The sequence below is a fragment of the Mirounga angustirostris genome, unplaced genomic scaffold (genome assembly GCF_029215605.1).
Source record: "Mirounga angustirostris isolate CCGP_5_RB_7025 unplaced genomic scaffold, mMirAng1.0.hap1 SCAF_3, whole genome shotgun sequence".
Classification (NCBI taxonomy): domain Eukaryota; kingdom Metazoa; phylum Chordata; class Mammalia; order Carnivora; family Phocidae; genus Mirounga; species Mirounga angustirostris.
The window spans coordinates 175253709-175325797 of NW_026991711.1; the positions used below are offsets into that span (position 1 = coordinate 175253709).

General features: G+C 44.6%; 1 long non-coding RNA gene across 1 annotated transcript; it reads right to left on the bottom strand.

Annotated features, from left to right (window-relative positions):
• Positions 1-8606: 8606 nt before the first annotated feature.
• LOC129045584 (uncharacterized) lies at positions 8607-35553 on the bottom strand. Its single transcript, XR_008505539.1, has 3 exons — positions 35435-35553; positions 9484-9604; positions 8607-8636 (listed from the first exon to the last, which is right to left on the bottom strand). It is a non-coding gene; the product is annotated as an uncharacterized LOC129045584 (long non-coding RNA).
• Between the last annotated feature and the right edge of the window lie 36536 nt (positions 35554-72089).

Below are 72089 nucleotides of genomic sequence, written 5' to 3' on the forward strand. Positions count from 1 at the left end.
CAGAAGTGAGATGATCTCATGCAAAGAAAGTGCTCCTGAGTGGTAGTTTTGATAACCTTCCACCAACTAGTATTCTACTTTTCAGCAGCCTTATGGGGGGCAGGAAGGGGGGGACTTTCTGATGGACAACTTGAATCTCTCTTGCTTACAGTAGACATCCATTCATGTTCATTTTCTAATATAAATAGAAAGTCATTATCACTTTTCAGATTCCAAACGGAATCTGGGTTTGGGTTTTAACCATTAGAATAATAACTGCCATGCAATTTATAGCTCACAAGCCACTTTCCATAAATATCATTTCATTTAATCCTCACCACAGTGCCGTGAATTAAGCAGTATTTTCTTAACTTTATAAGTGAAGGAATGAAGGCTCAGAGAGTGTAAAGAACTTACCCAAAATTCCAAAGCTACGGAGGGCTAAAAAGGAAAATTGCTTTCACATCTGAAACTCCAGTATGCTATGTTTTCAACAGTACCACACTGCCTGTTTTTTGTTTTTTTTTAATTTTGTGAATGAATTTCCTTTCTTTTTTCCCTGAGATAACCAGTCCATTTGGTTCTATGCCTCTGAGGGGCTTAACACCAGCAGCACTACTATGTCTTACAAACTGAAGAGCTAGTTAAAACTATTACCAGTCCATTAAACCAGCCACCTGGACACCATGTTGCTTGGATCACATCTTACTTCAGATCTGGGCATACGTGAGCCACCAGCATGAGGCCTTTGCCATCCCTTAATTGTCCAGGTTTGTTACTGATCAATCATACTCTTTATTTATCTTAGTGGTAGGTGCATATGTGTGTCTGAATGAATGTGCATATTTGTATTTGTCTCTCTTAAGAGGAAGGCGAGTTTTCTGAAGAAGTAAACAAACACAAAAACAGAGTAACAAAATTTACTAATTTACAATGAAGGAGCTTAAGCACTTGAATGAAAATAAATCAGATGTGGGCTCTGAGGTTACACGACAATCCACAAAAGATTGGATAATAAATATATTCTCTGAAAGAAAACATGGTGCCCTGTCTTAGTGTTCTTTGTTGAAGACATTTTACACATCTTCCTGGGACAGTATATCCATTTAATTTCCATTTCTTTCCCTCACTTGCTAGAACTTTTCAGGATTTTGCTCCCCTGCTGTTTTAATGACAGGCTTGACAATCATTTTTCTTTGCTGCTGATAATGAGCATGCTAAAAGGCGCATTTTCTGCATCTGCTCTCTACACAAATGGCCAATGCGATCTTACAACTGGGGATGTGAGCTCAGTCTCTGGAAGCACAGAGGGCCCAGGCAGGCATGGCAAATTGGAATGTTTGAGTGCTTCCGTTAGCTTTTACTGAACTGGCTTAGAAGAGCCAAGCTGATCTTTCTCTATTTTCCTTAACACATGGAATTTCAAAGGCTTAGCTCTGTCCTCCCTCCACCCATCACCTCCCTTCCACCTAATGCTCATTACACAAGGGTTTGAAGAGATTTAAAACTTTGCCCTCAATGGGCATAGTTTCTGTTAAGAAAGAGAAGTAAGTTCTAGAGATCTGTTTGTTGTACAACATTGTGCTTATAGTTAATAGTACTGTGTTGTAAGCTATAAAATCTGTGAAGAGGGAGGATCTCATGTTAACTGTTCTCACCACAATAGGATAAGACAAGATGATAAAAAATAAAATAAAATGAAATGAAATAAGATAAACTCTGCCCTCAGCTTCTCTCTTCTATGATTTCAGTGCAAAATCCTCAACGTTCCTCTAACAATTTCATTCCTTTATCTATTTCTCACAAAAAGTAAACACTTTTCCTGATTATTCCCAACAGAGAAACTCACAGTTCATGACGACTAGAACTCAAGACCTCATGAATGAGGAAAACATAGATCCTAAAAAGATCCATGTACCATATATTCAAATGCATTAAGGGGAACTGGAAATTTAGAAATAATTAGATGTTTTGATCAGTTATAAAGAAAATTCAGCATTTGGTAAAATATTATAATTTCCTTAGGCTTTTTAAAAATACAGATTTCTATACCTCTATAACTATTTTAAGTAGAATTGCAGTTGGAATATACCACATTTCAAAATTTAGTATTGTTACTGGCAAAAATACAATATCTGAGATTTCTAAAGATTCAAAATGAAAAAAAGTGTGATACTTTGAATAGAGATGAAATGAAAGCCCACAGTTGACCTCATTCTGACATTTGTAGATCTTATTGGTGACGAGGGGAAAGGAGAACACAGCGCAGGGCAGAACATTGGGCTGGGTGATTCAGGCTCTGCCCGCTGAACCTCATGGGTCAGATCTTTGGAACATCTCTGGTGTCAGGTGACTCTCATTTGTAGAATGAGAGTTGGACACTCTGATCCCTTGAAACTGTAAGACTCCAAGATCTGGGATTTTTTTGTGAAGTCCAGCAAAGCTTAACAATCGTTTCTGTACTCCTGGGCCCTTCCTACTTGTTTCTGCCTCTGTCTCTGTCTCTCTCTCTCGCCACACCTGAGGTGGTATCATTAAACACCTGGATGGGGACTGGCTAAAGAGGTTGGGCGTTGTCCTAGAGTCTTTTTCCCTTTCCTCTGCTGCTTGACTATTCTCAGGCCCCGGGTCCTGGGCTTCCTCTTGTCCAGCCTCAGAGCGGGGAGCTGGGTCTGCTCTCTGGAACTGGCTCACACACCCCCTCGTGTCAGCACCGATTTGGCTGAGGGCCACTGAAGCAGCTGCTGCTCAGGCAGGCTCTGCTCATGCCCTAAGCTGACACATGACAACTTCTATTAGGCTGAGGTCCTCCATGGGAAGCCAATGGGCCCTACCAGCCATCTCCCTTCTGTTTCCCCATCTGCTGGCTCCCAGGGAGGCGGTGGCAGGGCTTAGGTGAAGAGTGCATCTGAAGTGAGGACAGGACCGAGAGCTGGAGTGCTCACGCTCTCCTCTCTGTCACATGCCGCCTGGCAGGGGTGGGAAACTGTCCCCTAGGAGAAGATGGGGTGACTCAGGCTTGCCCGGCCCCTGCTGAGGGTGTCCCGTCTGCCTCCCATCCTCCCTGCTGGGAGTCTCACACGGAAATCATCTTTTCGGCTAGGGTTAAACATGACCAGGTGTTTCACGGAAGGCAGTGCCAGAGGATTCTTGGCATGTCCTTTGCACTTGTTTGAATGCTGTGGCTTTTAATATTTGTTCTGATTCTGAAGTGTGTGTGTGTGTGTGTGTGCGCGCGCGCGCACGTGTGTGCTGCAGGCCTCCTCCCAGGGTCTCCCAGTATGTTCCAGTACACCAGACAGGAAGAGCAATAGCACGTGTCGGGTGGGGCCTGGGCAGGCTGGGTGAGGGCGGGCCGGGGTCCTGACAGGGCAGACCATGTGTTCTGCCGGTTAGTGCATTGGGCTGGCAAGGTGGGAGGCCGCTGTGCTGGGACCCCCTTTCTCACCAGAGGGCCCACAGACTCCTAGACGCTACAGCTTGAAGGGAGGGATCTGAGAGGTGGTGTGCTGCAGGTCTCTCATTTTCTGAAGATGAGAATGAGGCCCAGAGAGGGGCAGTGGCCTGTGACAGGCACATTTCGTTGGTAGTAGGAGCTGAACCTTCAAATTCTAGGCTCTGCGTATACAGGTCTTTACCTATTTGTCAGAGTCTTGGCATCCAGGTAGTGTCTACTGCTGGAATGAGTACACCAGCTCAGGCCTTCTGGATCCTAGGTCTGTGCTTCCAGGAGCTTTCCTCCTCCACCAAGAAAGACCTGAAAATTTCTTACGGTCATGCTGACCTTACATCCCTGTTTCTCCTGGCTTGTCCTTATTCCCCAAATGTACCAGTTTAGACAATAAATCATATGGTCTTTTTGTTTAGAATCTTCTCATCTTTCTAGAATGCCTCTTCTTCAAACATAATAAACATTCCTGGATCAGAGATGCCACTGGGGCTGCCAGCTCAGAGCACCCTGGAAGGTTCCGATGAGTCTCTGGTTGCAGGTAGCCAGAGACCTGGTGCACACAGGTGTGAACTAGGTTAACTAGGACTGCATTCAGCCTAACAAAGGGCTTCAAAAGTAATGCTCTAGAATTCCTTTTTCTCATCTGTAAAATGAAGGAACTCTACCGGCTCATTCCAAAGGCTTCTGATAACACGAAAATCTGCACCTCTAAGTGAATTTCTGTGGGTATCCTCCTCTCTGTACTTACCTCTTCTTCACCAGCTTCCATACTGATGTGAGTAGGGCCACATCTGACGGCACCTTCGAGCTTGTGCAGTCCAGATGCCCCAATGGGGATACAGTAGCTTCACAGCCAAGAGTACAGACGCCTGGCCCTCCCCCTTCTTTTTGGTTCCCAAATCTCACACTAGGTTTGAGGAGAGACCATGGACACATGGAGAGCCTGGAATCCCATTTCCCAGTAGGGAACTTCTTTCTTACCCTTTGTCCCCCTTGTCACTTTGCCTGGAAAGAAAAATTGGGGGGTCCCTGGAAGGAAAGGCATGGGTCATACTGGAGTGTGGCTGACTTCCCAGTAGAAAACTGTTCTGTAAGTGACGCTATCCCAGAAAGAGAGGTGGTGAAGGGGTCCCCACCTTTTAAACCCTTAGAAGACTGAACTGATGCCTGATCTTGGGAGAACATGCTCTCTCTGGGGGTGCTTGTTCTTAAAGACATCTGATGGGTAAGTCATGGCTTTGTCTTTCCAAACAGGAAGAAGCTGCCTCCAGCCGCACTTATGGGGAGCTGTGTAACACCACTGTCCTCATGCTTGGCCTTCGGGAGAATCAGATCTCCTGAATCCAAATCCTGGTTCAATCACCCTAGGGTGTCACTTTCAGGAAGTTTCGTTTCTTATCTCCTGACTCTTAGTATTCTCATATGTGAGGGGGGAGGGGATAAAAACAGCAATCCTTGCAGGGCTATTCTGGGCATTAAATGAGGTAATTCCTACCACAAGTGGAATACAGTACCTACAGTGATCAACGCTTTGTAATCCTAGTGAACACATTGGACTTTCAGTACTTAAAGTTCTCTGATCCACGGAGAGGAGCCCATGGCTTAATAGAGGAGGTATAAACCCATTCCCTGCCCTTGAGTAGGCAGGGTTTAGGCATCAAGTCAATGTTGTGGGAGGAGAAAGAATTCTGCAGTCAGCTCTGAGACTGCTGCTCTCAGCCATGTGTCACCATCAATGGGCTTCGGGGGGTCCTGGGCTGAGAAAGGGGAGTATGTGCCTGAGTCTCCAGCAAACTTGGCTCAGGTGGGTGGTTCCTGGGTTCCCTTCTCAGTGCCAAAGGAGAGAGGCTGTGAGGACTGTCAAGTTCTTATTATTGTGATGTGTTTATGGCAATGTTAACCTCAAAAATAAATACTGCCAGTTATTTTATCAGCAAAAGATGGGTCTATTCAGGAATGAAAAAGAATTGCAGCCCGGGACAAATAAGCTGTGCAGCAAAACCATAGGCAAGCCCCAGGAACAAAAGAGAGGCATGATTTTTTAAGGAGAAAAGAGGGAAGTTGGGAAAGCTGTAAGAAAGTAAAAGTCCATTGTAATAAACTAGGAGTTTGAAATATGGTGGCTTTTCACTGGTAGAGCTGCTGCCAGGGGCTAAGGAAAGCATCTCTTCCTCCAGCTGGAGTAGGAGAGTAGTATCCACCTGCAAATATCCACCTTGATCCAACATCAAGTCTGTGTAAGGTCAAGTCTGTCTCCTCCTGTTGGGTCTGCAATTGACTGCAAGTGGTAGGGTGTGAGAGCCCCCCCTGCCCAAACCTGCCCAAACCTCATAACTCCATGTTAGTGAGGTTTCCCATTATTAATTTTTACATGAGTAAGTAAAATCTATAAGTCATTTATGAACTTTGCTTCCATTCTCATGTAGCTGGTCCTCTTTGGCCAGGCTATACGTAGTCCAGAAGGAATTTGCCAAGCAGAGGTTCTTCTCCTCCAAATCTAGGAGGCTCTGAGAGGAAGGCCAGGAAAGGAGCAGCAGGTGAGGATGATGGTGTGTAGTCTCAGTGCCCAGGCCAACTTTGAGGGACTGACTGCATTCTCCTTCAGGCTACAGTCATGGGAGAGGAGGACTAGGGTCAGAGTTGAACTACTCAACTGGATGAGGTTCTGAGTCCCTGGACCTCTGGGGTCTAAATGTTCTTACCTCTGATCTTTCCCTGATGCATCCATAGTCCTAATGAAGTCTGTCTCCCTCATGGAACTTTTTAGTCCACAGAAGACATGGAGAGGATAACTGTCCACATGGGGTAGAGGAAGTCACCTCCAGTGGCCCTTGTCCATTCAACCTTTACAGGATTCTGACAGTGATTTCTTTTATTGGTTAAAGAAAGGATTCACTTTACCCCAAACTAACCTAAGGTACTGTGAGGCAAGGCTTAAGAATGGTTCAGGCTCAATGAAAAACATACCTGAGTCTGATCTTGAATCTGACACATACCAGCTGTGGACACTGAGCCTGAGTCCTCTCTGCCACACCAGGAGGATAACGACCTTCACAGCTGTCCGCTAGGAAGAGTCAGTGAGAGAATGTGTTAGGTGCTAAGCACATAGTCAAGTTCAATTTCAGATAACCTCCTCCTCTTCCTCTCTTCTCTTAATTCATTGTGGTTTTCCCTGTCTCTTTCAGGATCTTTCAGAACTGATGGTCCATAGTCACAAGAGGGTCAAGGGACATGCCAGTATGAGAATGAGCCATGTTAGAGGGGGCAGCCGAGCACAACATCCTTATGTCTAAAGTAGACCCACTGGTCTCCTGATTAAAAGAAATTTATCTCCCCAGCTACTCAAAGGGCCAGGTCCTCCATGTCAAACTACATAAAGTTTATTAGAGAGAGAAGCCTGGGAAAATTGTTCTCTGGTACCAATGAGGCTGGGCACAGATAAGAAGAGACAAGGATTTAGTCGAAGAGATGAAGGTTAGACTCCAGGAAGCTTTCCTGACAGGGGAAATGGTGAAGTATTGTCATGGATATGACTGGAAAAGGTGGTGTCCTCCCCAGGAGGTTCACATACATGGACTGAGGAGAGTTTTCCATAAGGAGATAGGGGCTGACTTTCCAAGATACTTAGCCACCTGAGCAGTCTGTCAACAACTCTTCAACGACACAAAGTCATGGCTCTTATCGACTAGGGAACCATCTTTACTTACTCACTTTGCAGATAGAATGAAGGTCCTGGAGGTCCCATGCCCAGAGAGTGGCAGAAGCTGAACCAGAAAGCACATTCCCTGACTTCTGGCCTCTTTATGTGGAAGGCAGAATCCAACATGGCCCCCAACGCTCCCTGCCTCCTGGTATTCACACCCTTGCGTAATCCACTCACCTCCAGCACTGACTTACTTATTTGCGTCTAGTGAATAGAATACAGTAGAAGCAATGGGACATCACTTCTACGATTAGGTTGCAAAAAAGACTGAGGCTTCAGTTTTAGACCCTTTTCTCTCTCTCTCTCTCCAGGCATTCAATAAAGATGTGATGATTGATACAGGAGTTGTTCCATCCGTAAACTGGCACTTTGGTAGGAGAGGGAAAAACGATGCTGGGCTAGATGTCACCTCTGAGGTCGGGGTAGACTAAGATGCCCAGTAAGCAATGAAACTCTCTGAATCTGGAATTCTGTGAGCAATATTCACATGCACGGACATGACTTCAGTTTCCCTATCCCGCTCTAAGTACATAAAGTCATCTAGTGTCTAAGCTGCTGTCCTCAAAAGTAGTACCTTAACTGTTTGCTCAGTAGCCAGAATAATCAAAGCAGCCCAGTCTCTGTCTCAGCGGGATGAGGGAGAAAGGCTGGGGGCTAGGTTCACCAGGGGGGAGAGCCATGGCTTTGTGCTCACCCTGAATGACAAAGCACCAGCAACTTTGGGCTGCCCCTGAGGCATCTGACCTTTTCATCCTTGGAAGTCTGTGGTCTTAAGGGAAGAATGACATAATGGCCCTCTGTTCTTAGTTGGGCTAAGCTGGGCTAATGGAGGAATTGTGAAAGCCCTGGGGTGAGCAAGGGTCCTCTGGAGGTCAACTTGTCCATTCTCCTACCTCCAGGAGGGGCAGCTAATTATCAGTTTATTAGGTCATAGATGCAATGAAGAGAAGGTGAGTCTGACTCTCATGTCAGATGTAGGATGTACAGGAAGGAAGATTCTAGTTTGCTTGGTCAATAATCTGGTACTTCATGTCTCCAGCTGTCAGTTCTTCCTGCCTCTGTTTTCATCAATGTGTTTCTGCCTCTGTTTCAGCCTGTGTCTTCTTATTCTGTCTGAGGTTCAGTTGATTCTGGGGACAAAAGCCTTAATATTCATTAAATAATTGCTTTTGGCCTCTGCCACACTCACCCTTTGCAGATTTCTCTTTATCTTGAAGATTTTCATTAAGAACAGAATTTACCTTCCTGACATCTGGGCAAGGCATAGGTGGTGGGGAAGTGATGGCAAATATAGAAATTAAGGATTCAGGAACTTCAATGCTGGGAGGGTCCTCTGGTTTTAAGGCTCTCTCTCTGCCACATGAAGAATCCAGGTGACTGAAAAAACTCTGAGGAGGTGAGTCATGTGGATAAGATCACCTTGGTCAGTGTAGATCAGAGTCCAATACTTCGACTTTTGCCGTCTGGTCTCATGGTCTTCCCAAAACTTTGAGTTTCCTAGGCCTGGAATTATATACAAGATATGACTGCTTGTTTTTCTAGAGCGGGAAAAAAAAATCCTATCCCCCAAAAATAAAGAAGAGTTGAAAAGCTCTTTGGGCTCATTAAACAGGCTGTTATAAGTTTTCTTGAACTTCAAATAACTCTTACCAAATAACATTTTGATGAGTTAAGTGTAAATGAATCAGAAACATATGGATAAAATTTCCTTGAAAATACACAAGGGTTTCAGAATCAAGGAGAGTCACCCTCACCCCCAGCCCATCCCCTTCCCATTCAGCTCTGGGTTTGGGTGTTGGGAACTTCCTCCGCAACTCACTGATTGGACTGCCCACCCACTGGCCACCCAGCATGCTTCCAGCTTCTCCCCTGGAATTCCGCCTCATCTCCTGTGGCTTAGTGGCCAAGTGGCTGGGGTGGGCTAAGAGAAGAAAGGCCAACTGGTGAGGGAGATAGAAAGAAGGGATATGCTGGGAGTAGGCAACCCAAGTGCTTAGAAAACCAGCCGCGTGCTATGTGCAGGGAAGGATGGCATTTGTGGCTACAGGCTGGCTTCAGACTTAGGGCTCTTTGGAAAGCAGATCATAATGTTTTCTTTCTTTCTAAGCAACAGGCTCAGTTTTGTGTTTTCCAGGTTGCTACGGTTTTCTGGAGCTTGCTCCTAAGTCTCTGTAGGGTCTGGGACAGGCAATGTTGAATTCCCCAAGATGAGGCCCTTATGAATGGAAATCATATCTCCGGACTGCCTCAGCTTCTAGAAGCACCTTTTCCTTGCATCCTACAAATGCACCCTGCCTTCCTGTGCCAGGCAAAAATGGCCCAGAGTAGATGGAATGACCCCTCTGTGTACCTGGGAGTTCCGCAGCCCAACAGTTTCCTGGTGCATAGTCCTGGAGCTGAGCAATGTCCGCAGGGTGGTCCAGTTCCCTCTCTCTTCCTGCCCTCCTTGTCTTTGCTGGTTGGCTGTTGCCCTGGCAAAGACAGTAGGGGTGTCTAGTAACAGACTCCATACAGAAGGGGTGAATGGTCCTCATATTTTACTTTTTATGCTACATGCTTAGTTTATGTTTCCCCAAAGCATACCTTGAATCGAGGATTTGGGGGCAAGAGTTGATATGTGAGGTGATTCTAGGTAACATGGTAAGGAAGAGGAGAAGTATGATGGGGAAAGGAGGAAAGTCAATAAAAAGTGTGTGTATTAATAAGTGGGTTGCCTGCATAGGCAACTGGGTTCAGTCCTGATGCGGACCCTCTGAGAGATACTTACCTCATGAGGAAGCCAGGCTGTTCTTCCACCAACTGTCACTCCTCACTGGTTACTTCTAGAGCATTAACTCCCTAGAGCTTTTTGCTGACTCTATGTGGGGCAAATCAAGTTCCTGAAGCCACAGAAAGCTTGGGATGGAGAGAGGATGGTGACTGAGGTAGGAAGCTGTTGGAGTATGGCTGGCCTTCGAGAGGCAGGAGGTAATATGGTCAGGGCTTATTCATTTCCTCCTACAAATACCTGGATATATCCCCACTCCCCTCTCTCTGCCCCTTCATACTGACCTCCCCTCTGGCTCAAGTTTTGGATGGAGGAGTGAAGGGGGAGAGTAAAATAAAGCAGGTGCCCCTCCCTCCTGAGCATTGGTTTTTGGATACCAGAGAGTAAAAGGGGTAAATGTGTGTTTGCACTGCCTGCCAGGCTGTTAGGCAGAGCATCTGGCCCAAGGGTGGCCATGCTCACAAGCTCCATAGATCTGCTGAAAAATAGAGCAGGGGCTGAGCTCTCCCACCTGCCCTGGGCTTAAGCATGTCAAGCTTGGCACAGTCATCTAAAACCTTGCTTTGGGGTCTTTTTATTTTCCCTCCCACCCTTCTTGGGAACACTGGTCAGCCTCAGAGAGGCTGACTTTGCTCTGAGAGGCTTTGTTCTGAGAGGCCCAGGGAAGAGGAAGAGAGGAAAGTGGGCTAGTGCAATCAAATTGAGACCGTCTGATGGGGTAAACAATGTTATGCCGAGAGCTGTAGTTAGGTGTGTTACATGTTCAGAGAGCACAAGAAAGGAGAGAGGTGGGACAGCCATACTGAAAGCTGTGAGATGGAAAGTTTTATCTTTAAGAGGCTCTTATCCAGATGTGATGGCTTCTGAAAGGCCTCCCTGTCCTATAAGCCTAAAGTGTCTTTATCAACCAACATTGAAGTCCTATTTTAAGGCCATCACATTGACCCATTCTTTATTCCCTCAATGTTGTATCATGCCTCTTAGCTCTATAAAAGAAGCCAAAAGCTTTCAAAGGCCAGAGGCAGCCTCACCTTTCTTCTTGAAGGTGACTGAGTTGAATGGGTGGATTGGCAGTAGGCCCTAAGGAGGATTTCCGCCAGGTGAGCAGCCCTTGGCTCTGGGTCATTGGGACAGAGTAGAGAAAGGAACAAGAAGGGAGATCACCAGGAGTGGGGTGGGAAAAGAAAGCATGGTGCTGTGCTCATCTCCTCCTCTCTCTCCTTCCCAGATGATTCACACCGCCATCACTTCCCATCTATGACCCCTGGGCTCGCAGCCATCCCGAGGCCCTTTCCTGCCCAGCTCAGCTGGAAACAGATGCAGACTGACAGATGTCTCCTTCAGGAACTGTGACCTCTTCACACCCATCTCAGCGTGGCCACTCCCTTCCAGGCTGGTGGAAAGAACACTTCACAGATCTTCCCCAAGACACCGGCCTGGGGCCCTGTGGCCACTCCAGCACTAAGCATCGTCCTCCTGGCTCTCACCTCCTGCCTCTCATGCTCCACCATCTACCCCTGCGGCAGCTGCCCTCCTTTTCCATGGAAGCCCCTTGCCCACACTTCCTTCAATCCTGTTGGCTCCCAATGTCTTAGCGTGACTTCCTGCTGCCAGGTGCTCTCCTGACCTCCTCACCCACTCATCTTGCTGTGACAATTCGGGTAAGGGAGTGGTGTGTCCTCTCTGGAGGCTTCTTCCATCATCCAGTGCCACACCCTCTGCCTGCCCTTCCTCTGTTAGCAATATCCCTTTCCACATCTCAAGGTGGCCATGAGAAGGCAACAAGACCATCTGGATGAAAGTGCATTGGAAACCACAAAATCTCCAGAATTAAAAGGATTATGCAATCCATTTTGACAGAGAAGAAAATGCAGGTTCTGAGAAGTTCGCCCATTCCATGGTGGACAGAGGACTAGGCTCCTTCTGGCATCTTCCTGTGCTTGGAATGCCCGGAGGAGCTGGATAAAGTGCAGATTCTCAGGACCTCCCAAGAAACTCCATCTGGTGGATCTGAGGAATCTAGATTCAAAACACAGGTCCCAGGGAGATCTGATGCAGAAGGTCATGTTAACCAAACTCTCACCAAGGCTGTCTGACTCCTGGCTTGTCACTCTGACCATCATGCACCCATACCTAGGTCAGCCTTTACTGGCTCCCTGCCTGTATATTTGTCAATCCATTTTCTATTTTCCAAAGGACTCAGCTTGGGGCTCAGGCCTATGAACTAATAGTGAGGAAGTAATTGGTGGCTGGCTCTTCAAACACTAGCCTCTGAGACTCTGGAGGGTGAAGTCAGAGTTCTCAAGGCAGGTGCAAGCAGAGCAGTGAGGAAAATGTGCCCCCCAACATGGCTGAGGAAGCCGTTCTGAGCACAGGCGACTGAGAGTCATGAACACTGTCCTCTAGGCCAGCCGAGAGGGGCTAGGGACACTGACAACTGCTCCCTCCCTGTCCACACCCATCCTTTGAAGGCTGTTCCTCACCTCCTGCTTTCCCAGCATTCAGTGTTTCCACCTAACACCCATAGATGGGATCTTTCCAGGGGCTGTGTGGCACTCTTCTTTGCTCACCTGTGGGATCGTCCCCTGAATGCCCCAGGGACTCCCCAGGGTGAGGCCTGGAAAATCTCCCAGTATTGGTGGTGGTGGTGGGGGGCAGTTCTGAGACCTTCAGGGAAGCAGCTGGATAAAGGTGTTATGAGCTGATATTGACAACATGATAGGAGATTGCCAGTTCTCCAAGGCCAGCCAGGCCCAGAGCGGAGGGAGCCCCAAGGGAGCCAAACAGCTGGGAGGACCAGCCATGGGAGGGGTGGGGCACTGCAGTGGACAGTGATGAGGCAAACGGGAAGAAGGGGGACCTGAAGCTGGGGTTCTTGTCCTGGCCCTGCAGGAGCCGGCTGTGTGTTTCTCAAAGGATATCGCACTTCCGTGGGCCTCTTCTTGACTGAGGGGGTGGGGGATTGAGATAGCATGAGCACCAGCTGTCCAGGACAACACATCTTGAAAGAAAGCTGATGGTCCATGGGGCACCTGGGTGGCTCAGTTGGTTAAGCAGCAGGCTCTTGGTTTCAGCTCAGCTCATAATCTCGGGGTCATGGGATCGAGCCTCGTGTTAGAGTCCATGCTCAGCTCTCCCTCTCCCTTTGCCCTTCCCACCCTGCTCACACGCTTTCTCTCTAAAACAAATAAATAAAATGTTTAAAGAAAGCTGATGGGCCTAAATCAAGGCTTCTCAAACCATTTTCTATAGAGAGAGGTTTCTGTTGCTAGAGCATCCCTCTGAGAGCTTGAAAGGAGTGGCATCTTGACCACAGTCACTTGCTTTCCTGCTTTCAGTCATCCCAGGGGTTCCTTGGGGGGAATTTCTGGGTTTTTCCTGAGCTGAAGAGGACCTTTGTTCTGGTCCAGTGGTTTTTGGTGAGTAAGCACACCATGACTCTCCCCCTGGCTGTGGTAGGTCAGCCAGCCAGGGATGGGGCAGCCATTGGTGGTCCAAAGGCCTAAGGCATGGAGGAGGGCTTCAGGGCGGGCCAGGCTCATTAGTCGGTTTGGAAAGTGGGGGTCTATTTAGTGTTTCCAGAGCACCAGAAAATATCCCAGTGGGGCATAGCGTCTGAGATTCTGAGTTTTTCACTGCTATGCACAGTACCATGATTCATAATTTCTTATTAGATGAGCTAATGAACACATTTATTTATTTACTGGGTCCTGATGACTTCCCGTCTGTGAGTCCTCAAAGAAAAACTTTTGTGCTGTAAGTTGCTCCAGCTGACGTCTTAGCTGGGCTTAGCTTTTCTGGTCACTTTCTCACCCTTCTTTCTAGGCAGCTGGCTCGGTAAGGGGTTCTGGAGAAGAATGGGTGATGTGCAGTGGGCCAGGGATTGGGGGCAGAAGAGTGGCAGGCAGATGGAGCGGCACGCTCTTCAGTGAAGACATTCCCCCTTACGGACGATCGGGAGACATACTGCCCAGATACCCTTTTGGGAAGGGCCTGCTGCCCAGCTGCGGGTATGCAGTCAGCAGTTTCCAGCTATCAGCTCCATCAGGGCCAGCTTCAGCTGCAGAGAATGATTTTGCAGGTTACCCACTTGTTCCCACCTCCAGGGACTGAGCAGGATGGGGTACACAGGCTTGGCCAGTACTGCTTGACGGAGGCCACAGGTGAGCAGCTGTGCTTACTCAGAGCTCCCCACCAGCTTGGCCAAGGCCTTGTCGGGCTACATCATAGTTCAACTTTTTCCTCTGCCCATTCCTGCGTGGTTTTCCCCAGGGGTGGTTCAGAGTCCTGTTTCAGGCCCAGTCCTGGCCCTCAGGTGGCTTAATGCCTCTAAGGTCAATAAGGTGGGTGTGCAGGCCTCCAAAATACATCCTGACGAATAAAATTAATAGCTACCAGTATGTGCTGATTGGTGGGATGTTAATCCAAGTCTGCTGTCTATAGGCATTCAGCTGCCCAGAACAATCACATCAATCCCATTCCTGCCTCAGGCACTTTCTGTTCTCTGTGCCAGGAATAGCTGGAGTTTGTGCCCAAATGTCACCTTCTCAGAGAGATCTTTCTTGATCCCTTAATTGAAAGGGTCCTCTGTCTAACTCTCAGACATTCCATCACATACCACGATGTTTGTTATTTTCTGTTACAATGAGTAGCAAAGATACTTTGAATATCTTATTTTTGGATGTTTTTGGTTACTTATTTTTCAGTGCTTATCCATCCCCACTGGAACATAAACCCCATGAAAGCAGGGACCTCTCTATCTTGTTTGTCTCTGTGTCCCCAGGACCTTGAGAGGTGTCTTGAGCAAGTACTCCAATAGATAATGAATGAATGAAATGAACAAGTATTTATTGAGCAAAAACAACAGTATCTAGCTAGAACTTAATAATATTTTGTTTCCAGTATATCAATTATTGCTTTTCCCTTCTAGTTAAGTGATGCAGGTTTTCACTCAGAACACGGATAGACAAACTTTTTTGCGAAGAGCCAATTTTGGTAAATATTTCTGCCTTTGCAGGCCATAAGGGCTCTACTGCAAATACTTAACTCTCCTGCTGGAGTGCAAAAGTAGCCATAGAAAATATGTAAACAAACAGGCCACGTTACAATAAGATAGTATTTGAAAAAGTAGGTGGCTGGTCAGATTTGGCTGACAGGCCATTGTTTGCTGTCCCTGACTGAGAATAGTAATACAAAATTTCCTATAAAATAAAATTTATTGAAGTAAAAAAAGGAAGTCTATTGAAATAATAATATTACCTAAATAGCTTTACAGAAACATATGCAAATTCCTGAAGTTGGAGATAATTCAGTTCTAATTTTTCTTGCATCATCTGTGGCCACAGCCATGGGGGTGAAGGAAGTTGGAAGGGAGAAATCCTTTTAATTTAATGTGGCCAAACTGTGGGAGGCTCACACTTAGATATTCCCAAGAACCTGGCAGGGCTAGGGTTCTGCTTTCTCTCCTCTTGCTGTTTTTTTATATCCTTTCTGCTCCCAACTCTGGTCCCAGAATTAGTGGCTGTCATAAAATGTTCTTGGGTAAATTATCCTTTCATGGGCTTTAATCTCAGGGCCAGGGTTGGTCATGGCCACACTTACCTATCTCAAAAATATACCCTGAGCTTACGCATGAACATGGCAGGGCACTGAGGAGGTTGGGGTGGCAGAAGGCGACAAGGTCAGTCTAATTCCTGAGCCTCTGGGAGCAAGAAAGGCTCAGATCTACTGGGTACTTACCATAAATCAGGGCTGTGCTAAGCACTTCACATATATTAACTGATTTGATCATTAGTCATCATCTAATAATAATTATGTTATCCCTGTTTTACAGATCAGAAAATTGAGGCATAGGAGCCTCAATTGGAGTAAATTGCCCAAGGTTATTTGGCTAGCAAAAGGCAGAGTCAGGAGTGTAACCTGGATGGTCAGTGCTAGAGTCCATGCTGCTCATGTATTTACTGTGATGCTACAGAGTCTCTGGGACAGCACCATTGAGGGCTCCCATATGTACACAGCCACATTCTGTAGTTTTTCTCCATAGGTTTTTTTTTTAAAAGATCATTTATTATTTTTTTTATCGAGGTGAAATTCATACAACATATAATTAACCATATTAAAATCTATCCTTCAGTACATTTAGTGTGTTCACAATGTTGTGCAACCACCTCCTGGCTCTAGTTTCAATACCTTTCATCAGTCCAGGAGAATATCTAGGACCCATCAAGTAATCGTTCCCTTTCTCACCTTCCCCTGTCTACCAGCACCCACTAATTTGCTTTCTGTCTCTATGGATTTGCCTATCCTGGATATTCCGTCTACAAAGAATCATACGATATGTGATCTTTTGTGTTCGGTTTCTAGCATGTTTTCAGGGTTCATCCAAGTTGTAGCATGTACAGTACTTCATTCCATTTTGTGCCTGAATAATTTATTGTGTGGTTTTTTTTTTTATTGTTGTTGTTTGTTTGTTTTGTTTTTTTACCACCATCTGTTTATCCATTCATGTGTTCTTTGGCATTTGGGTTGTTTCCATCTTCTGAAGGTTGTGAATATTCTACAATGGTCATTCACGAACAGCTATTTATTTGAGTAACTGTTTTTATTTCTCTGGGGGTATATACCCATGAGGGAATTGCTAGGTCAGATGTTTCGCTTTTTCAGGACCCATTGGCTTTCCACAGTAGCTGTACCATTTTTGGTTCCCATCAGCAATGTATGAGGGTTCCTATGTCTCTACATTCTCTCCAACCCTTGTGATCTTCTTCCTATTTTTTTTTTATTAGCCATCCCAGTGGGTTTGAAGTGTATCTCCTTGCAACTTTGATTTGCATTTTCTTAATGACCACTGTTGCTGAGCATCTTTTCATGTGCTTATTGGCCATTTGTAGGTCCTTTTTGGGGAAACGTCTTTTCAAGTTCTTTGCCCATTTTAAAAATTGGTTTGCTTTCTTCTTGTAGTTGAGTTGTAAGTGTTCTTTATATTCTGGATCTTTGACCCTTATCAGATATGTAATCTGTGATTTTCTCCCATCCTTTGGTTGCCTTTTTACTTTCTTGATAGTATCCTTTGATGCTCAAATGTTTTTAAATTTTGTAAAGCCCAATTTATCTATTTTTTTTTCTTTTGTCCCTTGTGCTTTTGGTACTAAATCTAAGAATCCGTTGCCAAATCCAAGGTCATGAATATTTACCCTTCTGGTTTCTTTTGATGGTTTTAGTTTTAGTTCTTATATTTACTATATTTCTTTATTTCTTATATTTAGGTTGTCAATCCACCCTCACTGTTTTCACATATTTTTAGCACCCAGAAGGCTCCCTGTGTCAGGGCCAGCTCAATGACTGTGTAATCTCAGTAGCTGTACAAGGCTCTAAACTTCTAAACTTAGGGGGCAACCACACTTGGTTGAATGTTCTGCTGTTGCTGTGTTGAAATTCTTAATTTTTGAGCACGGGACTCTACACTTTCATGTTGCACCAGATCCAGGTAATCCTCATCCTCTTCTTTCCATGGGTATAAGTCTTTCAAGGTTCAACTCAAGTCCTACCTCCTCCAGGAAGCCCTTCATGATCCCTTCCCAATTTCGAGATAGTCTCCTTTCTTCAATTTCCATAGGAGTTATGGCCCATACACACCACTCAGTTCTTAGTCACATTGATCATCTTCTGCCCTTGCTGGCCTCTTATCTTTCTGTGCATGGAAGTTTTGTCTCTCCCATTTGGTTATGAACTCCCTGGAGCATGGGGAGATGCCATTTCAGCTGGGCACTATGATGTGAGGCAGAGGAGTATTTATATGCATGTTGCATCTCTTCTTCCCAACTGCAAGTTCCTGTATTTATCTTGGTGTCTTCACAGCACACTAAGCCCAGGCTCTGTCAGGTGGCAGTTCAATAAACTATGACGGGCCTCTTTCTGCTCTTCCACCTGTCTCTCTGAGCAGGTGGCTCAGTTCTACCCAAGGTTTCTAGAATGGTAAGGCAAGAAAGGATCTCAGAATTCATTTGGTCAAATCCATCTTTGGATGAAGAGGTCTCAGAAAGGTCTAGAGTCTTACTCAAGGGCACACAGCTCATGGGGGCTCAGCAGGGAGTATAGGACACTTTCCTGTGCAGTAGCCTCCATCCCTTCATGCCTTCCTCTTTGGACAGATGTAGACCCTTCCTGGGAGTGCAGATGGGAAGTAGCCCTTTTCCTGTCTGGAGCAGTTAACTGGATTCTCGCCGAGACCAGCAGTCCATCAACCCAATTGGCTTGCAGCTTCCTCTGTGGAATGGCTCCCTGGAGCCCCCCCTGAGAAACTCCAGGAACCAGCTGCCTGTCAGCTACCTTATGAAATTGGTTTCCAGATGTCTTCACCTCAAATTGAGGAAGCAGGAGGAAGGTGAGGGGCTGGGAGTTTCTCTATTAAGTGAAGTTTTCAGGGTCTGTAATAAATAATGTCGTGCACTAATGGAGCTGGTGGTCTCTTGAGACATGGTGATGCTGAGATTGTCCTCAGTGAGGCCTATGTAAGGATGAGAGAGGCCAAGGGAGAGACAGGCCAGACCATTTGGGGGCAAGGACAAGAGAGAAGAGATAGATGGACAGAATGTTGGAGACTGAGTAGAGGTGGGCATATCATAGAGAGACAGGACAGAGAAAGAAAAGGAAGCAGAAAAAGAGAGACGGGGACAGAGGGCCAAAATCTGTCCTCGTGTTGACCTGCCAGGGTCTGTCTGTCTCCTTCAGAACAGCTGGTGAGTCCACAGTCAGCCCTGGAGGACTCCCTCTGTACAAGCCTTGTGCTGGTGCTTTGCAGAGATCAGCTCTTTTACTTTTTGCAACAACCTCATGAGGTAGCTGCTGCGATTATGCCCATTTTGCAGACAAGGTAAGTGAAGTGCAGAGGACAGAGGTAACTTACTCAAAGTCACACAGTGGTAGAGAAGTCTGCTTCCCACACTGTGCCCTTAACCATTCCAGCTGATGGTCACATTTGGGGGAATGATCTTTCCAGGCTTGGCTCATTCCATGGATGAGCACAGAAATTGTAGCTGGTTGGCACTACCTAAACCTAATGTCATCCTTACGGAGAATTCTGAATCTGAATATGGGCACAGGGAGAAGGTGCAGAGCAAGAAATACGAACATATCCTCCTTCTAAGCACTTATCTTGAAACATGTGGCACATCCCCTATTGGGCAGCCTTGGTTTCCTCCAACCCAGGACAGAATCCACCAGCTGAGGTGCCTCTTTCCCATCTTAATCACTGTGAGGGAGCATTTATATACACGAGAAACTTGGGTATATTGGCTTCCTGGGCTGCTGTCACAAATGATCACAAAAAAACAAAAAACAAAATAAATTATTACAAAATTGGTGGCTTAAAAAAAAAATAAAAACAACACATGAATTTATTCTTTCCTGGTTCTGGAGGCCAGAAGTCTGAAAACAAAGTATAGGCAGGACTGCGTTCCCTCTGAAGGCCCTAGAGAAGAATCCTTCTGTGCCCATTCCTACCTTTGGTGTCTCCCACTGATCCTTGGTGTCCCTTGGCTTATAGCTGAATCTCTCCAGTCTCTGCCCCCATCACTTGCCCTCCTTCCTTGTGTCTACGTCTCTATATCCAAATCTCCCTCTCTGGTCTCTTACACAGACACCAGTCATAAGACCAGAGGTTCACCCTAACCCAGAATGACTTTATCTTTGATTACATCTGCAAAGACCCTATTTCCAAATAAGGTCACATTCACAGGCACTATGGGTTAGGACGTAAACATATCTTTTGGGGGACACAATTCAACCTCACTACAAAGGACACAAGTGTGACAAAAAGGACAAGTATGTGAGGGCTCAGGTGTTTCCCTCAAAAAAATGGAATTTTAACTTAAGGTTTATACCTCTTGCCTAGTTCTTGGTTCCTTTTCCTCATGCCCCACGTGTTGCTACCTGCCCTCCTTTGCCTCTCGGACACCGTCCCTTTGCTTTGATAATACCACTGTACTTGGGAGTTGGGTGCTTCTAAAATTGTTTGAAATTTACAAAGGGACACCATATTTGAGATAAATGTTCTGTTTTGCCCAGAGAGGCAGAGCTGACTCTTGTCTCTTAGCTTGGGTTCATTCCCTAGATCAGAGCTACCTGCCTAGATGGTGTGTAAGGAATGTCGTGAAAATGGTCTTAAAATAAAATACGAGATCTCGCTGAATTATCAGCAGGGCTGTGTGTAAGGGGAAGCTCTGGGTATCTGATTCACCATGGACATCAGGTTCAGGGTGCTCTGCTCTCCACTGACTCTTTTTAAACCTGAGCTGATCCTCCAGTGTTAGGACTCTTAGTGGCAAGGGATAGAAATATATCACTAATTATTTTTTTTTCCCCAGAGGGCATCTGCTGGCTCATGCTATTGGGTATTCCAAGGAGTGGTCTAGATTAAAGTATAGCTAAACCCAGGAGGTCACTGACATCATCAAAATGCTGGCTCTCTCTCTCTGGCAGCAAAATGCCCCCATAGGTTCCAGAGAAAGAGAGTGCCTAGCACATTTCAGGAAGTGACTCTGTTAGTCCATCCTGAGTTCTATAGATATCACTGGCACGAGCTCATGGCCAGAAGAAAGAGATTCTCTGATTGGTTAGGCTGGAGTCACTAACCACAATGGCATAGTAAGGATGCTTCAGCTATGGTAACAAGAAGCCCTGGAAATTGCAGTGGCTTGACACAATGGAAGTTTACCTCGAAATCACATAAGTTGAATCAAGAGGACATCCTCAAGCACACAGGCTGAGGGAGGTTCTGCATCTTCAACATGTGGCCTCCAGGTCACCAAGAACATCAATATTCAACCAACAGACAGGGGAAGAGAAACTGGACCAGCACACAGGAGGTTCTTTTATGGGCCAGGCCCCCGTTTCATTGGCCAGCGCTTGGCCATATGTATAGACTATGACATTATCCCGAGAAGTACAGACTAGCTGTGAGCTCAACAGGAAAGGAAATAAGTTTGCTGAACGCTAGCCATTTCTGCCACCACTTGTTATGCTTATATTATGCTGGCAGCATTATCAGAGAATGAGGGAGGAGTGGCTTCCCAAAGGAAGGGATTCAGAAAAGATTTGTAAAAAATATCCTTTGATCTAACTCACGGGATGATTCAGACATGTCTGACCTTGCTGCTCTTGGCTATGCTGGTATCTGATACAGACACTATTGTCTATTGCTGTATGACAAACTATCCCCAAACTTAATGGTTTACAACAAGAATTTTGTTACAGTTTTCTTACATTTCATGATTTCAGTGGGTGAGGAATGTGGGCAGGGCTCAGCTGGGTGACTCTTTTGCTCCACAGGGTGGCAACTAGGATCACTCAATTGTATTCAGCTGGAGGGTCCCGGACAGTCCCCCTCTTGTGGCTGGTGCATTGGGGGAATGGCTGGAAGTCTGGGCTCAGCTGGGGCCCTCTTCCTCTCCATGTGGTCTCAAGCCCTGCCTCAAGGTCTCTGCAGCAGGATAATCAGGCTTCTTCTGTGGTGGCTCAAAGCCACTCCAAGAGTGTTCCAAGAAACCCAAGAAAAAGCTACGAAGCTTCTCAAGACCTAGCCTCCAAAGTCCTATGGGTCACGCTGCCATGTTCTATTGTCAGGCAGGTCATGAGGCCAGTCCAGATGCAAGTGGAGTGAAACCAGACCTTCCTTCTCAGTCCGTGCCAGCTCTAATGAGCTGCAGATCATGTCCAGCCAAGTAACTTTCCCACGTGGGGTCTTTGTGTTGGGGAGCCTTTCCTTCTCTGCAAGAGGCTATAGGCTGTGAGCCTTTACTGCCCGGCCTACTGACAGTTGTCTTGGCCATTTTGCTCTGGCTGTTGCAGTTCCTGTCTGGAGCTAGGTCCCTAGGGGCAGGAATCTAGACTCTGAAGAGCATAAAGGTATTCTGGGCTTCCAGGGACAGGACAGAACAAGGGATCCCACATGGGATGGGGGGTGGTGGGATAAGAAGAAGGGCCGGACCTATTCCTGGAAGTGATATTTAGCTCTAGTCAGCAACAAATATGATAGCTGATATCTATACCAAGCCTCATTTGTAAAGGTTCTAATTGCATTAACTTGCTAAAAATTTTCAACAACCCTAAGATATAAGTACTCTAATGATGTCCATTTTGTAAAATAGGGAACCGAGGCACAGAGTGGTTAAGTAACTTGGGCTCACAGGGCTGGAAAGTGAAGAACCAGTGCTCAGAGCCAGGCAGCTGGGCTCCAGAGCTGTGGGACCCTCGCAACGTGCTCAGACTAGTAGTCGCCTTTAGCACAACCTGTGGCTCCCTGTCACCTAAAGGGGTGCAGCAGTCTGTCACCAGCATCACCAAGCTGACTTACTTTCTGTGGGAAACCAAATGTATTCTGCTTGACTCCCCAGAAGTCTGCACTAGCCAAGATTCTCACCTTCAGTTACCTCTGTAAGTTCTGGCAATACCCATTCATTTCCCATGGTGCCCTAGGGCTCATATGCAAATGAAGTCAAATAAGTCTGGGTTATGTTATGACTATGTTATTACAAACCAGGGCTGTTGATGTTAAGTCAGATGAATAGTTTTATAGAGGATCCAGTGGGTGTGTGAGGCCGTGCTCAGCACCTTCATGTGGAGATCCGAGGTCTGAGTTCTCTGAGTCAGCAGGAACTAGAAACCATGCAAAACTCAGACTTTCCCAAGAAAAAAGCTGCTATGAGATTCCTGTCAAGGCCTCTTGTCTCTCCTAATCCCACATCCTGACCCCTTGCTCCTTGCTCTGTGCACTTTGCAACTACCCTTTGAAACCAATTTTCTTCTGAGCAGAAACAGAAAGTCCCCAGGGAAGAAATAGCTGGAATCTTCTGGGCATTTTCTAGGATTGGATGGTTGAGGCTGTTTGGCAGAGCTGAGCACTATGGTCCTGGCGTCACGTAGGATCTGTTTGTGGCCCTCCGGCCATCCTTCCTCCTACAGGGATGGCAGATGGCCTGTATTTTTAATAATTAAAAAAAAAGTCGGAGGGAAATCGGGCTCAGCAGGAGGAATTTGGCACCATCCAGGCAGCACAATTGAGCTGTGAATTTGTTTGGAGATTGGAAATGGTGTCTTCCCATTAAGCATGCCTGCAGCCTCAGCCCTTCCAGGAATCTTCGAGGGCCCCACGTAATGATTTTCATCAGCAGGTCCCGGCCAGGGGTGGGGGCAGGGGGGCCGGGAGGTGGATGGAGGGGAGCCATTGGCACCCCCGGCCTCTTTGTACTCAGAGGACTGTACCTCCCAGGGGTCACCGTGGACAATTTGTGAACCCCCCTGCCCCCACCCCCATCTCCTCTTAGCCTCTCAATAGCTCTGGGAGGCAGAGATCCCAAATGATTATACAAATCAGTCAAGAAGACCGCTTGGGTTGTTGAGAAAAAAAGGAACAGTGTCCAACTCTAAGGGGAAAGATACAGACCTCTAAGAAACCATGGTGGAGGTCCTACACCCTGTTAGATTATGCTATGGGGATGTGGAAGGGACTGTCACTTTCTTTGTCCTCTGTTTAAGGGAGGGCTGGGGGAGCAGAGGAGGAAGGGCTATACCCGGAATCCTGAGTTTCTCTATTTGTAAAAGAGCAGAAATAAATTCTACAGCTGGAAGAGGCTGGAGAGATACTGCTACCTATATATGACCTGATTCCCTGCAGAGACACAGAAAAGTTCTCCTAGGCAAAGGTGGCTCTAGACTGTGGGGAGGTGACCGAAGAGGCTGTGACAGTTTGCTTTGGATAGTCTGCTTACCCGCAGAGAAACATGGGCAGCATGCAATGGGCTGAGCATGCTTGGACATGGACGCCCTAAGGTTATCCTTTCTTCCTAAACAGACCGCACGCAGAAGAGCTGGGGCCCCAGAGAACATTTACAGGACTCCTTGACCCCCATCAGCATCCCTCCTCCCTTATTGATGTTGAATCAGGCCTTTCTGGAGAGTGAGTGGAATTGGCTCTGTTGGGTGAGGAGCTGGCTGAGCAGAGGGGTGATCTACACTGCGTCAGCTCTACCCAGCTAGAGCCCACCAAGTCTCAGTGGCTCGGGTTGGGGCTGGAGGGCTGGGAGGGGGGGCATTCCATTCTAGGGACTGAGGAAGGAAAGAAAGCTTCCCCCGTTCCCTCCCTCCCCTTTATACTGGCCTAGTCAACCCTGGGTCCCTCTGACCAGCTGCCATCGGGGGCGAGTCAGCCCAGCAGATGGTGTGAGGCGGGAAGGGACCATGTCAGCCAGCAGCACAGACCTAGCCGCGACTGTGAACTTGCAGCATTTCTGTTCCCAAGTCTCTTGCTCTCTCCCTCTGCTCCCTCCATCTCTCCATTATTCAGCCACCTTCTGGGCTCTTCTTTCCTTCTTACCCTCACCACCCTTCCCCTCCCCATTTCGTTTGTCTTTAACCACCTCTCCCTCCTTTTTTTCTCTCACTCAACCTTTGCAGTGCAAAGTTAGAGGCAGGACCCTTCAGGTCACCAGTGTTAATAAGAGAAGGGCCAGAGGCACTTTCTTGGTATCACATCTTCCTGGCTAGAGAGTCCTGGGGTGAGGGAGGAGCTCCCCGCTCATGGTGAAAGCTGTAACTGAACACCAGTTGGAGCTGAGAGCAATACTGTCAGCTCTGAGCAGGGGGGCCAAGGTCAGCGAGGCCGCAGATAGGTTATCTGTTCAGAGAAGGCCAAGGTGAAAGCTCCAGGGCTCCAGGGCTTCAGGCCAGATCACTGAGGGCTCCTTGCCCTACTCACTCCATCCCTCCTACCATTTGGAAGGGGATGTGGCCATGCCTGGGTCCATCCTTCCCCCAACCTCCCTTTCAGTCAGGACCCTGGCTGAGGACCGGGGCTGAGCCTGAGGCCTAGGGTGTTATCTGTCTCCTCATTAGGAGCCTCAGGTCTTTGGGAGACTGGCCAGTACAATGGCAATGCTAAGAGTGGTCTCTCCTGGCTTTGCGGTGGTCCCTCCCTCCCAGATCACGCACCCCGTGGATGTAGGCTGCAGTCAGAACAGTTCTGGACTTCTCCCCCAGGAATTTACTCCATTCCTGGTCCAGATCAAGAATCCAGAGATGCCCCTGAAGGGAAGGAAAGGAAAAGGATTGTTCCAAGGAGCCCAGAACTCAGCTGCTTCTACTTTTCAAGGCTACCCTAAACTCCTAAGGTCCATTCTAGATTCTGAAGCTACAACCTGTCCACAGAGTGTTCTACCAAGGTGGAAATGGTCCATATCAGCACCATCCTATACAGTAGCCACTAGCCACATGGAGCTGTTGAGCCCTGAAAATGTGGCCAGTGTGACCAAAGAACTGATTTTTAAATTTTATTTAATTCCAAGTAATTTAAATTTAAAGAGTCATATGTGGCTGGTGGGTGCCATATTGAGCAGTTCTAAAATGTGGGGGGAACCTGGTGAACAGTAGCAACCCCTTAAGTGAACAGAGCGTTTGACAAACCACTTTGACAAAGACCACTTCACTTAGTCCTCTTAATAAATAGCTCAGCATCTGGCACTGGTAAAGAGCTCCATAAATGGGTTCTTGCTTTTAATCCACAAAGAAGCAGTTGGATGGAGGTGCTGTTATTACCCACATTCTGCAGTTGAGGAAGGGAGACACAGGGAGATGAAGGTATTTGCCCAAAGTCACACAGCTAGTTGATGTTGGTCCACCACCAGGATTTGCTGACGGTCCACTCGACTCCAGAGCTCTGCTTTAACAAGTATATCTGATTTATCCCAAATTCTAAGACTTGGATTCTAATTCCGCTTCTGCCACCAGACAGCTCTGTGACCCTGGACAAGTGGTTTTTCCTTCTTTGGTTCCAGTTGGCTCATCTGTGGTAAGAGGGGATGGACGTGTCCATCCCGAGATCCTCTGGCTCTGAGAGTCCATGGTGCTACTTGGTTAAGCCCAGGTTGGACACTGTGGGTAATAACAGTGTCTAGGCACACTCTGAGAAAGACATTTCATAGTTCGGGATGCCGTGACCTTCTGTGAGGACAGTGTGAGGGAAGGAGCTGGGCACTTAGGAAGCCTCAGGGGTGGGGTGCAAGTGGCCTTTGCGGTGGGTCTTGAGGAGGGGGTGGGATCTGGGCCCTCAAAGATGCAGGGAAGCAGAAGGCACAGAGGCAGGATCACGGGCAACAGCAGGAGGAATGGTCCGTTGGAGGAAGGGGGCACCTTATGTTCAGGTGACTCTTCTGAAACCCACTTATGCAGTGTCTCCCCACCAGCAAAGGGGTAGCAGGAAAACCCAGAATAACAAAGGCGAGGATGGAGGATGCCTGATGCTTGTTTTGCTTCTGCCAAGTATACACTGCCTTCTTTCTTCTGAGCTGGCTCTACTATTTCCAGCTCCCTCCCTTCCACTGGCCAGGAGGTTAGTCCCTCAGGGCTGACAGCACACTAGGCATTCTTGACTTAGCCTGTGTGACTTTAAACGTGTCCCAACGCACGGAGCAGCCACCCTGCCCCGTCTCCAGGCGAGCCCAAGCTGCGGTCTCAAATTGCCCAGGCAGCATTCTTGGCCTTGACCCCTCTGCCCGGGCTCTCCTTCTGGGGCTGTATGACTCCCTTGGAGTGGCCTCCACCCGCTTCTCCCTGGCAGCTGCTGACACAGCCTGCCACTATACAAGTCAGGTTGTGACTTCAGCTAGATCTTGTGACTTGGAGCCTGTGCTTTATCCACGTGCAGTGAGAGACCCTTGAGAGCCACGTGTGTGCAAGCCCTGCAGGGCACCCCCAGATGAATAAAGACGGTCTTCCTTCAAGAAGCCTGTGGCCCGAGCTGAGGTGCCCCACCTCAAATGTCTATAGGCCCCGTAGGTGAGCCAGATGGACCCAGTGCAAAATACTAGGCAACAGAGATTAGCGGAATTTTAAAGGCTTGCCCTGTTGACTTAGCTCCAACTTGTTACTGCCGCACAAGACTGGGGGCTGAATGTTCCCCATGCTCCTTTCTGTAAAGAGAAGCTGGAATCTGGATTTTAATTGGAAATGTCCCAGTTTTTACAAATGGCACACTGGCCAAATAAAACCCATCTGTGGGTCAAAAACATTCCTGTCTCTTTCTTATGCACAGGCCAGTTCCTGGAGACGTGTTTGTTGAGTTGTTCCAAAAGGAGATGAGATGAGCTGGAAGTTGCCGTTCCTTATTTGTGCCCACATTGTTGTACTGTTTTTCCTGTCTTCAGTGTGGGCCCAGGCCTTGTTTGTACCCCGGCAATTAACTGGATAATTATCCCCTTGGAACTTTAATCACAAAGACCAAGTCAACACAGGAGCGGTGGATGCGTGCATTTGCGCACTGGGGCTTTCAACAGGGTGGATTCCTTCTGCCCTCTCCCCTTTGCACCCAGGGGCAGAAAGGGACACTGGTAAATATTTTCTTAGGACATGAAGCCTGAGGTTTCTGGGCCAAGACACAGTTTAGAATGGGCTTAGGACTCCCCAGAAGCCCTCCACCTCACAAACACATGAACACATCAGCATCTACTCCGTGTGAGATGTACATCTTTTTTTTTTTTAAGATTTTATTTATTTATTTGAGAGAGAGAGAGAGAGAATGAGAGACAGAGAGCATGAGAGGGAGGAGGGTCAGAGGGAGAAGCAGACTCCCTGCTGAGCAGGGAGCCCGATGCGGGACTCGATGCGGGACTTGATCCCGGGACTCCAGGATCATGACCTGAGCCGAAGGCAGTCGCTTAACCAACTGAGCCACCCAGGCGCCCGAGATGTACATCTTTACACTATGGCTGTGCGTTCAGTGCCATTGTGAGGCTGTAGGTACATAAGTGTATTGCACTGTGTTCTTGGCTGTTGTATTAGTCAATGTTCTCCAGAGAAACAGAACCAATAGGATATATACATACATACATATTAGAAAAAGTTTTATCTCTCCTAAAGGAAGCCCATGTATCATAGAACTACTGAACTACATCCTAAATTTGGACCTCTGAATTTTCCTTGTATGTGTTTTAGTTTGTATAAAGCCTCAATAAAAGTTCTAATCTAGAATTGTGATGCCCAATATGGTAGCCACTAACCCCATGTGGTTACTGAGTACTTGAAATGTAGCTGGTGTAACTGAGGAACTGAATTTTAAATGTTATTTAAATAAAATTTAAATTTAAATAGCCATGCTCGACTAGTAGCTATTGTATTGGATAGCACAGCTGTAGAACATTGTAATCATTCCAGAGAGTGCTAGTGAACAGCACTAACCTAAAAAAAGTACAACTTATTATTTTTTTTCTTTCTTTGTCTTTTCTGTTCCTACCAATCCAACTTTGCAGAGGCTTGGTACAAATAAGACTCATTTAGTAGCCTTAATTCCCAATTTCTTTTGACCATCTTCCATTTTATTTTAATTTATTTAATTAAAAAAAAGGCTTCTCTTAGTTTGGGATTAAACGAGCACTGGGTTTGAGGCAGGATCTGAAGAGATGTCATAGGCAGCTCTTTCTGTCTGAGGCAAGGGCTGGAAGGGCAGGGATGCTGAGGTTGGTGGGGAGGAAGCCTTTAAGAAGAAGGGCAAAGCCAGTGCATCTTGCCTTTTTGTAGCTTTCTAGTTTTAAAATGCTAAATCTTCATTCCTGTTCCATTTCTATATTTCCTAGTTTAAATGTCCTGATTCTTTCTAAGTCAGCTCACATTTTAATGATCTTCTTTTAGTATTTGTCCACCATTTTCCAGAACTCAGCTTTGATATAAGGAAAGGATTTCTGAGCTTCTTTCTCTGAAATCTTATTGTCCTGTCCTTCCTTTTTCTTGTGAATTTGACTGTTGTGGTAATACTGGCACTCAGCATTTTATTATTATTATTATTATTATTATTATTATTATTATTATTTAGAGGAGGGGGAGAGAGAGAGAGAGTGAGGGTGGGGAGGCGCAGAGGGAGAGAGAGAAAATCTTAAGCGGGTTCCATGCCCAGCGTGGAGCCCGACTCGGGGTTTGATCTCACAACCCTGAGATCATGACCTGAGCTAAAATCAAGAGTCAGACGCTTAACTGACTGAGTCACCCAGGTGCCCCTCAGCACAATATTATAAGAATACAGGCTTTCAACTCCAGCTCTACCACTGATACCTAGATGATACAGATCATGTTACTTAATCTCCCAGGGCCTTAGTATCCTCATTTGTAAAACGAGGGTGATGCTAATAATAGGACTTGCCTCCCAGGCTGTTGGGAGGATTAAATGCACAGTGGTTAGATGCCTGCCTGGCATTGGCAAGTTTGTATGGGTACCATAGATGGAATTGCTTTCTCTCGCCTAATAGACTGTAAACTCCTAGAGGGCAGGGGCTCGAGTAATGAATGCCTGGCGGGTGGGAGGACTGCTATAAATATTTGCTTAATGAACAAGGGAGTGGATCGCTGTGGTCAGTTAATCGCTTTCCACTTTCCAATGTCCTTGCAAGAACTTCCAGATCAGCTTTTACCTCCACTCCTACTTCTGCCACTCACTGCCTCCTGTATCTTCTGCCTCTTTTGTCTCTGTTGATTCTCCTTTTCTGAGTTCCTCTAATTGCGTCCTTTAGGGGTCATGAAATCCAGTCCCCTATTTTCAGCAAGTTCTGACACCCATTTAACTTCTGCTCTAACTTGGAAGCGGGGCCTGGGAAGACATCCAACACAAAGACTTCAAATTCCCCAAACACGAATTCTCTCTCCCTTTAGGAAAGTCCCGGGGCTGCAGACATGAGGACATTGCTCTGTCTTCCATGACACATCCCTGGGCACTGGGCAAGGAAGTGGGTGGGTAAGAGGTGACAGTGTCTCTGGCCCCTCCTTGAGGGATTTTGGTGGGGGATGCTCCTTCCTGCCTTCTTGGCTGTGAGTACGTGAAACTAAAAACAGCCTCCCCACCTGGGTTTTTATCATGTGGCCCACCTCTGTCCCCTACCATCTCCTTTCCTGGCCAAGAGGTGGTTTTGTCCTGTCTTTGGCCCTTTCTGAAATATCAAACCCTATTGCATCACGGTGCACCAACCAACAGCTTGTCCAAGCCAGGAACTGAGAGAGCATGGCAGCTTCTTAAATTCTCCAGAGGTTCCTGTTCCAGAGACACACTCATAACTGTCCTGCGTCAACATGGCCTTTAACATACAGCGTGAAGAAGGAAGCTCATTGACTCACAGCCCTCTGGGCTCAATGTCCAAACCATCCCCTCGCCTGCCTGGTAGCTCCACAGAGCAGGGCTCTAAGGAGCTATAACTTCCCGTTAGGCCCCTCCCATAAGTCCCTCCCCCGCCCAGCTGTCTACTGTCGCCATTTCCCTTCTGGAAGCCACAGTCTCTAAAGTGAGCAGCGAGAGGGAAGTCATGCCTGATATCTGATAAGGTGACAAGTCAAGTGTGGACTTGACTTGGCTCTCCATGCTGCCTTCTTGGCCAGAATGAGGTCGTCTGGCTCAGGTGCCCAGGCAAAAGAGCCCTTTCGCTTCCAAGAATTAAAGCCAGAAATACTAGATATTAGAGAGATTACTGTCTGTGGCAAACTCCAGTTCTTTGTTCTTTCCTGCCTTCCTGTCTTCCTAACTTCCTTCCTTTGCCCCCCTTCCATAATTATTTCTTGCCTCATTCTCATGGGCCAGACAAGTGCCAAAGGAACAAAATCAAATACTGAAATACTCCCAATTCTTGTTTTCTAGAACTTGCACTACAGTAGGACAAATATACTGATAAGCAGGTAACTATAAATGAATATGAAAAGGACAACCATTGAGAAAGGCACAGGGTGCTGTGGGAGTCCCGAGGGGACCTAAGCCAGGCTGTGCAGATGGCTTTTTGCTTAAAGGAAAAGTGGCTCCCAAACCCTGATCCATGTCATCCCATGCAAAATCTTTTCATAGGCCAGAAGAGAAATGATAAAAATGTGGACAACATAATATGAGTTCATGAATTCTTATTTCTTGGAAAATATCATCTTCATTCTGAGGTGCTGCACCCTTTTGGGGTCATAAGAAAGGATGGAGCATTAGATGGTAAGAACAGTCATGGTAGTAATTACTATTTTTGTGTCTATATATTTATTTGATAAAATGAAAGAGGGAAATCACGTATCTGTCCTCCAGAATTTTTGGAAATGTTGCTGATCCATGAAAGCTTATAGTTTAGGAGGTAGACTGGCAATGTATAAAGCATTTCTGGCTGAGGACCAGAAGTGGGTTACTGGTGTGATGTCCTGGATTAATACACACGCTGTTTTACGTGGGGTGAATGCACAATGTCACTCCTCCTGTACAAAGATGGTGTCACAGGACCAACACATGGAACGTATTTCTCTCATCTCCCCAGTAGAAGTGATGGAATTTTCACTAAGTCTTCCATACTTTTACACCTGCTCTTCCTCTTGGCCAAAGAATGTATTTGTAGTATGGCTGACTGGGGTAGGGGTATCATTTGTGGTCATAGAATAGAAAGGGAAAGTAGTTCCAATTGGAGATCAAATCCCTGAGCTTGGCTTGTTAGCTACCCTCACTAACAGACGGACACAACCAGTTAGGCACAAGATAGTTCTTCTAGGAACATGGCGGAAGGTGAAAGTGTGTGGGCAGGGATCAGTAGACAGAAGACCAAGTCATAAAATAGAGTTTGCTCTGCATAAATTTGTGCTCTGCTTCTGAGGCCCACTGTTTCCTGGCTGAGTAGCCTTGACTTGTCTCTCTTTTCTGCCCTCAGCTTGCTCATCTACCAGAAAGGAAGCCAGATTACTTTAGATCAGTGATTCTCATACTTTAGCAAGTATTAGAGCTACTTGGAGGGCTTGTTAAAACCCAGAGTTTCTGATGCAGTAAATCTGAGTGGGCCCCAAGATTCTACATTTCCAAAGCTTTCCACGTGATGCTGATGTTCCTGGTCCAGGCACTGTACTTTGAGAACCACTGCGTTAGGCACTTTTCAATCCTTCATTCCTAAAATGCTATTAATCATTCTTACCTTAAAGAGTTTATAATTTGATTAGCACTTTTCCTGTAGGAGGGAAAGAGATTAATGACTTCATTTTTTAAATTTCTAATTGAAATATTTAAATATTTGTTTGGCACCTTCTGTGTACACATGATTGCAAGACAGAGAGAGGCTGGCTACCACGCTCTTCCCATCCATACTTCCCTGACCTCTGAATTGTGCAAAAGCTTTGATTTCTATAAGGTACTTTGTACAGTAATATCTACTATTTGTGGTTCTAGGGACAGAAAGAGTCTGGAAAATTGAGATCAACAGATAGTGGTAAGTCTACCACCCATGGAAAATTATGATGCAGAGAGAGGCCTGTTTATATATACACATCTGAATGGATGAAGCCATGTCAGGGAGGATTGCCTGCAGATTAGCGTGCCCCAGTGTGGGTCACCATCACCTCGTCCATGTTCCCAGCACAAAGCTTTTGTCGAATAATCTCATCTCACAGAGTTGCCCTCACATCATTGCCAGAGGGCAAAGGCAAATGGGGCTCTTGCCACCTGCAATGCAGTCCTGACATGGACAGCATTGGAGATAAGCAGGCATGTAAAGACAAAGCTTAACTCACAAAGGTCGAACAGGAAAGTGTTTTATGTTCACCACGGGCTTTGTGGATTTAGGGACTGGATAGATGTTTTCAATTCATCTAACAATAGATTTGTATTTAGAATATATAAAGAACTGTAAGAAAATGACTAACGATGCACTTTTTAAGATGGGCAAATAAAATGAATGAGCAGGGGTGCCTGGCTGGCTCAGTTGGTAGATCCCATGACTCTTGATCTTGGGGTCATGAATTTGAGCCCCACACAAGGGATAGAGTTTACAGAAGAAAATAAAATCTCTTCCTTAAAAAAATAAAATGAATGGTCATTTCACTAAAGAGGATGTATGTATGACCTATAAATATTTGAAATAACGTGCAACCTCACTCGTAATCAGAGAAATGCAGATTAGTACCAAAATGGCATACTTTATATCCTCCAGATTGGCAGAAATGAAACTGGTAATACCAAATGGTGGTGAGAATATGGAGCTCAGGAAATTCTCATGTAGCTGGTGGAGTGTAAGTTGGTCAGACCCACCAGGGGAATTATTTTACATTATCCAGGAAAGTTGAAAATGAATAAAATTTATGCCCCGTCTAGCTCGCCTCCACATACACACTTTAAGGAATCTGCAGCACAGACTTCGTAGGAACGTTGTACAAAATGGGCCAGGGCATCACTGTTCACAATAACCTAAGCCTGGAAACAACCAGAAATCCACCCCAAAGAGAATGGATACAAAAATTACAGGATTTTTCTTATAATGTAATTCTATACATCAATGAAAAGATAAATTTTCATACACATTTCAATGTGGATGAACCTCAAAAGCCTAACAGTGGGCAAACAAAGCAAGCTCTAGAATAAATGCAGTATGACACCATTTATGTAAAGTTCAAAAGCAGGAAAAAACTAAACAGTAGATTGTTTAGAGATACATACATGTGTGGTAAAGTTACAAAGGAAAGCAAAGAAGATGATGAAAACAAAATCTGGCGGAGTGGTTGCTTTGAGATGGATAGGGATACAGTAGGGCAGGAACACATATGGGGTTCAGAGTTGTGGGGGAGGATCTATTTCCTAAGGTGAGTGGGACATGCAGGTGCTTTTAATACGATTATTTTAACTGTATATGCACCTTATATGTGCTTTTTTTCATGTACGTTATACTTTACAATGTAAGAAAAACTGGTTGGAATTGTGTTTTACAGCAGGGCTTTTTGATTGCTGGATTTTACTTGCCTGGGTCCTAGAGTTTGTGGTGATTAGACCATGAGCTGGAGTTTCCATTGGGGACCCCCAAATGCCAGCAGGTGTATACCTCTTCTCTGGGTCCATTCAGTTTTTCAGATAATTCTCCCACATATTGCATGGGATGTAAATACCTGGCTTGCTGTGGGCCAGAGCTCCAGAGGTAAAGGGACGGGGGCAGGGGGCTGTGGGAGCTGGGGGGTGGGGATATGCAGAATGTTACTCCAACTCTGAGCCTCTGCCATGTCCTCTTTGGAGAGGTAGTTGCCCTGCTGCGTGGGGTGGAGGAGGGAACCTGGAGTTTGTTCTTTTCTCATGGGCTTCTGAGCCATTGTTGTTTTCAGTTCCATGCTTCACCCTTCCCTTCCCTGGTCCCCAAATCTCAGAGCCATGGATTTGTCTCTCATTGGCTTCCTTCCCACAGTCCATCCCATGAACTTTTTGCTGAGTTAGATGTTTCCCCTCCATGGGTCTTCCATCTACGAGCATGTTCTGGATGCCTCTCATCCTCTGTGTTGCTTCTTCCATTCCTTTGTGCCTTTACTCTCGTGTTAGTGAGGTTTTGAGAGTAAGCACGTGCATTTAGTCTGCTGCGTTTAACCCGAATGACTGTGATCAAAACCTTTCCGCATAGGCTGATTTTCCCCATTTTACAGTTAAAGAAACTGAGAACAAAGAGGGGGCACACCAATTGCTGGGGAAGACTCCACGGCGGGTGTGAATGACTCCCCCGTGTATACTTTTCCTCCTACACGTCCTCACTCCCAGCAGGAGGGCTCCAGGGGCTTGTAACCCTTCTGGCTGGAGTTGTGTCCTCTTGTCTAACCCAATGATAGCCCTCCTGCTGCAGTTTCCCACGACCGCTGTCCACTGGGTGTAATGAACAAACCGCAGCAGGAGGCTGAGGACCGCGGTGGCTCAGCCGGCAGGGCTGTGCTCTCAGCCAGGTGTGTGAAAAGCAGCAAAGCCTCCCTTGGGTGCAAGCAGAGTGACCTTGATTCTCAATGTTAATGGCTTCACACAGGCAGGGAGAGTTTCCTTTGGAAGCAGCAGATATTCATCAGGGCCATCAGCCTGTTTCATACTGAGAAGCACTTGGACTGAAATTTTATCCCATGGTGGGGAGAAAAAGAAGGGAGAGAGCGATGGGAAAGTTGCTTCAGTTTTTTTTTTTTTTTCTTTGACAACCACAGATTTCCTGCACTCCCTTGGAACCAAATTTCTGTTTTGACTAAATAGAAAGTCTCCAAGGAATGAGGGCTGATGGGGGAGCTTTCTCTCAAAAGCACCCTCTGTGGCCTTCCATCAATTCCTCTTTTCCCCTCCTTCTCTTGCCCCGCTTGTACTTCTTTCTTCTGTGCTCTCTGACCCCATCTCCACTGCCTCCATAAGCTGTCCATGGCAGAGGCCCTGCAATCTTATCCCAGGCACCGGGGCTGGGGCATGGAGAGGCCAGGACCCCCGGGGGATCAGTGGGATTGCTCACAGGGGCAAGCCTGTCAATGACAGGCAGGCAGGGGGCAGGCTGGGGGGGCATGAGCCCCCCAGGCCCAGGACAGCTTGGGCAGTTGCACGGAGCACTTCACAGCCTCGAGCCTCCTGTTACCTCCCAGCGCTCCCTCAGCATATAGACAGGTATAGGACAAACGGTAGCCTTTTTAGAGTCCAGAGTCCACGTCTACTAAACCTTTGACCCAGAGAGAGAGGAGGGAAAGGAGGGAAAGTTGTCCCAGGAAATTTACAAATAAGAAGAGCAGAACTTACTTTTCCTTTAAAATGGAAACCACTTGCTTTGAACCAGGATCTCAGCAATCCTCGGCCCCAGGCCATTGTCACAGTCTCCTACTCATCCTCCATGGTCAGACAGGTTCCTTCACAGTTCCCACATTGCCATGGTTCCCAGCTGCCTTTGCCAGTCCCACCCAGCCCCACAGAAACAAGCAGCCCTGCATATTTTGTTTTTAGAGTACCTCTTTTACAGTACGATAGGAAACGCAAGCAGACATGGAGAAATAGACTTTATGTTCCCTCAGGGCAAGAGCCTTGTTTATTTTTAACTTTTAATAAAGTGTCTAGGGTTAAGAGAATAAAATATATTAGCATATGAATTATGACTATTACTGTTATCATAGTATTTTTTGAGAGGGTAGATGCATCAGGAGCTTTTCTGAGCACTTAGGGGCATCTTCTTCTCATTTGCCCGAACAGTTTAATGAAGAGGTATTATTTTCCATTATAATCTGAAGCCCAGAGAAGTAACATGCCCAAGGACATATAGCTAGTAAGTTGCAGATTTATACACACACACACACACATACACACAGACTCATGCACACACAGATTCATGCACACACACAACTTATATTAAGTGACTCCATGAGGGAAAAAATTCCTTTTGCTAAAAGTTTAGCAAATATTTATGAAGCCCCGGTGTATCAGGCACTACACCAGTGACTGGGGATCCAACATTTAATCCAATATGGCCTCTGCCCTCCAGGAACTTACGGTAGGAGGGTCAGGTACATAAGCACAGCTACCTCCAGTACAAACAGTGCAGTCTGGGTGGAACCAGGTGCAGTGGAGTACGGAAGAGGTCAAAGGACTTTGGCCATGGGAATCTGGGAAAGACAAATTAGAGTTCTTGTGTGCTGAAGGGAAAAAAAAAGACATTCCAGGCAGACAGAAGGATGTGAGTGAAGCTGGGAGGTATGAAAGGGCATGATGGCATTTGTGTCTTTGACACTCATGGGCTCGTTATCTCCTCACTGGTAACGGAGGCGTGTATGCACATCACTAATGGCTACTTCAGATGATTGCTGCATTGTAGGACCTCCGTACTACACGTTTGCTGGATGAATGGAAGCATGAATAAATAGATGGTACTGAAATACTCAGAAGGAGTATACAACACTGTAAGGATGGGGTCTCCTTGGTGATCAGATCGTCTCCATTAGCTTGTGTATATTAATTGCCTAGGAGATAAATATTAAAAGTTGCTGGTTAAAAAGGAGCTTGGATCAAAGGAGCTTTCTTGACTGGCCAGGCACAAACCCTGAAAGGTTTAGAATGTGGGGATTAGGTGGAGAACAGAAGGGATGTGTCTCTGTAGGTGGATTTGGAACACCTTTTCTGTGATCCTTTCAAGGCTCCATCTCTCCATCCAGGTTGTGGCTGGCAGTAAGCATGACTTTGAGTCAGACCATTAGATCAAAGACAGCGAGATTCTGTGGAAGGGCACTGAGGGGAGGAGAGAACAATGAGTGACAGCAGGGACAGGAGGACTGTGCTAGCTAAGGGGAAGACAAGTCGATGGTAGAGAGAAGGATGTCACTGTCTGTGTGTGATAGCTGGAGACCAAGGTTGCTCCAGGAATGTCCTCTCTCAGGGACGCTGGCCTGGAGTTCTCTCGTTTTTCAGAGTGTAGTGGGTACTAGGAATTTGAAAGAAGGGAACTGACAAGAATCTCTGGACTCAAAATGGCCAGGGAGTTAAGAATCGTTTGCTTTGGACTAAAGATAACAGCTGAAGGAAGCGAGGAAAAGCTTTCTTGACTGGCCAGGCATGAACCCTGAAAGGTTTAGAATGTGGGGATGAGGTGGAGAAAATTAGCATACAGAGTGATTTCTGAAGAGACTCATCTGTTATGCTGGAACCTTCTGCACACCTGGGGCTGTGACTTGGGCATAGTCTGCACCCCTGTAAATCTCTTTGTGTTGCAGTAAAATTATTTGTGGCATTCATGATGAATGTAGGGACTTGAGTGGGAGCCAGGAGGAGTTGGAGGTCAGGTACCCAGGGCTGAGCCCTCAAGAGGGACTCCCCCAAGTTTTCAGGCAGCAAAAGTAGCCTCAAAGGCTGACAACAGGAACCTTGAGATTCATCCTACAACCTGTTCCAATGGCCTCTTGAGACACCCTGCCCTTGCCACCAATCCAACCTCATGTTCAACCACGTGACTTCCCTCCTCCTATCTATGCAGGAGGTGAGCAGGATGACTACTTTGGGGGGTTGTATCTCTTGCTGCTGGCACAGATCCTGGGGCATGTGGACTAATGTGCCATATTTGAGCATCAACTTTTCATCTGAGACTTCACCATCACCACGGAATTGGGTAAGGCCATAGGGCTATTGTCCCTGCTGTTCTACCTGAGCTTGACACCTGTGGACTTAAGTAAATTCTAAGAAACTGTATTTCAACCTATACTTCTTGGGGGAGTAATGTGTTCTCCTTGGTGTTTACTAAGCACCCTTGGCACACACTCATCTTTTCTGTTTCTTCTAATTCTTATATTTTAGTATTACCCTCCATGAAATTCAATAAATCACAATTTTCTATTTCTCTTTTTGCCACTATATTGATTTCCTGTTGCTGCTGTAACAAGTTACCACAAATTCAATGGCTTAAGATGACCCAGTTTTGTTCTCTCATGGTTCTGGGGGTCAAAAGTCCTAAAATCAAGGTGTCAGCAGGGCCATATTCCTTTTGGAGGCTCCAAGGAAGAATTTGTTTCTCTGCTTCATCTAGTTTCTAATGGCTTGGACTCAGGGCATCATCCTCCATCTTGAAAGCCAACCACCCAGCATCTCCTGATCTATTTCTCTCTGTCTCTCTATTTCTATCATCACATCACTTTCTGACTCTGATCATCCTGCCCTTCTCTTCTTTTTTTTTTTTTTAAAGATTTTATTTATTTATTCATGACAGAGAGAGAGAGAGGCAGAGGGAGAAGCAGGCTCCCGAGGAGCAGGGAGCCCGACGCGGGACTCGATCCCAGGACCCTGAGATCATGACCTGAGCCGAAGGCAGACGCTTAACCATCTGAGCCACCCAGGTGCCCCCCTGCCCTTCTCTTCTAAAACCTTTGTGATTACAATGGGCTCACCTGGCTAATCCAGGATATCTCAATCTGAAATCTGTAACTTAATCACATGTTACAAAGTCCCTTTTGTCTTGTAAAATAACATATTCACGAGTTCTGTGATTAGGATGTGGACATGGGCACAGGGCTATCACTCAGCATACTACAACGGTTACAACTGTGAACTTAATTGTGTTGCGATTACTGGTGAATAATTGCTGACAACAAATGATCTGCAAGATTAACCACCTAGTGCTAAGGAAAAAGTGCCAGTGGATTCTAATTCACCTTCCATTGGAGTCCCGGATCCTTGATAAAAAAACAAGTAAAGAAGTACTGATGGTGCTCATGCCTATTTTTCCATTGCTCCAACTATTTTTGGACCATAGCAGGTAACACATGTTTATTGAAAAAATAGAAGAAAAATCAGTCTATAGTTGATTAAAATTTTGACACTTTTTGTAAAGAATTGAATATTACTTCTACTTAAGAGTGAATGGTCCTAGATGGATTCATTGTTACCTCTAGTGACAATTAGAAAAAAAAAAAAAAAAGTCCAACCAAAAAGTTATTATTAGTAAATGCCAAGGAATGTCAGAGCTTAGTTCCACGTGCCCTGTGCTATGCTGATGCATCACATTATCTCACTTAATCGTCACCACAAGCCCAGGTTGTGAGTGAGGTACATGAATGCTTCCTATTTTGTAGGTGAAAAGACTGAAGGTCAAAGAAGTTTGTAGTTGCCTCACTTGGGCTGTTAGCCACGGGCTATCTGGAGTCCTTGTGCACTTGGCCAGTCTGGGTCTATTGCTTGTTCTTCTCTACATGTTAGCTTCTATGGGTATTTCTGGCTCCAGCCCTTTAGTCCTGTTGATGCGGAGTGTGGGAGCCCCATATCTCATCTACCCCAGCTTTTCCCTTAGCTCTGCTGTTGGGGGTGAGAAAGGACCATCACCTCCTCAGAATGGACAGCTCCCCTGGAAAGCTAGAATTGAGAGACCTGCCAAAGGAATTTTGCTTTATTTATCTTTTGGATTGTCCTTCTACAAGGAGCCCCTTCACCTAGACTTTTAAAAGCTCCAAGAGTGAGTGAATGAGTGGGGTTTGCCAGGGGATGGGAAGAGCGGTAGGCAGTAAGAGTTTCTTAATATACATATTTATATTCATATTTATTTAGATAGATTTAGAAGTATGTTCCATGCATTATTGTTTATCTGCAATACAAATTTAACTCCGAATGCTGTATTTTATCTGGCAACTCTATAGGGAATGGGGAAAGGAAAGGAAGTTAAAATGAAATCTCTCTATGGAGGGGAACACTTGATGCGTTAACAGCCGTGTTCCATCCAACCCCCCTTGTCATGTTATGTTTCCGGAGGACTGAAAAATCCTGATAAGGAAACCTCTCTCTACAGTGTCTACCTGGCTCCACTAGCTGGGACCAAGCAGTCACTTCCCTGCATTAATCCACTCCATGTAACCAGAGCCTGTGTTTGCTGGTTAGTAAGCCACCCTGCCCTCCATCCTACCTCCCTTCCCCAAACACACAGGCACATAAACACACAAAGGCCTGGGCTAGAGGTGGAGAGGTTAAGGGGGAGAAGGGGTGGAGGAAGGATTAGAGTTTTATCAAAATAGCATCTGCAGAGATCTTTTCAGGATAGACATCACTCCTGAGCATGTCTGTGGCCTGGGGCCAGGCCTGGGGCGGATGGGAAAACACCAGCTGGCCAGGGAAGGAGTGGTCCCTTGAGGGCAGAGGCTTCGCCAGGTGCATGGGGGAGGGGGCGGGTGGGAGGACTCTCCTCCTCCCTCCCTTCACAGGGCCCCTGCCCTACCCAACTTTTTTTCTAGACCTCTTTCTCTTTCTCTTTCTCTTTCTCTTTCTCTCTCTCTCTCTCTCTTTTTTTTTTTTTGCCTTTTTAGCCAAATTATTACTTTTCCTGCATCAGGCAACAAGAGCTCCTTTAGCCAGAATATTAACATTACTGGGACTTTTCTATTTCATTTGCATGGGGTTCACCTGTGTCTCAGAGAGGCAGAAGCCCCTCCTGAAGTAGGCAAGCTTGTGATCTGGGGCCAGAACCCTGTTGCTTTGGGGAAGCATACCCCTTGGAAGCCATCTTATCCTGTTCCCTGCCTTCACCCCAGGCTTGCTCTAACGAATTCAAGTAGAAGAATGAGAAGCGAATCTTTTATTCCTCAAGATCACAAGTTCTTCTGGCTTTAAATCCTGACAGCAAAGTGTCTAAAGTTCACCCACATCTTCTGGCTGCATTGAGAATTCCCTACTCCTTAACCTCTTTTTTTTTGGTCCTTGTTCTCACGGAGTTTTTTCTTTATCCTTTCTGCTTCTCATGTCTACTTATTGATAAAGGAAGAAGAAATCAGAGTAGCTCATTTAAGAACAGCCTATCTTGAGGTGTAGAAGGACTTTCTAAGCACAACATCAAGGGAAGAAATTCACAAGAATGACACTGATAGATGTGATTCTGTAGCTTGCGAGACTTTTGTATATCTCATAATTCCATAAAAAACACACACACAGGAAATATTTGTTACATATATCTTTTATATAAAGAGCTTTTAAAAATCAGTAACAGAGAAACATATATAACTAATGAGGGAATTTAAATGGCTGATAAAAATTTAAAAAGGGTCGAGTGGTAACAGAAGAAAATTGTTTTACAAATTGAAATTGCAATGAGATGTGACTTCTCTGTGTCTAAAAAAGTGACAAGAATATTTTTTAAAAAGGTAATACCAAGTGTTGGCAGAGTGTAGAGAGACTGGGACTTCCAAGCACCATAAATTGCAGTGTTAAAATGTACGGTGTTTTGAAAGGGAAATGAGGCAACACACATCAAGAAACAAAAATGTCATGAAACAATAATGAATCATTGTTCTACTTATAGTAATATTTTTAAGCAAATAATTAATGTTTTATGCCAAGATGTAGCTGTAAAGATGTTAATCACAACACTGCTTATAAGAAAAAAACTTGAAACTTGGAAATTCACGTCTAATGATTGTCTTAATGAATTATGCATGAATCCATGGGCTATGAAGACATTTAAACTCATGTCGTAGAAGAGTGGTTTTTAAGCAATTCTCCGTGAAGTCCTCTGGGGTGGGGTTTTGGGTTCTGGATGGCCCATTTTTGATAGGTACTTTTCTGTGTTATAAACTAGGCTTCCATGTATGATTTAATTTGAACCAAAGGTTCATAGTTTAAAAACCATTCTGGGAGAAGAGCATTTAGGGAGTTGCCAGATATGTTCTGTTCGCCCTCCAGATCCACTCTCCTACTTTAGACAGGCATGTTTTGACAACTACTGCTTCTATTTGAATTATAGACTTTTCAGAAAAAGAATTACATGTGTACTCTAACCAATTCTAAGTATATTTTTGCTACATACATTTCTTCATTTGAAGAACACTGTTTTAACTCTGATGTTCTTTACCAAAATTTGTATTCATGTTACCATTACCCAAACAATTTTATCTTCAATGTTGGACTTCTTAACTGAATTTAAAGTAACTACAATCATGTCAGATTAAATTTCCAAAGTTTTAGTGTGATTGTATGAATCAAATTTAAAAATGGAGTTAAAAAAAAATTCAGATAACTGATTTCCTATTTGAATTATCTAAAAATACTGATATAAAACTGGACTTATTTAGTTATTTACCATTTTCAGCTAATGGAGTCAACAGATTAAAAGATGTCACTTCATTTTTTTGTTCACATACAAGAAAATCTGAAATTAAAAATGAGCAAAATTATGTTAGGAGAACATTCATTTGATCTAAATGCAAAGTCATAAAGATTTATTGTTCACAGATATGTAAATGGACTTTCTATAGCTATAATGTATAAAATTATTGTTTTGGGTCATGGTCTTTAAAAAAATACCTCTTAATGAAATAGATGGCAGTGCTTCCTCACCATATTGGTGCCTTTCTATTTCATGTGATTAGTAATGTGACTATTCCTTGTATTGGACAATAAATGTCAACAAACATTATGAGCAAATTACATGCCCATCATTAACTTTCTTGAGAAATGGAAATTCCAAACTTAACTTTTCATTAAATGTGAACTTAAGTTTTTTAGAGGTCACTACTGGTGGAAGAGCTATTGCACATAAAGTTTACCAAACAATAAAAATAAATAAATAGTTGCATCTTATTTTGTACCCAAAGAAACGACAAAGCTACTGTAGCATGTTTTGTTACTCAGTGTGTATTTCCTGCACACATTATATATATATATAATCTATAATTTCTCACCTTTTATAACCATCTTGCTGGTTGACTGCTATCCATTAGCTGTGAGCATTTCTCAACTTTGGCACATTCTACTGCCAAATGACTGTAGATTCCAATGACTAAGTAGGGAGAGCAGCATCAAAAACCTCTAATGCTACACCTGGGACTAGGAGATGCTGTCCCTATGCGCTTGTGTCCAGGTACACTTAAAAAAATATATGATTAGTGGGTACCTGGAATACTTTTCTTGGAAAGAGGCATTAATTACATTGGGTTTGGAGATAGTAGAGAAAAGAGAGATCATTCTCACAGGTAGACTCCAGATCTAACCACTTGTTCAATGCACACATAACTCACAGACTACTAGATGACACCATGGCAGATACTGAAAGTATAAAAGGGAGTTTTCCAAACCCATCCCACATGATTTCAGTCAACCGTGAATAATAAGACATTAAAAAGTGGAGAATCTGGGAAATGTCACACTGGATATGGTATTTAAATGACAGATTTTTCCCAGGATTATCCCAGGCAAATGTGCATGCATGGTCACCTTATCTACACCCCACCCATACTTTTGTAAACAGTCCTTTGTGAGCAAAACCCTTCTGGACTCATCCTGTTTCTAGTGTGCCATCTGTTTCCTGTTGGGTTCCTAGCAGATACAGAGGGATAAAAGGCTGTCCACTATATATTGTTGAATGACAAAAGATTACAGAGTAGAGTGACAGTATGCTCCAAATTAAGTATGCTAGGTAGTTATATATATGCAATTGCATAGAAAAAATTCTGGGGATATACACATCAAAATGTCACTTACGGTTATATCTGGGTGGTAGGATTAAAAATGACTTTTTTCTTTTCTTTTTTCTTTATATGGATTGAAAAAAAATATCTCCAGTAAGTATGAATTATGTTTGCAATAAGAAAAACAAAAATTATTTTTCATAGTCTTTTGTGAGTGGGGATGGGGGCTGTCAAAAGGCACTTTATTGGCTCTCTGTGGTGGATCTCATGGACTGTATTGTATTCTGTAATGTGTATCTACCACATTAGGAATGGGCACCCAAATTGCCTCCAATTTTCTGCTACAAAAAGCAACACTCTGGTGACATAATCTCACAGATTTTCACTAAAGGCCTGTACAGAATTTCTCTAGGATATTACTCAGGAGTGTGGATGCTGGTCATAGAGAATATCTGAACATAAACTTGATTTAATTGAATACTACCAGGCCTTCTTTATAATGACTACATTAGCCTACACTCTTATGAGAGTTTGTAAGGATATCTTTGTCCCCACATCCTCACAAATACCTTGACTTACCCAATTTTCTGACAATGTCTGCAAATCTGATGGGCATAAAATGATATGTTGTTGTTATTTTATTTGTGTATCTCAGTTACAAATGAGTTTGTCTCATCCTATTCTGTTTAGGCAATTAAATTTCTTCTCCTGTGATTCCCTTTTCATATCTTTACCCATTTTTCTACTGGGTATTCTGTCTTTTTCTTTGTGTTGATTTCTAGGAGTCCCTTGTATATACACAAAGAATTCAAACTAAGCTACAAATCCAAGAAAATTTTTCATTAAATATATTTGGTCAGTTCTCAGTTGTCCCTAATAAGGGTAGGGAATATAGGTTTGACTGATAATCTAAAACTCATTAATACTAAGTTTCAGAATGTGTCAGAGAACGTATCCATCCATGTTAAAGCATCCAATCTTGCTGGTGCCGTTTGGAACCCCAATTTGGGAATGGGAATTATCCAAGGAGATTCACAGAGGATGGAAGTAGACTTCATTTGCCAAACATACTAGCTCTTACAATCACAACCAAACTGGTTATCACAGAGGTATTTTTAGTTCCACTTGATAGGGGTCATAGAAGTAATGAAAATGAATGATAAATACATGGATGATAATTGACATTTATTGAGCACTTACTATGTGCCATGCTAAGTGCTTTACATACATTATAACCTGTGTACTGTTATACTCACTTTACAGGTATGATAACTTAGATTTGAAGAGCTTAAGCACTTGCTCAAGTCCACCCAGGCAGGCACGTTGTAAGATCCAGGAATTGGGAGCACCCAGCTGATTCCACCGGTAGAGCATGTGACGCTTGATCTCAGGGTTGTGAGTTCAAGCCCTATGTTGGTTATAGAGATTACTTAAAAAATTCTTTAAAAAAGATCCAGGAATTGAAACTTGTAGGCTAAAAGAACTTCTATGTTAAAAGAAAAAACAAGGTCTATCATAATTCTTCTTTTTGAAGTTATATTGATAAATGCTAAAAATATAATCAACATTCTTGAAGAAGTCATATAGGGATAACAGAAAAATAGAGTTTATAGGGCCCTTTGATAATTATCTAATTCAACACCCTAAATTTAGGAATTAAAGCTCAAGGAGGTGATCCTGTTTATTCAGTATTATACAGCTGATTTGTAGTGGGACTGGGACTAGAACTTGTACTTTCTGTCTCCAGGTCAAATTTACATATATTTGTAGTTGTAAATATATGGGCTATCTATTTTCCAAAGTGAAGGGAGAGCCAATTGAAGCCATTTGGTGAAGTAAAAAATGTTTTGGGTTTCTGTAAGGGGATGTTGAGTAAAGATGATTTTCATGATTCTTAGAAATGGGACTTTGGGAAATTAGGTCTAGTGTAGGCAGAATCAGGCAGAACCTTCTCAAAAAGAATATGACAGGAGGAGAGAGAGGCCAACTGAATACAGAGGGCCCAAGACCTAGCATTCCCAGGTTTGGAAAAAGAGGGCCCTGCCCCAAGCTACAGAGTCATCCAAAGATAGAAACTGGTCAGTAGCCAGATTGGCTAGTATCTATGGGGAACTTTAGTGCCAAGTCCTATGGATTAACATTAACTATAATAATAGAAGTGAGGACTATGCTTGTCCTATCAGTGTATGAGCCAAGGGAGAAGATGGGAACGGAAAATCAGTAAAAGAGTGGATGAGAAGGCTGTGGACACAGGTTTTTGTCCAACAAAGAGAGGAGTTATCCCCCCTTCTCCCTAGTGACAGTGAGGCATTACAGAGAGGACTTGAGGACCTCTTTCAGGCACAGGGGGTAACAACAAAGCCCTCATTTCACAAAGCTCTGTTTTCTGTGACAGGACAGAGGAGGAAAGGAAGGAGGAATCCACCAGGGGGAAAACAAGAACATCGTTATTGACTGTAGCTCTACACCTGACACTGGAGGATTTTAGTGAGGCTCATTAGAGGCCAGGGAGATGCAAGGCAGGTTAAAGAAGCAAATAGCCCTGTCAAAGAGGGGGCAGTGGAAAGAATCCAGAAATAGAGCTGGAAGATCCAGTCCCAGCAGGAGGAGCATGAAGGAGACAGATGAAGTGGGGAGTGAAAACCCCTTGGGGCAGTGGGTTGGATGCAGGCCAGGCAGGGTGGTGGAAAATAGCTGCTGGTGCCAGGAGAAGAACGAATTGAGTGCGAGGCCACGGGAGGGTGGGAGGGAGAGGACACAGGGCAGGCTCCACAGGAATCGGAGACATCCAGTGAGAGATGATGATTATTCCAGCTGTCTAAAACCCGTTCTTTTGACTTCGTGCTGGCAAGATGAGGGTCTGGATGGAGCTGAGAGTAGCAGGCGGGGGTGAGGGGGAGTGTTGGGGGGAGGGAGGAGGTGCTGGGGAGGGGTTGATGGTCAGGGTATTGGCTGTTATGAACAAGGGTGAGTGAAACCACTGCCCCATGTGCTCCCCAAGAATCAGATTCATTTTTATTTTTGTAGTTTGTGGAGTGCTGATCCTAGCCCAGATTGTATTCTGAGACAGGCTGAGACCCTAAAACAGCATGTCATCTTGGGTCTTGTGGACACAAGATCCTTCTGAAAGGCCTCCCTGAGGAGTGCTCCATCATTGTCAGGGCCTTGGAAGCGCCAGGCTGAGGCCAGTGGAGGGGCAGCTCTTTGGCCAGAGCCCATTGGTGACCTAAAATCACCCTTGATTTCTGGAGGCCTTCCTGCCCTCTTGGACTTCCTCCCTCTGACCTGTTTCTCATAGCTGCCTCAGAGAAGTTTCTTTCTAGAACAAGACAGACCTAGGGAATCTGGCAGGGGAAATTGAGGCAAGCTGTGAGCTGTGTTCTCCAACTTTTTCTTCTCATTCTCCAGCATTTCCAGGGATGAAAAAGAGGCAAGGTGGGAGGAGAGAGAGTTTTTAAAGTTAAGATGAAGATGGACTTATTTTGCTCTTCATCTCTGAGCTCCGTAACCCAGTTGTAAGATCTGTAAGCCTTCCTCAACTAAATATCTTTTTTAGGTCCCATTCTGGCAGTCTTTGTTAGAGACTATAATCTACTTCATAATGTCATATCTCAGATTCTAACCACCCCATTTTGTCTTGTCTATGTTTGCTGTTCACTTGATGTTAGTTCATTTCTTCTCTTGTTCTCTGCTTTTGGTAGAGGACAGGCCTTCTTCATGGGGAGAACCCAATACTAAAATAATCCAGGTGTTGGAGATGGAGACAAGGCATATGGCTGATGGGGCTCAGGGAATGACAAATGACAGAAGACCCCCAAGAAGAAAGAGTAATGCAAATCTAGAAAAGAGATGAAAACTTTGAGATTTCCTCCTTTTTTAACAACCTTTTAAAGATATAATTCACATAGCATAGAATTTTCCCATTCCAACTGTACAATTCAGCAGCTTTTAATATATTCACAGAGTTGTGTACCAACACACCTTTAGGACATTTTCATTATCCCCCAAAGAAATCCTGCACTCCTTAGCTATCATTCCCCAACCCTTCCAACACCCCCGCCACTCCCCAGCCCTGGGCAACAACTAATTAACTTTCTCTGTGAGATTTCTTAAGCCAACAGCAAACTCAGCCCAGGATTCCATGAATTTATAGAATGCTTTAGTGCCTATGAAGTGTTTTCCCATAGGCACCCTAGGTTTTATCCTTTCATCAACTCATTCAAGTAAGTAGGGCAAGTAGCTTTATCTTGCATTTTCAGATCAGAAAACTGGGGTGTCTGAATGACAACATTCCAGCTTCCCTAAAGGAATGCATCCCTTCACATCCATGAAAGAAAAAGGAAGAGGAGTTTGCTTCATTACTCCTTATCATTTGGGAAAATAAAGGCAGAAGACAAGGTGAAGAAGCAAGAAGGAAAGGCTGAAGCTGCATCTGGAGAAATTGAAGTGAAGCATCTGTTAGAATGATTTATTTAAGATTTATGACCTGCTGGAATGCATCTCCAAAAGGTAACTGCAAGATCTCCTTTTCTTGGAATTAAGGAAAAGAAAAGAAGAAGAAGTAAAGAAGAAAAGAAGAAGAAGAAGAAGAAGAAGAAGAAGAAGAAGAAGAAAAAGAAGAAGAAGAAGAAGAAGAAGAAGAAGAAGAAGAAGAAGAAGAAGAAGAAGGAGAAGGAGAAGGAGAAGAAGAAGAAGAAGAAGAAGAAGAAGAAGAAGAAGAAGAAGAAGAAGAAGAAGAAGAAGAAGAAAGGGAGAGAGAGAGAAAGAAAGAAAGAAAGAAAGAAAGAAAGAAAGAAAGAAAGAAAGAAAGAAGAAAGAAAAAGAAAAAGAAGACGAAGGAGGAGGAGAAGAAGGAGAAGAGTGGGGAGAAGAAATGCCAGCAGAGTTCTTGAGTAGGATTTATTTTAGGGAGTAGTTGTATTAGGAGGCAGGGGGATGGATTAGGTGCTGTCCACAGTCTCTCCCAGTGCTAGGATACCATGAAGGCAGGTGGCAGACACATGCCAGCCATGCTGATATGGAGTTATTCATAGTCCCTATGTAGAGAAGGTCCTATTTATTTTTGATCCTTCTGTCTGTAAAGTGAGATGCACTATCCTCCCTCAGCTGAAGACAAAGCTCTCTAGGAGGCATTGTAGAAACCTTAGAGAAAAGGCCAGTGAAGAATCCCTGCCCTTCAGTTCAACTTCCGTTTATATGGCAGTGTGTTCTGGTTATCTACTTCTGTATAACAAATGACCTTGAAACTTAGTGGCTTAAAACAGTAATTCGTCATTATAATTCACAGTTCTGTGTGTCCACTGGGCTCTGCCAGGTAGTTCTTGCTTGCAATCTCTCATGAAGTTATAGTCAAGTATTGGCTAGGTGGGGCTGCAATTATGTGGAGGTTTTAGTGAGCCAGGCATCCAAAATGGTGCCTTTGTATAGCTGGTGATTGATGGTGGCTGTTGTCTGGGAGCTCAGCTGGAGCTGTCAAATGGACTGTCCTCATATGGCTCATGTTATGTGGGCTTTTCACAGTAGAGTGGCTATGTTGTCTGGAGGGTCCAGGTTGGCTTCACTCCCAAGCCCAGCACCTTGATGGGGACAATTAGAAGGCTGGGTCATCTGGGCTCCTTGTCTCTTCAGTATGGTAGGCAGAATGTCAGTGAGGGGCTCCAAGAGATGGAGGTAGAAGCAATTGGTCTTTTTAAAGGTCAGGTCTGAACTGATATAGTGTCACTTCTGTTATAATCTGTGGGTCAAAACAGTCACTGCTAGTCCTATATTCAAGGGGAGAAAAAATATCCCCCACCTTTTAATGGGAAGAGTGACAAAGAATTTGTGACCATCCTTAATCTGTCAGTGATATACTAAGGAGTCCTATGAGAAAAATACATAGAGCTTCAAAACAAAAATTTACAAAAGTATGCACTTAATAAAGCTATAGACATAAGAATCAGTCTAGAGTGGTATAGATTAAAACTGGAAAGGCCTGGGAGGTTAAAACAACTGGAATTAAGTGAACTACATCTTGAAATAATTCATGAGTTAATCCATTTATTTAATAGACATTTACTGAACCCATAGCTTATGTCAAGCAATCTTACTACAAAAATGAATATGACATGGTGCTTGCCTTCTAGACTTCTACCCCTAAGTCTGGTAGTCCATGCATTAGGTGACCTCCTAAATCCAAAAAGTAGTTTCTTGTATATACATCACTCTCAGCACAAGGTATTATAGTTGATATCCAAAGACTACATTGAAACAATGCTGTAAAGACATAATGATGTTGCTTAGGCCTCCTCATTTAGCATGCTATCAGGCAAAAAAGAGAAATATTTATCATTACTAATAAAAATAGATGAAAGATATGAGAGAGAGTGGCCAAGGTAAATAGGTTTCTCTGGAGAGACTCCTTCTGGTGGATAGATGTGCCTTCATGGAACATTATTTGGGAGAAATGTATATGTTCTGGACCCTTGGGTTCAGTTGAAGTTGCTCAGAGGCCTTGAGAAAACAGTGGCTATAATTCAAGCTGCTGGACAGAACTTTTTGACAGATCTAAAAGGACTCCCAGTGGGAATGTGAGAAGAAACATTGCCTGTTTAAGAAACATTGCTTTGCTAGAGCTCAGGGTGCATATTCCAGTCTTATTCTAAAGAAAAGGCACACTGCTGAGTAAAAGAGAAGAACCAGGGAAGTAAACTCTGATGGAAGAAACCAAAATGGAGACAAAGCAGGACAAGGATGCCTGAGACAGAGAAAATGAAGAGAAGGGGTTGCAGGTTGTTTGCTCCAGCTTGGATTGGCCATGGTCAATTATTAGAGCTGATTTGATCAGAAAGTAATTTGGTTGAAAAAGTAGCATTTTTGGCTAACTTGGCCATTTTTAAAAATTGAGTTGACTGGTTTCAGCAGGAACATCTGGGTGCTAAATCATACTGGGTCACAAGGAAAGCCTACAGAGAAAAGATGGCCCTTGGACAGGTGGTAGAAAAATGAGGACAAGAGATTAAGCCCTGCTTTTCTTAGCTTGCCTTGGGTCTTAGGCTAGAGTCATGTTGAAGGTCAGGGATAAATGTTCTAGTGGAAGGACAGGATTTATAAGGAAAGGGATGCATATCCCTTCCTGCTCTCATCTACCTTTCACATCACCTTCCTAAAACATTGTTTCATTATATCTTCCTCTTGCTTAATGGCCTCTAGCAATTCTTTCTTTTTTCCCTAAAGATTTATTTATTTATTTATTTATTTATTTATTTATTTATTTATTTATTTATTTATTTGAGAGACAGAGAGAGAGAGAAAGAGCATGTGCACATGAGGGGGGAGGGGTAGAGGGAGTGAGAATCTCAAGCAGACTCCCCGCTGAGCATGGAGCCCAGCCTAGGGCTCGATCTCACAACCCATGAGATCATGACCTGAGCTGAAACCGAGAGTTGGATGCCTCACTGACTGAGCCACCCAGGTGCCCCTCCAGTAATTCTTGCTTACAGGAACAGACATACTCCTTAGTCTTGCATCCTGGTCTATTAAGCTGGTCTGAATATTCAATTTTCAAATCTGCTGGCACCCAACGCTAGAAGAGTGGTTCTCTGGTTCCATACCCATCCGTCTGGGTAGTTTCCCACCACCTGAAACATGCTCTGTCTCTTTTTCTTCTGATTCCAGTCATTCTTCAAAGTCTTCCTGAACAATAAAATTTCCTGGATCACTCAAAATGACTCCCCTCTCTTCTTGTTCCTGTGTTCATTTGTTTAGGAATTCACTTTTTCATTTGTTCATTTATTTGCTGAATTAATAGTTACTTGCTAAACATATTTATTAAGCATCTACGATTTGCTAAGCACTAGGCATATTGATTTAAGACACATTCCCCACCCTCAAGGAGTTTGAATGTGAAAGGAAGAATTCTCAATTTCTTTTTTTTTTTGAAAGATTTTATTTATTTATTTGAGAGAGAATAAGATAGAGAGAGAGCATGAGAGGGGGGAGGGTCAGAGGGAGAAGCAGACTCCCTGCTGAGCAGGGAGCCCGATGCGGGACTCGATCCCAGGACCCTGGGGTCATGACCTGAGCCGAAGACAGACGCTTAACCGACTGAGCCACCCAGGCGCTCCGAATTCTCAATTTCTATAATTCTCACTCAGAAGCAGTATTCTTGGCTAGTTGTATTCTTTGTGAGTTTTTCTGGGTTTTGTTTTTTAATCTGTAAAATATTTTCCTTAAAGGCAGAGGACCTGTCTTGCAATGGTTTTTATCTCCCAAAGAGCCTTGCCTATATTAAACTTCCTAAAAACATAATGAATTTGGGAATGCTTGAGAGCAGTGGCCTGGTAGCAACACATGGTGTGGGTCTGGGAAATGGGGGACAGATCAACACAGGAGATTTGATGATCTTCAAAAGAAACAAATCATTTTGTGTGATTACTGGGGCCTAAAATCAGAGAAAGATCTGTGCTTTCCCTGTTTAAAATCAACATAGATCAATGAGGAAAGCATCTGACAATCTCTAATTTGTGTGTCCTTACCACATCCCAAAGTCCCAGGAACATGAGGACCTTCTTCTGGAAAGAAAAGGGAAAGTCACTAGGACCAAGTGGTCAAGACTATTGATAGCCTGTTGGTTGAGGGTCCAGTCATGAGTAAGGATGCCCAGGCTGTTCACCTCTCAGGAAGAGTCCAGTACAGGCAGCAAAATTAAGTTTGAAGAGTTGCAGTGACCAAGGCTCCATTCTGGGATTCCAGATTATTGCTGGTGGGGTCCAGAGACCCCACCTTGCCTGCCCCTTCTCCTTCTGGCTTGGCTTTTTAATGTGGGCTCACCCAAACAGGGTGCATGGTCTGGAGCAGACATAGCTCATTTGGAAAACATAATGAACTAAGTCAAGAAAGGCAGTTGTAACCTTGGCCTTGGCCTTTATGACTTCTGTTACCCAAGGCAATCACTTTCCCTCTAGGCCTTAGATTTCCCATCTGAAAAATAAAGGAGCTGAAACAGTTCAGTTATTTTGTTCAACTTTTCTTTTTTTAGTAAAACTCTTTTATCAAACATTTCATAATGCAAAAGTTCAGAACGCAGAGCATATAGAAGCAGAGCTGAATTGCCTAATGAGGCCAGAGAGGATTAAGTAGACCCCTCACATACTCAAGACACCGTCTCTTTTTACACCACCCCTCCTCACCCCCAGCACATATTTTGAAAGCCTCTGGACCAGAAGGGTAGACTCTATATTTTTTACTGATCACAGTACATAACCAAAACTAATTGTAAGAGACTCATACCTAATTTATACATATTGATAAATTGTGTATCTTCATTTCAGTCAACCTTGTGTTAGCTATTAATAAAGTTCTTTTTTATTTTTTAAGAACAAAATAAACATAGCTGGGATGTTCAACATTTTCTTCCCACACCCTAACTGATTGTCTTGCTCAATTCCTCAAGTGCCTGCACTGCAGTTTGGAGACAACTTGTCTTCAGGGATCCTCAGGTTCTTTCCAGGCCCTGCTATTCTAGAATTCTGTGCCTGGAACACAGAAACAGTGCTAGTAATTTCCAGCCCTGTTTATTGCTCATAGGAGAAGCAATTTTCTGGGTGCTTGGGAGAGTGAAATCACAGGGGTCAGGGTAGGGGGAAGAAACATACTCCACTAAAATCTCAAGGCTCTGTCCTATGTCTCCATTGGTCAGACCTACTCCCCTGGCTCAGGGGTCTGCCCAGGACGCTCCCCTGCTCTCACCTGCAGAGTCTCTACAGCCTCCTGGTCAAATTTCCCAGCACATGTCTGGCATGTGCCTCTTCTCAAGTCATGAACCAGCAGCCCTAACCCAGGCTGTGCCAGGAGATTTTCTTCACAATCTGTTTATGTGCAAAGAACAGCAGCTTGAAAACGCTCTCCACTTTAAGAAGTGTTTTGTGAGGAGCAGGGAGCTTAGGGGGTTGTGTGTGATACCCTCTTCTTTCTCCCCATGCAGTGGCTGAGTGGCTGTTCTATTCCTGTAAGAGAAAGGGAGTTTGGGGGAATTACTGGGCCACTGTCTTGGGAGGATGATGGGGCTCAAGGGAGAGGCAGCGAGGCCCAGTTCCTGGTCCCCATCCACTCATAACTCATTTGAGAGATATGCAAAGCTGGCAGAACTGCCAAAGCCTCCTTGCCAAGGCAGGCTTCCCTCCAAGTGGGCTTCTATATTTATGTGAAACAGAAATAAAATGTGGCACTAAAAGGCAACAGACACACTAGCCTGCAAACCCCCCCACGAGTGCCTGTTTAATGAAAGGCAAGACAGTGGGAAGAAGTGGTCAGGGGGTCACTTAGGGCAGAATGATGGCTTGGGGGTCTCAGGGGCCTTGACCTAGGGGGCAGCCAGAAAGATGTCCTCAGACAAAGGCCAGGCAAGTCTTAACGCTCTTTTGTGGGCCTTCATATGGCTAACCCTGTATTCATTTCTAGGCCTGCCATAACAAAGCCCCGCAGACGAGGTGGCTTAAGACAACAGATATTTATTCTCTCACAGTTCTGGAGGCTGGAAGTCTGAAATCAAGTGGTTGACAGGGCTATGTGCTCTCTGAATGGGGTATCAGAGGATCCTTCCTTCTCTCCTCCAGCTTCTGGAGCTTGCCGGCATCCTTGGTGTTTCTTGGCTTGTAGATCCAGTACTCCAGTCTCGGCCCCTGCCTTCTCATGGCCTTTTCCTTTATGTGTCTGTGTCTTTTTTCTACAAATTTTTCTCTTATAAGGACACCAGTCATATTGGATGTAAGGCCCACCCTAATCCAATATGACCTCATCTTAACAATTACATCTACAAAGATCCTATTTCCAAATAAGGCCACATTCACAGGTTCTGGGTGGGCCCAGATTTTTGGGAGGGGGGGACACTATTTAATCTGATAAAACCCTAAATGTACCCTTGTCAGGGAAGAATGGGGGGCTAGAGAAAAACAATTTGCTTTGCTCTCTTAACCTCAGAATATTACACCCATTCTCCAGATTAGCAGAGTCCTTAGGCAAATGGGAAGCTTGGTGGCCTTGAAGTCTCTCTGTTTAAGCTCTTCACACTGGCAGATCTTCCAGAAATACAAAGTACAAGGTTTAAGCCCTCTTGCAATAGACCCTGGGCAAATAGAGACTCCACAGGGTATTCACAACACACGTCCTTAGTGGAGAGGAGAAAGTCTAAAATTCAAATTCCATTGATCAAATGAAAACCCTGTCTGACCTGTGTAAACCCAGGATAGTACAGGGACATCTATTCTGAATTCTACCTTTGAAGGTAAACTCTCAAGCTCAGACCAATGACTTCCCCTCCTATTCTCTTTATTTTATTATTTTATTCCATTTTATTTTATTTTATTATTTTATTTTATTTTATTTTATTTTTTTATTTTAATGTTATGTTATGTTAGTTACCATACAGTACCATCATTAATTTTTGATGTAGTATTCCATGATTCACTGTATGCATGTAACACCCAGTGCTCCATGCAGTACGTGCCCTCATTAATACCCATCACCAGTCTAACCCATCCCCCCACTCTCCTCCCCTCTACAACCCTCAGTTTGTTTCTCAGAGTCCATAGTCTCTCATGGTTCGTCTCCCCCTCCGAATCCCCTTCTTCATTTTTCCCTTCCTTCTCCTCATGTCCTCCATGCTATTCCTTATGTTCCACAAATAAGTGAAACCATATGATAATTGACTTTCTCTGCTTGACTTATTTCACTTAGCATAATCTCCTCCAGTCCCATCCATGTTGATGTAAAAGTTGGGTATTCATCTTTTCTGATGGCTGAGTAATATTCCATTGTATATATGGACCACATGTTCTTTATCCATTCATCTGTTGAAGGGCATCTCGGCTCTTTCCACAGTTTGGCTATTGTGGACATTGCAGCTATGAACATTGGGGTGCATATGGCCCTTCTTTTCACTACATCTGTGTCTTTGGGGTAAATACCCAAGAGTGCAATTGCTGGGTCATAGGGTAGCTCTATTTTTAATTTTTTGAGGAACCTCCACACTGTTTTCCAAACTGGCTGTACCAATTTGCGTTCCCACCAACAGTGTAAGAGGGTTCCCCTTTCTCCACAACCTCTCCAACATTCGTTGTTTCTTGCCCTGTCCATTTTTGCCATTCTAACTGGTGTAAGGTGGTATCTCAATGTGGTTTTGATTTGAGTTTCCCTGATGGTTAATGATGATGAACATTTTTTTCATGTGTCTGTTAGCCATTTGTATGTCTTCTTCAGAGAAGTGTCTTTTCATGTCTTCTGCCCATTTTTTGACTTAATTATTTGTTTTTTGGGTGTTCAGTTTGAGAAGTTCTTTATAGATCTTGGATACCAGCCCTTTATCTGTAGTATCATTTGCAAATATCTTCTCCCATTCTGTGGGTTGCCTCATTCTCATTGGTTTCCATGAATCGTTTAAGTTCTTCTTTGATTTCCTGGTTGATCCAAACATTCTTGAGCAGAGTAGGACCACATCTTCTTTATCCATTCATCTGTTGAAGGGCATCTCGGCTCTTTCCACAGGTTCCTCAAAAAATTAAAAGTAGAGCTACCCTATGACCCAACAATTGCACTACTGGATATTTACCAAAGACAGAGATGTAATGAAAAGAAGGGCCATATGTACCCCAATGTTCATAGCAGCAATGTCCACAATAGCCAAACTGTGGAAAGAGCCAAGATGCCCTCCCATTTTCCTTTTAAAGAGAATTTTGACTTGCTTGGTATATACATTCTTATATCCTTTAGCTTTCTGCCTCTCCCCTCCTTACTCTCTCTTTTCCCTCTTAATTATAATTCTTCTGTCAGTTGTTTTTCTTTAAATTTTTGTTCTAAAAATTAAAAAAAAATCTTTTTTCTTCAAATTGCTTCTTTCTATTGCTTCTCTTGGCTGATCTGCTGGTTTGCTAGCTGAGGGAATCTCGGCTTTTCTCAGGCCCTCACCCCACTCACTCCTTGGGAGTCTAAATGGACTCCTCAGTTCATGCAGATAGGGTTAAAGATGAGAGATTGGGAATTTGAAGAGAGTAGAGGACATGGAGGGAAAAACCACACCTCAGAGGCAGCAGTGGGAAATGCCAGGAAGTTCCTGAAACTCGAGCACGGAGCTCATCCAAGACCAACAGCAGAAAAAGTAGGAGTGAAAATGGAAAGAACCATCAAAACCCAGGAAGATGGCCTTGAGCTGCATGTGGTAAAAGGGCAGAGAAGATAATCCAATAAAATGTGGGGAAAAAACTGTAAAGAAAGACAATCAGAGAACAGAATGAGGCCAGATGAGCAGGAGTAGAGGATTGGAATGGAGTGGAGAGCTACTGGGGACTGATATTTAGTTAAGTCTGAAGCTCACAGTGTTGGATTCCTCAAAGTCCTGCTGTGTAAATTCTGAAAAATTCTCATAATCTGGTCTATTAAACCCTTGGCTTTCAGGCCCATGTTGCTAGAATGGGGAACATTGATTCTCCTATCTTTTAAGTTTTCCAAAGGACAACACTCAGGCCAGGGGGTCTTCCTGTCTCCCTCAGGCCCCTAGAGAATGATGGATGTTTCCACACTGTCTAGACTACAGCTGGTGGAGTTCTCCAGAAAATGTCAGACTGCCCCATATTGTCTGGACTAGTACTGGTGGAGTTCTTCAGAAAATAGCAGACTGCCCCATACTACCTAGAATAGAGCTGGTGGGGTTCTCCAGGAGGCATGGCTGACTTAGAGTCAGCAATGATAAGAACAAAATTTTGAAGGTCGTGTTTTTCTGCTAGGATATGTTCTCCCTTTTTCAACACCCCATCTTCTCCTTTCCAGGGATCCACAGACCCACCCTCCTTCATGACTCCAAAACTCTGGACCTCCCTCTCTCTCTTCACTCAGATCAAGTGTATTTCACATTAACACCAAGCAGAAGATACTTGCTAGCTATTATTGACTTGCCAGCTGTGTCCAGCCCACCTCGTCAACAGGTAATGATAATTCACCTAAGAACTCCCTGAGCTTTAACCAAGTAAATAGGTCTAAGCAAACCCAGCCAAGAGTCAGCTGGTGAGGGAGAAGTATTTAGGCCAAATCACTTAGGCCTGACAGTGTATCAAAATTATTCTTGGAAATTCCTTAGAAAGGTAACATTTTGCAGTCCAGTTACTTCAAGTGTTTCAGCAGAAACAGTGGTCTGCTCCAATGCTAAAGAAAAGCTGATCTTCAGAGCTGAATGAATATGTTGTGTTGGTCTGAGTTTAGGATCACATTGAGCAAAAAAATGTCCCAGCCAGATAACAGTTTGAAAGTCAAGCAGTTCTGAGCCGTCTTAAGGAAACATGGATTCCCAGTTCATTCTTCATTCTTCCCAAGCTGCAGCTTGATGAATCCAATGAGGGGCAGTTATGTCTCTCTTCCTCTTTGCTGAGGACACAAGCCAGAATGTATGCAAGTTAAGATGAGCTTGAAGGACTCCTCTCCATCAATGTGAGCTACTTGGTGAGTGTGCAGTAGGGAGAAAGTGCTATGCCTTCTTCCTGAGCACCACAGGGAAAGACAGGGCTGGCTTAGCATCCGGTGGACCAGTGTCTTCTCTTGGCTCTCTCCTCCATGTAAGCACACATGGTGGTGAGCGATCCTGGAGATTCAAAAAAATTCCCACTTTGTGGTTTTGAATTTTTTTTATCATCAAACTGAATTTTAGACAAACGAGAGCTTCCGAAAGTGCCTCAGTGCTTTCTGATAGGAACCCAGCCTCTAGCCTGGGCCCCCCCGCAGAGAAAGTGGGTGGGGATGGAGAATGGGGAAGCAGAGGGGAAGGTGAGAGCTGCAGCTGGGCAAACAGAGCCTGCATTGTTCCCCCCGCAGCATCGGGGCTGCAGTCTGGGACCGGTGCCTCCCTTAGAAGGCAGCCAACAAGCACATGGCGCCTCGCTGCTCTATTTACACAGGTGTCTTCCCTCCCCAGGGAAGCTGGGGCTTTGCAAACATGCGTGACCACATGCTTCCATAAGATGGATGCTCACATCTGCATGCTGCCAAGGGGAGAAACTGAGGCCCAGAGTGGGGAAGGAAGGCTTTAGGGGCCCAGCAAACCATCGATGGAAGCCGGAAGGGCAGGCAGGTGCTCTGACTCCCCACTGGCTTCTCTGGTTACTAGGCTGCCTTTGTCTTGTCAGCCCTGCTCCTGACAGGAGTAAAGCCTTTGGGCTTTTCACTTCAGATTGCAGCATTCCCATCTACCACTCCAAGCTGAAGCTGAAGATCCCTGACCATTTGAGATGGGGGCTGGGCCAGGGACCCCCAGCCACACCTGTTAGTGCAGCCCTGCCAGCAGAGTGGCAGGGGAGGAGGGGGCTCTGGAGCTTGGAAAACACTGTCACATACTTAAGAAATGTCCCCTGGCCCTACTAATACCCACACCACTCATACTATTCTCCTCTTCCCGACCCCAGCATGTCCTGGAAAATGAACTCCGAGGAAAGTCAAAGGAGAAACCCAGCCGTTTAATTTATTTGTCTGTCATTTTTATTTTCTGTTTTTAGATTTTATTTATTTATTTGAGAGAGAGAAAAAGAGAGGGTGCGGGTAGAGGGGCAGAAGGAGAGGCAGAGAGAGAAGCAAACTCTGTGCTGAGTGCAGAGCCCGATGTGGGGCTCGATCTCATGACCCTGAGATCATGACCTGAGCCAAAATCAAGAGTCAGACACTTAACTGACTGAGCCACCCAGGTGCCCCTGTCTGTCATTTTTTTTAATTGCCCATTTTCAAACCCTCAGCTTGAAAACTCCAGATTCTTCAGCAGATGAGTTGTAAGGAAATGAAAAGGGTAAAGGGGAAACCACAGAAGAGATGAAAAAGACTCATCATATTTTTAAACATTTTTTATTTAAATTCAATTTAATTAACATATAGTGTATTATTAGTTTCAGAGGTAGAGTTTAGTGATTCATCAGTTGCATGCAATACCCAGTGCTCATTCCATCAAGTGCCCTCTTTATTGCCCATCACCCAATTACCCCATCCCCCAACCCACCTCCCCTCCAGCAACCCTCAGTTTGTTCCCTAGAGTTAAGAGTCTCGTATGGTTTGTCTTCCTCTCTGTTTTTATCTTATTTTATTTTTCCTTCCCTTCCCCTATGTTCTTCTGTTTTGTTTTTAAAATTCCACCATATGAGTGAAATCATATGGTATTTGTCTTTCTGTGATTGACTTATTTTGCTTAGCATAATACCCTCTAGTTCCATCCACATCGTTGCAAATGGCAAGATTTCATTCTTTTTGATGGCCGAATAATATTTCATTGTATATATATATATATATACACACATATATATGTATATGTGTACATATACATATATATGTATATGTATATATGTATATGTGGTATATATATATATATATATATATATATATATATATATATATATATACCACATTTTCTTTATCCATTCATCTGTCAGACTCATCACCTTTTATAAAAGGGTTAAGATCAAACCATGGTATCTGGGAATGCTAACCTGGTGCTAACAGGATAAAAAGATGCAAAGAAGCGATTACTATAAAAGCCAGGAGAGTGGTAACTTTCAGGCATGGGAGGAGGGTTAAGACTGAGATGGGACACGTGGAGAGGATCTATTTCTTACCTCAGTATTGGCCACAATACAGCGTACTTTGTAGTAACCCATTAGGTTATACATTTGCTTTGTGTGGTTTTCTGTACCTGTGCTTTCTTTTTTAATAAGAGGATTAAAATAATTTATCAGTTTCCTAGAGGCTGGGCAGCTGGGTCTTTTGGGATGTGAATCCCTGTCATGCGCCTCTTCCCAGTTGACATAACCATGTTATTGTAGTAGCTCTTGTGAGGGCACCAGTCTCTCGACTGGACTTTGGTGGGGGGTAACCCTTTGAGGAGGGGTACAGTGGCATGGCAGAACAGAGAGGAAGCAAGGCTATCCCCCATCCCTTTGAACTGGAAAATGACTCCAGTGACTTTTCTTCTTCTTTGTCTGAAGTGAATGGAAAGCCTTCAGAGCATTCTCTGCAGGTAGCTGACAGGTAACTTATCTGCATGAGGGAGCTCATGATCTTCTCCACCAGATCAAGGCTGGTGCCTGCCTTCCTCTCATGAATCCCTCTGGGGCTGTCTCTACCCGCCTACCATTAGACAGAGACATGCACTCCTTCTGTCTCTCGAGGGACTAAGATAGTCACGGGGACTGCCTGAGATGCAACTCTGACTAACACAAATTCTAGGAACTAAGTCTTCCAAGTAAATGATCTGTTGGTCCTAGCAAGGCCATCAGAGACACTCAAATATTATCCAGTGTCTCCAAGTGCGTGCATACAATTGTTGCACGACTGTTTAGAATAAGACAGCAGGTTGCTAGGCAATGCAATTCCAGAAAGGAGAGTGTGAAGAAAAAATAAATAAATAAACAGATGACAGGGAGGAGATCCAATGCCTGCTAGAATAAGAGCGTTTGTGTCCAGTTCATTTTGGTTTGATGGGAGTGTCACAGGGACGTCAGGGCTCGCTCAGATCCGGCATGAGTTTCCAATCTTGCCTTCCAACTCCTCACCCTCTGTGTTATGTGGTGGGGAAAGCTGAGATGAAATATGGCCCTCTGGAGGGCCATGCCTTTGTGAAAGGCTATTACAGCTGTAGCAAAACTTTTGTAATCTGCACCGTATCCCATTACATCTCCAGGCTCTTTGGGTCCCTTCCCAGCCTCAAGGAAAATACACACACCCTTTCTCTTTCTTTCTTTCCTTCTTTCTCTTTTACTCTCTCCATAGTTTCCACTCTCTGAAAGGTCAATCACAGTTGTTCTTTTCATATAGGTTTTTCTCCAACCTTTGAGGCAAATTGGCTTGACATATATAGAAAGGCTGGGGTTACTCTGTGCTTTAGGACCTGTTGGATCATTGAGGGAGATGCACAGAGCACATTTTGCAGAGGTCATTGTAGTGGGTCATAATGAGGCTTCTCTGAGCCTTCTTGTCCTTGGATGATGGCTTGCTGCCTGCTGCCTCTCCTAACAATGATGAAATTTAGCCCTCACTGAGCTCAGGAGTTGTCTCGCACCCTCTCCCCCCGGAATATCTTCACAGTTACTTTTGCGGGGACCAGTCGGTTTTGTGGTGAAGGAAATGAGTTAGAATCAGACCACCTGGATTCTTGTCTGAACTCCACTACCTCCTAACTGTGCGACTTTAACAAATGTATTTAATGTCTCAATTTCCTCATCTGCAAAATGGATATACTGCTATTTACCTTATAATGTGACGTTCAAAGAGATGACCTACGTCAAGTGCTGTAGACAGTGCTTGGCATGGCAGACACACCCAACAGGACTTCCTTCCCTTTTATTGCAGTGTGTTCTGAATTCTTTGGTGACATGGCAGGCATTAGGAGGTAGAGCCTTCTTCTCCACATACTCAGGGAAACAAGGCTGGGCTTAGGGATGTAGTTGGAGAATAATGGAAGTGAGTTCTGATTTGAGGAGTGTGGAAAAGTGGGAAGAGAAAGGAAGGACACAAAAGGTTCTTACAGTAGTTAGGATCTGAGGCTGATCTAGTCATGAGGGGCCCAAGAGTCCCCTGTTTGTGTCAAGAAGAGACAGAATTGGTCAGATAGAACTGATGATTCCAAAAATTTGTATTTGCCACCATCCATTATCCTGACATATTCAAAATGTTTGGCATGGAAGCTCCATGACACAAAAGTCAAGGTCGCAAATCCATGAAGATCTGAGTTCAACCTGCTCCGTTGCACAGGAGGTACCTGTGCAAACAGGGCTCACTTCTCAAACTTTCTGGGTCATAGTTGAATCATTTATAGAAGGTGAATTGTGGCTAGCTCATGGGGTTGTTATGAGAATTAAATAGAATAATGTGCCCCAAAGTGTCCAGTGGAGCACCTAGTCCATAGTAGCACTGAACATGCCTGTTTAGTGAATGTTGGAAAGAGCGAATGGTAAGCTTTCCATGGACGATATCATGTTTCACTTTTGAATTGATTTTCCTTTTCTTTGCTTCTCCTCTTTCCTTTCTTCTCATTTCCTTCTTTTCCCCTTCCTTACATTTTTAATTCCCAGGATTGTCCTTCCTGTATAATGTCGGCTTTTTGTCTATCTTTACCTCACTCCTTAATCAGTATCCCCAGCCATGGAGAGCCATAAGAGGTCCTTACACTTGGTCCATCTGTATAGAAAACATCATTATAAATGGATGATGATGAAGAGGCTGCCCTGCCCCACACATGCCTCTCTGGACAGATTTCTAAGGGCAGCTCTGACTCTTGGTACAATTTCTTTTCTTTTTAAAAAATATTTTATTTATTAATTTGAGAGAGAGAGAGAGAAAGAGAGTACAAGCTGAGGGGAGAGGGAGAGGGAGAAGCAGACTCCCTACTAAGCAGGGAGCCAGACATGGTGCTTGATCCCAGGACCCTGAGATCATGACCTGAGCCTAAGGCAGAGGCATAACCATCTGAGCCACCCAGGTGCCCCTCTTGGTACAATTTCTTAACTTTTTTGCTAGTTCTTGGCTGTGATGCTCATATGATAGAAGGTGGAGGGAGAATGTGGTGAAGAAAAAGAGCCAGGAGAAGAAAAAAAATAGATTTACCCATTTGAGGCCATGTGGCACTTTAGAGAAAGAACAGAATTAACCACAGAGTAACACCACATAATTCTTTGATGGTAGCCAGGTCTCCATCCACCAAATCATACTTGTTTGCCAACCTAAAGATGGAGGAGGTACCTGAGGGAAATAGAGGAAAGTAGGACATAATGTCCTATTGTACAATGTCAGAGAGATCATGGGAGGGAGGGATAATGTCAGTCTTGTGCCATGGGATGCAACAAGGGAAAGGCTCTGTGCATCCAGGAAGCATTCCCTAGAGGGTAACCTATCATCTGCTCTTATCGATCAATGTTAATGGAGTCAGGCTGGTAGAGGGTAGGACATAATGCATGGATGTTTCATAAAGCCCTTTCTTTTGGATTTGCAATGAAATCTTTTGTGTGTGTGTGTGTGTGTGAAGACCACAAATATACACTACTCATCATATTTAATTGCAGCTCAAATAAAAATTTGAGGGTTGAGGAACCTCCAAGGCAGATGGATTACTTCATGGCCATAAGATAGAGGGCTGGGAGAGCCTTACCAAGGTCATTTCCTCATTTTCCTATTTTCAGGAAGTATCGTACAAATATGAGGCTAGAGCACCCATTGCTATGATTTCTAGAGAAGACAATGATTGGTCTTCAAACCAAATTTTGATTCCTCTGAAAAGTTACCAGGGCAATCACTGCATAATGTGCAACAAAACAGAGGTACTGTATCACCCAGCATAGCAGGTGGTTCTTCATTTTATTCTACATTCAGGGCTAAATCTTTCAGGCAGAACCATGGAAGTAACAAAGGGAAGTAATCTTCTACTCTGATATTTTCTAACCCCTCTGGTAGCATTCCCATTCCACAGCTTGTTTGCAAGATATAATCAGTATCTCTCTCTCTCTCTCTTACACACACACACACACACACGCTCACACACACACATATACACACACTCACTCGTCATGCTCAGCTAAAACTGATTATCAACTGATTATTGAGGTTTGGGAAATTTGGGGGAATAAATACATACAGTTGTGAAATAACATCCAAATTCTTATTTTCTTATTGATCCTCTGATGAAAGTGAAGCCCCTCATCCATGCTGCTGAGCTTCAGAAGCACACTTTCTAAACTGCCTGACTTCTCTATGTTTTCATCAGTCTTTCTTCCTTTGTTAGGCCTAGGTTGATCTCTTTTCCAAGACCCTACACCTTCACCAATTTTGGATTTTGGATAAATGTTTATTCTTTTAATTTGTCTCAGAATCCACTTTTTTGGCTCTCAGTTGAGCCAGTACTATTTTGGGCTATTGCCTAGGATGCACCTGGTATACTTCTGGGTTCAGTCCTAGGAAATCTTGGATATATTAACTCTTTCCTTGCCCTCAACAGCAAAGATGGGTTAAGAAGGCACAACGTTGGGTTGGTTATGCCCTCTACCTTTTTTCTGCCTTTGGCTCTCCCATCATATTTTCCTCAACCCTGTCTTCCTGGACTGACCACTTTGGAAACTCAGAGCCTACACTCTCTTCCCCTTAAACTTCCCATTTATTACCATTTCCAGGGCTTCTCAGTCTCTCATGATTCCCTAGATGCTGAATCTCTACCCTCCCATACCTTTGCCCAGCTATAAATGTTCACCTTCTGGATTTAAGTATTCTGGATATTGTCACATATCTTTACTGCCCCTCCTTTGTGATCACATAACATACAGCTGCTTTTTCAGATCAGCTTCCCGCTGGCCTTCATTACATAGAAAAGTTTTTAGTGCTTCACATTTTGTTTTGGATGCAGGCCAGTCTGGCCCCTTGTCAGGAGCCTCTCCCCAGGATCTCTCCTACACCAACAATTCCATTTTGAGGAGCAGCCAGTTTCATCACCATAAATTCATTCCCATCATCATTATCATCACAACAACCACAACGGTGATAATGATGTTAATAATGATACCAGCTAATATTTGAGTACTAACTATGTGTCCAACACTGTGCTGAGGGCTTTCTCTTACTATCTCATTTATCCCTCACAATGACCCTAGGAGGCAGGCACTATTATGAAGAAGGAAAATGAAGCTAACAGACATCAAGTGAGCTGCTTAGGGTTGCCCAGCCAGTGGGAGAGACTGGATATGAACACAGGCAGTTGTTATCAGCCCACATTCTTTACTGCCAGGCAGGGACCCCCAGAGCACAAAAGTCCTCTCACACCTGGACATAGGGCAAGCAGCCAGGGATGTGGTGAAGAACCAGGGGCAGCTAATGTTGGAAATGTTTATGGATTATTCATTAGTCTTTAAGGAAAAGCTAAGGAGACACAGGATACAGATAGCAAGGTGGCAGAGAAGACCAATCAAACTCGACACCAATCACTTTCTCTCCTGGGTCATTTGGCTTCTACTTGACCTTGGTGCTTGATGGAGTTTCTGTCATCATCACAGCTGTCTTCTACCCTGAAGTACAAAGTCACTATTAGCAATCCAGCAGGCTGTGGTTAGGTTGGCTGCCCTCTTTAAGCAAGGGGCTATGCAAGAAGTGAAGGATTCTTTCCACAGCAGCAGCTTGGGAGTAAATGGTGAGAAGCTTCCTTTGGAACACGTTTGATGTGCATAAGGTGGAAAGGAAGCTTTCATTTAGTGGGGTTGGTTTGCAGGCTGAGCTAAGGGGCTGTGGTCAGAGGCTCTGACCCTGTGTGTGGTCATTCAGCTTTGCTCTGTTCTGTGGTCACAGCCCATGCACTAAGTCCTGGCCAGATGTCTTGTGATGCATATGGCACAGTATCATGGTCTCCGTGAGGATGCAGGAACAAGGTGTGGATAAGTCGGTTCACTTCCTAGTTCTTGATCAGAAGAGCAGCTCAGAACACACATCCGGAAGGCAGTGGAATAATGTATAAATGAAACAGAGCAGCATCATTGTCCTGTAGGATATTTCAATTCAGGAGCACATTTCCTTGAAGAATGTCATCAAGGTATCAGTAGACCCTAAATATGGTTGGCTCTTCATTACAGAGAAAGTGGAATTGAGGTCCATGTAGATCAAATGACTAAGCTGTGCAGTAAATATGAGACTTTTGAATTTCTTGTATTTAGGCAGAACTCCATCTATTCCACAACAAATTCACAGACAGATGTCATTCTTATGCCGAATTATCTTTAAATGTTTGTCAAAAACCATCTGACCATGAATGTGGGATCTGTTTCTGGACTCAATATCCCATTGATCTACTTGTCTATCTAGGCACCAATGCTTTGTTCCCTTTATTATTGTGGATTTATAAAAAAGCTTAAAATAAGGTAGAAGTCTTCCAGCTTTGTTTTTTGCTTGTTTGTTTTTTGCTAAGTTGTTTTGACTCTTCTAAGTCCTTTGTATTTACATATGAAATTTAGAATCAACTTGTCAGTTTCTACAAAAAAGCCTGCTTTAGTTTTGACTGTGAGGATATTGAATCCATAGATCACTTTGGGTTTGATTCATTTGTCTGGGCTTTTGACTGGTTTTTATACTATGGGTTATATATACAGAGCTATTCAGGACAATTGCTTTCTATGCTGATTTGAAGTTAAGAGGAGTAAGTATTTGCATTGACTCTAAGCCACCTGAAAGCAGAGTTACTAGGGCTTTGCCGATAATAAGATCATTTACATGAAGGGGACCTTGGGCTATTATGAGCATCCCACATAAGCCATATTTGTAAAATGTTTAATTCCCACAAGAAGGGGAAACTAATGTATGAAACTAATGTATGAAACGTCAAGTAGTTAGGTGAGGTCATATAAGAAATTAAGCGGTAAACCCAGGCTGGTTTAATTGTACCATGATATTTCCCTACCTCAACCATCTTTGGACTGTGTCCAGAATGCCCCAGGAGCCTGCCAGTACCTTGGGGCCCACGAGAGTGTGTAAATGTTGGGTGGGGGACAAGGGGAATGGGCTGGTTCTCTGTGCTTCAGGCTCTGCTTCAAGATTTCCTTTGACCTGTCTTATGAATTGGGGTTTTGCTTAAAAACATAAAAACAGAAACAACAACAACAACAACAAAATAGTGGTACCATTCAAGTAAGTCTGAAAATCACTTCATGCTGCCTTTCAAAATGAGGATTCCTCTCCTTTCCTCACAGGTGAAGTTCCCAGAAGGTTTGGGGTAGTGGTGAACCATGTTAAAGCTGTCCGGGGCCCAGGACAGCCTGCTGGGACTGTTTTTCTATCAAAGTTCCAATTGGGGTTCTTCAGCCTGGGGGACCTGTTGTCTGATCGGCTCACGGGGTCACTCATGAACCTGAAAGTTGCTGCTCCCCCACTCCAGTGGCTGTTCTGACAGCCCGATTCCAGCCCAGGCCCACAAACACTGCTGTGGGTAAGACTGTTCTTCTCAGTGTCCACTGAAGCTCTGGACTGTTCCAGCCCTCACGCCTCCTGAGCTTTGGTGACCTTCTTGCTTTTCACAGGCTGCTAGGTCTCCTCCTTTCTCCGTTCTTCATCAGCCTCGCCCTTGGCAGCCACCCCAAGAAGTTCAGCCTTTTTCATCTCTCTCTCAGAAACTGGAAAGGTTTTTTTTTTTTTCTTTCTTTCTGAATTCCTGATGTGCTTGTCTTTGCCAAAACCCCAAATCCCAGATCTGCCATGTGCCAACAAGTGCCGGGAGAGGTTGTTTGGATGAATTCAGAAATGACCTTGAACCTTTGCTCAACACTCAGATGACAGGTTCTCTCCTTCCCAACCACACCCCAACACACATGCTTCTTGTCGGATAAGGAAATGTTTTATTGCTTTTTTTCCTTTTTACTTTCTCTACCACCCCTCCTCATGAACACTTCCCACTTATCCTGTTCCTATAGACTCTCTTCTGGAAAATTAATCAGAAAGCTAAAACCCCAGGACAGAAAGGGGCCTTGGGAGGGCATTTCATCTGGATTTTCACTTCTAGGTAGCAGCCACACTTGCCTGGGTGAGGGACTTTTTCTTCTGTCTTTAGACATTTGTCTGTTCCCACACCTTCTCACTTAGGCATCTCTCGGTTTTGCTCCTTGGGTCTTATTGATTAATTTCATTTTTTAAAAGTGGTTCCTTTCTTCCATTCAGGGTTGTTTCACAGGGATCTACACAATGTATATAAGGCATATTCATGACCTGGCCCAAAATTTTGAGCTTTTTTCAAGCCGATGTATGTCTCCAAACCCTTTTCCTGGGTCAACCACAATTTCTGGGGAGTCAGATACGCTCATGGGCTTCCATGGGTAAAGAATGGTTGCTGTCTGTGGTGGTCCAGCTGTGTATATAGTTGACTGACCTGGAGGAATTTTTGGCTATGATCAGAGGCCAAGAGTAAATGTAACAAGTTGATGATGGTGCCTACCCAGATGCAAAATGCTTTCCAGGCTTGTAACGAATACCCTGGGGATTCAGTTCTAAGTCCAGCTGTTATGGAACAATATGATTTATATCGATTGTTGGATTGACTGATTTTGGCTTCAAGAGTACAGTTTGGCTGTGTGCAGTAGCCAGTTGAGTAACTCTCTGCTGTGCTGAAGACAGAGTTCCCAGGGCACAGGCATATGAAATTCCACACTCTCCTTTTCCAGGGACTAAAATGGACAGAAGGGTCCACCCCTCTGTTTTTCTTGATGAGTATATTTTTGAAAATGCTTCTTCTTCTTTCCTTTCATTGATCATTTTCCACCCTGTCCATCTACCTTTCCCCTCATTCCCCTGTCCCCCAACTGCTCTTCGTCCACATTTAAGAAAGGATTTCACAGCCTCAGTCCTCTAAAGAACAGGGGGCCTCTCCATGACCCCAACAGAGCTCTGCAAGAACATGCCTTCCCACCTGTGGTCTGTCTTTTCTGTCATCTGCTGCAAGATGGGGACCATCCTGTAAGGCATACCACACCACAGACTCCTCAGGAGTTAGCCCAAGCTTGAGGTGGGGAGGGGAATGGGTGCACCGGGGGTGTCCAGTGATTTGTCATTGTTTCAGGAAAATGGGCTGGGAAGTTGGAGTCTTTGCAGAATTACCCTCACCACACGTGGGGGAAAGAAGTGGCACAAAATCACCCCACAGGGAGGGATCCTGGCCCCGGGTAAGAGAAAAGGGAGTGAAGTGGGGCAGGGAGGGGGAGCTTTAAAGAGGTGGGAGGAAAATCTGGAGAAGTTCAGACAATGCTTTCATGTCCAATGTTACCCTCCAATAAAGGAAGGTCTCGTGAACAAAGGAAGGGCCCAGTCAACATTTGACAACATAAATACCTGACAGATGAAATTGTTTCTCTGGTGCTATCGCAACCTGCGGTTGGAGAAACATCTCAAGGAGGAGAGAATTGGAGTAATTACCCAGAGACAGCATCCTGTGTCTTGATGACCCAGAGCAGGCACTTCTTTCCCTCTTCCCTTGAAGCCCCAGGGCCAGAGTCCTGGCCTCTGGTAAGTGAGGCCTGGGGGCAGACAAGCAGGCTTGGAAGAGGGAGGTCCTTTCTGGGGGATGAATGTATTAGCTTCCTGGCCCAGACATTGTGGACGTGAAGCTGGAGTCAAGGGTGTGTTTCCTTCTTGGGCTGCCACTTCCCTGTGTGAATGCTTTTCCTCATTTGTGCAGCCCATTTCCCCTCAACCTCTGCTGGGTGTGGATAGGAAGCTGGCAAGGACTCAACAAAGTTTCGCTTTCTGTTTCTCAAGGCTGGACACACACTCTACAGCTTCCCACGCTGTGCTCAGGTGCCTTGGAAACTCACACAGGTGACCTGCTGTCTGTAGGTGCTGTGCGCGGAGGACGGGATCCCACAGAACATTCCTTCTAGAGTGACAGTGCCTGTCACTCTTGTGCCTGACCTCACTTCGACCCCAGTAAGAATAGAGGTCTTTGCCATTAGGGGTGCCCCCCTCCTCCCAAAGTTCTGGCAGTAATTTTACCTTGAAGGGCAACATTTGAAGGTTTTGTGCCATGTTCTTGACCTGTACCTCTGAGGATCTTGAGGGGGAGTGTGGGTCTGCTTTACCAGGGTAAAAACCCAGGAAATATCTGTTGAATTGAATTCCTCCTGTGCTGGATGGGTGTTTTATTCCTGCTGGAGGCTCACGCTGCTAAGACCCAGATGGTGTTGTAGACTAAAGAGATTTCGAGAGAAGGTCTCCAGCACTTTCATTATACATACAGGAAACCAGGTGCCTAGAAGGCTGAAGCGACTCGCTGGCAGCCTACACTCAATGGCTCAAGTGGAATTAGCACTGGGGGCTTCTCTCTCTTCACTGCCCTGTGGCATGAAGCCCCCTCATCCTCACAGCACGAGATGGAGAGTCAGGCTATTAAAAAATGATCCCCAGCAGGTCAAATTTCAATCAGACTCTTCCCACTCCTGCTTTCTTCAGTAAGTGTCAACCAGTCACTCCAGGGAAGACTTAAAAACCTGGGGAAGTAGGAGCGCCATTCTCGCCTGGACAGGGGACCCTTTTGATGTGGGGTCTGCCTGTTGTCACTTCTTGGTTGGGATTTTGAGTCCAGCACACCCAGCCAGCTACTGTAGAGTTCACAATAACTTTCATCACCTGAGTTCCCTTTGCTTTACAGCCTGTATGAATTACCTGGGTGGCCCTCCACTTGTGAGTGGTTCCTTCCAGGCCAAGGCAGGGGGGAGGGGGAGTGCCCAGTGTCCCCCAAGCTTCAGTGCCCATCTGGACCACAGGCCTCTCTGGGGCCCCAACCTGGTTGTGTGCTGCCTTTTCTACTCATTTGTCCAGTGGCACAGTCAGGTTCAAGACTCAACTGTTTTCTCAGGGAGCTTTTTGGGGAGAAGTAAGGCTTCAGGTGATGACTGCTCTCCTCTCAGACACCAGAACAGTGGTTCTCACACTCAAGTATGCATCCAAGTCCCTGGGGATCCATCTCAATAAAAAGTGCTAAGCCCCACCCCTCAGACAGCACGATTCAGTAAGTCTGGGCTACACCCAGGAATCTGCATTTTAAGAGACTGCAGATGATTTCAGTGGAGTTGAATCATGGAGGACTTTGAGACACTCTATACACTGTCCCTTGAACTCTGCCTGCAGAAGCAGCCAAACACAGCTCTTCTGTGCTTTGAGCACTTGGCACTCAGCAGTAGCTCCTGAGCTGGGACTTCATGGAAACCTCAACAGACCTGTATACCCTGAGCAAGCTTGCTTTCTCTGGAGAAGCAAGAATTGTGGTGCACTTGCAAAAGCATGGTCCTGGAGCCACACTGAATTTGAATTTGAATCCAGGTTCTGCCACTTAACAAGCTGAGTGATCTGGGGCAAGGTTCTAAACCTCTCTGTGCTTCAGCTTCTTCATCTGTAAAATGGGGATACTAACACTATCTACCCCAAAGTGTTATTTTGAGAATTAACTGAGTTAATATTTACAGAATGTCTTCCCACCAACAAGGCAGGAGGGTTCCTCCTTCTCCACAACCTTGCCAACACTTGTTTCCTTTCTTGTTAATTTTGGCCATTCTAACTGGTGTAAGTTAGTATCTCAATGTGCTTTTGAATTGTATTTCCCAGTTGGCTAGTGATGTTGAACATTTTTTCATGTGTCTGTTAGCCATTTGTAAGTCTTCTTTGGAGAAGTGTCTGTTCATGTCTTCTGCCCATTTCTTGACTGGATTATTTGTTTTTTGGGTGTTGAGTTTGGTAAGTTCTTTATAGATTTTGGATATCAGCTCTTTATCTGTAATGTTATTTGCAAATATCTTCTCCCATTCCATGGATTGCCTCTTAGTTTTATTGACTGTTTCCTTTGTTGTGCAAAAGCTTTTTATCTTGATGAAGTCCCAAAAGTTCATTTTTGCTTTTGTTTCCCTTGCCTTTAGAGATGTGTCTTGAAAGAAGTTGCTGTGTCCAATGTCAAAGAGGTTACTACTTATGTTCTCCTCTAGAATTTTGATGGATTCCTGTCTCACATTGAGGTCTTTCATCCACTTTGAATTTATCTTTGTGTATGG